The sequence below is a fragment of the Hyperolius riggenbachi genome, chromosome 5 (assembly GCF_040937935.1).
Source record: "Hyperolius riggenbachi isolate aHypRig1 chromosome 5, aHypRig1.pri, whole genome shotgun sequence".
Taxonomy (NCBI): domain Eukaryota; kingdom Metazoa; phylum Chordata; class Amphibia; order Anura; family Hyperoliidae; genus Hyperolius; species Hyperolius riggenbachi.
Window position 1 is genome coordinate 434,971,289 of NC_090650.1, and position 72,089 is coordinate 435,043,377.

General features: G+C 46.2%; 1 protein-coding gene and 1 pseudogene across 1 annotated transcript; both read left to right on the forward strand.

Moving 5' to 3' along the window:
* The first annotated feature begins 9,233 nt into the window (after positions 1 to 9,233).
* Positions 9,234 to 57,327, forward strand: LOC137517913 (E3 ubiquitin-protein ligase TRIM11-like; annotated as a pseudogene).
* On the forward strand, positions 9,392 to 27,624 carry LOC137517914 (E3 ubiquitin-protein ligase TRIM11-like). The gene is made up of 2 exons (XM_068234994.1): positions 9,392 to 9,408; positions 25,908 to 27,624. The coding sequence occupies exon 2, from the start codon at positions 25,914 to 25,916 to the stop codon at positions 27,483 to 27,485; it is 1,572 nt and encodes a 523-aa protein (XP_068091095.1). The 5' UTR covers positions 9,392 to 9,408; positions 25,908 to 25,913; the 3' UTR covers positions 27,486 to 27,624.
* Positions 57,328 to 72,089: the final 14,762 nt, after the last annotated feature.

The window sequence follows — 72,089 nt, forward strand, 5'->3', positions numbered from 1 at the left end:
AATTCCTAGACTAAGGTGTGAGTTCCTTGATCGTCAACACCTTGGAAACTGGTCTAGATAATAACATAGATAATAACAGAGTCTGAGTGCTACCACGTAGTGATCGCAATGCCAGACACCAGAGAAATGACCAGCACCCAGTATATATACACCAGCGCTTTCCAGCGCCTCCCCTAAGTGCTGGACCAATGAAAGCTGCTGAAATTGTCAGCTGACCGGCTTGGTCAGCTGACCCCCTTCTGACTGTCATAAAGGCCCTGCCTCTCTGCGCGCGCGCGCGTCCTCCTGAACCAGTGTGGACTATCAGTCCCAGCCACACCAGACATGTGTTGTAATGTTTCTGCTGTGTTGGATGCGGAATCCGCCGCACCGCTGTCTGAGCGTGCGGCGTTTTCTCCCCATTCAGCATTACTGATAGGAGTAGGCCTATGCGTGCTACCTGCCGCGTCGGACGCGGAATCCGCCGCCCTGTTGTCTGGGCATGCGGCGGTTTCTCCGCGCTCCGACTGCGCGCCAGCTGCCATGTTGAACGCGGAATCAGCCGCCTTACTCTGAGTACTAGCGGCGGCTTTTCCACATTTCCTCACAGGTTAAAACTGGAAATCAATGGGGTGGTATTTTCCAAAAAGTTGAACAAGGCGCCCTCTCCTCAAAGAAAAAAAAAAGGCACTAAGAATCTTGCAGCTGTGTGAAACATAATAAAATACAGGGTACGTACCATTTTTTACAATGAACATTTCCAGAATCTTAGGTCAAAGTTTGGCAGAATGTACACCGCAAACAAGAACATAATTAGACAGCATGTGCCCCCCCCCCTAACAATATAATCAGGCAGGACATTCCCCCAAAATACCTAAATAAGCAGACTGTTACATAGTTATTTAGGTTGCAAAAAACCATACCTCCATCAAGTTCAACCAGAGAACAAAGTACAACACCAGCCTGCTCCCTCACATATCCCTGTTGATCCAGAGGAAGGTGAAAAACCCTTACATGGCATTGTCCAATTAGCCCCAAAAGGGAAAAAAATCCTTCCCGACTCCAGATGGCAATCAGATAAAATCCCTGGATCAACATCACTGGGCATTACCTAGTAATTGTAGCCATGTCCTCTAAACAAAAAAGTAGGCAGCATATTTCCCTAAATAACATAAATGAGCACAGTGCCCTTTAAAAAAACATAAATGGGCAGCAGCCATTCCCTACTCCCAGTTTCTGGCGTCAGGTACCCCAACATCGAGCATGGTAGCTGCACAGCTTGAGAAAGGTGCTATGATAGCTATATCTCCTTAGCAGACCTGTTACTTTGATTCCATTATTGTGGAGCTGACCTTATCAATGTGTGTGGATAATTTTGCTCCCAGGGGTATGAGGGGGTTTTGGTCCCTGGGCATGAAGATGTGGCCGTACTTACCTTACTTTTTCATGATTTTTTTTCTTTTTCCTTATTGTCCAATAAATAGGCAAACATTTCAAAATTTAGTGACTCCACTATAAAAACGGTTCAGTGCTGACACCTAGTGGCCATTCACTAAACTACATATTTTTGTACTAAAGTTCTGAATCAGGTTATTAGGTAGTTCTTTCTGGTACGTGAAAAAAGGGCGCCAGGAAAAAGGGCCCAGCTGGATAACGAAATGGCGCGGTGGATAACAAAATCTTAATAATGATAAACATTGCTGACGAACTTGGTTAACGATAAATATAGTTTTAAAAGCAGACAGGAGATAATAACTAAAAGATATTAACATTAAAAATCATAACGTAATTCAACAATACAGCTTAACCCAACCCTACTTTCACACTGAACCCTCTTCTGGTGGTGCCTATAACTAGCCACTCCCCTGGTGGCACCTAATCCTAACCACCCCCCCTGGTGGTGCCTAACCCTAACCCCCCCTGGTGGTGCCTAACCTGAACCCCCCCCCCCCTGGTGGTGCCTTACCCTAACCTCTCCCTGGGTGGTGCCTAACCCTAACTACCCCCCCTGCAGAATCACCCTTATACACATAGAAACGATAATATGTTTGATAACATAAAATTTGCTCATACAAACGAAACAATATGACAAAAACTATAACGTTGTAAGCTTCTAAAACTACAACATACTTCAAAAACTATAATATTCTAATGTTGTTAAGGATATTTATCAGGCACTCTTTTTTCTGCTTTTTTTTGCTGTATTAAAGAGGAACTCCAGTGAAAATAATGAAATAAAAAAGTGCTTAATTTTTACAATAATTATGAATAAATGATTTAGTCAGTTTTTGCCCATTGTACAATCTTTCCTCTCCCTGATTTACATTCAGACATTTATCCCGTGGTGACATTTTTACTGCTGGCAGGTGATGTCAGTGGAAGGAGATGTTGCTTGCTTTTTTGGCAGTTGGAAACAGCTGTAAACAGCTGTTATTTCCCACAATGCAATGAAGTTCACAGACAGGAAACTGTCAGTACCATGGTCCTAACATCACACTGTGGGAGAGGTGTCACCACAATATCAGTCATGCAGCGCCCCCTGATGATCCGTTTGACAAAAGGAAAAGATTTCTCATGGGAAAGGGGGTATCAGCTACTGATTGGGAGGAAGTTCAATTCTTGGTTACGGTTTCTCTTTAATGATAATTGCATAAGAGTCTATGGCGACGCCCTTTTCGTCCACTAGCCGCCGGCGCCCTTTTTCCTGCTTCCGTTCTTTCTATATCTATTTAACAGACCATGAATTTACGTTAAAACAAACCTGTGAGATCCACAGAAGAAAAAGTCTGATACTTAGCAGAACTACTTGCCTGCGCAGTGCGCCACGGACCACGTGGCCATGATTGACAGCGGCACTTCGCGCTGGCGCAGTAAGGCCGATACCGCGGTCGGCCTCTGCACCGTGCAGGGAACCCGGGTCGGCGGCGGGGAGTGGATCGGTTGGCGTGGGACAGTCGGCTGCAAGCGGCTGGAGAGAGTCCCAGGTGAGTAAACCTCATTTTTTACATTTTGCCTGATGATTCCTTTAAAGGATACCGGAGGTGACATGTGACATGATGAGATAGACATGTATATGTACAGTGTCTACCACACAAATAACTATGCTGTGTAACTTTTTTCTTTCTTTGCCTGAAAGAGTTAAAAATCAGGCATGCAAGTCAGGACTGGGTCAGACTATAGCATAATTCTTAATGATAAGGAATTACAGCCAGAAAACACTTTCCTGGAAGTAAATGGCTTCTGAGAGCAGAAAAGAGATAAAAAGGGACAATAGTTCATAGATTTGAGCTCTGGCATACTTCAATGAGGTGTGAGGTGTCATTGATCATAGACAATGAAACAGTAAACACTTAAAAAACTACATTTAAATATATAATAAAACTGGAATAACTAAAAACGTCATTTTTAGGAGGAGGAGGATAGATACAATTGTTTATCTAATCAGTTTATTTTCACCTCGGATGTATGGATGATAGAAATGGCTCAAACACAGAGCTGCTTTGCTAATTAATGCAATTCTACTATCACATGCCTTTAATAGAATATTATTTTAAGGTTCTATCTACAAGGGGACCCTGGAAAAAACTGACATGGGACCCTCCCCATGGTCCCCAAGAGACATTAGGTAGAGACGTCCACTTATCTAACAAATCCCCCCAGGGCCCCCGAGCCACCTTTCGGGTCTCTTCCATACTCTTCCACACTGCAGAGTTTTCTGCTGCTGAGCGCCTCACCTGTCCAGCGTGCTCCTCTGTCAGTACGTGTGTTTCCATCTTCATCCCTGCTGGCCACATCTTCCGACCGCTGAATCAGGGAGAAGAGACAAGGATGAAGATTGGAGCACACGGACTGACAGAACAGGTGAAACACACGGACCGACAGAGGAGTGCGGTGCCCGAAAAGTTCAGATAGACTGACAGAGCGCGCTGGCTGGACAGGTGAAACACACGGACTGACAGAGGAGCGCGCTGGCCGAAAAGGTGAAACACACGGACTGACAGAGGAGCGCTCTGGCCGAACAGGTGAAACACGCGGACTGACTGAGGAGCGCGCTGGCCGAAAAGGTGAAACACACGGACTGACAGAGGAGCTCTCTGGCCGAACAGGTGAAACACACGGACTGACAGAGGAGTGCGCTGGCCGAACAGGTGAAACACACGGACTGACAGAGGAGTGCGCTGGCCGGACAGGAGCACACAGACTGACAGAGGAGCGCACTGGCTGAACAGGTGAAACACACGGATTGACAGAGGAGCTCTCTGGCCGAACAGGTGAAACACACGGACTGACAGAGGAGTGCGCTGGCCGGACAGGAGCACACAGACTGACAGAGGAGCGCACTGGCTGAACAGGTGAAACACACGGATTGACAGAGGATCACTCTGGCCGAACAGGTGAAACACACGGACTGACAGAGGAGTGCGCTGGCCAGGCAGGTGAAACACATGGACTAACAGAGGAGGTTGCTGGCCGGAGAGGTGAAACACACGGACTGACTGAGGAGTGCGCTGGCCGAAAAGGTGAAACACACGGACTGACAGAGGAGCTCTCTGGCCGAACAGGTGAAACACACGGACTGACAGAGGAGCGCGCTGGCCGAACAGGAGCACACAGAATGACAGAGGAGCGCACTGGCTGAACAGGTGAAACACACGGATTGACAGAGGATCGCTCTGGCCGAACAGGTGAAACACACGGACTGACAGAGGAGTGCGCTGGCCGGACAGGTGAAACACATGGACTAACAGAGGAGGTTGCTGGCCGGAGAGGTGAAACACACGGACTGACTGAGGAGTGCGCTGGCCGAAAAGGTGAAACACACGGACTGACAGAGGAGCTCTCTGGCCGAACAGGTGAAACACACGGACTGACAGAGGAGCGCGCTGGCCGAACAGGAGCACACAGAATGACAGAGGAGCGCACTGGTGAACAGGTGAAACACACGGATTGACAGAGGATCGCTCTGGCCGAACAGGTGAAACACACGGACTGGCAGAGGAGTGCGCTGGCCGGACAGGTGAAACACATGGACTAACAGAGGAGGTTGCTGGCCGGAGAGGTGAAACACACGGACTGACTGAGGAGTGCGCTGGACGAAAAGGTGAAACACACGGACTGACAGAGGAGCTCTCTGGCCGAACAGGTGAAACACACGGACTGACAGAGGAGCGCGCTGGCCGAACAGGAGCACACAGACTGACAGAGGAGCGCACTGGCTGAACAGGTGAAACACACGGATTGACAGAGGATCACTCTGGCCGAACAGGTGAAACACACGGACTGACAGAGGAGTGCGCTGGCTGGACAGGTGAAACACATGGACTAACAGAGGAGGTTGCTGGCCAGAGAGGTGAAACACACGGACTGACAGAGGAGCGCGCTGGCCGGACAGGTGAAACACACGGACTGATAGAGCGCGCTGGCTGGACAGGTGAAACACACGGACTAACAGAGGAGGTCTCTGGCCGGACAGGTGAAACACACGGACTGACAGAGGAGAGTGCTGGCTGGACAGGTGAAACACATGGACTAACAGAGGAGGTCTCTGGCCAGACAGGTGTAACATACGGACTGACAGAAGAGCGCTCTGGCCGAACAGGTGAAACACATGGACTGACAGAGGATCGCTCTGGCCGCACAGGTGAAATACACGGACTAACAGAGGAGGTCGCTGGCCGCACAGGTGAAACACACGGACTGACAGAGGAGCGCGCTGGCTAGAGAGGAGCACACGGACTGACAGAGGAGCGCGCTGGCTAGAGAGGAGCACACGGACTGACAGAGGAGCACGCTGGCCGGACAGGTGAAACACACGGACTGACAGAGGAGTGCTCTGGCCGCACAGGTGAAACACACGGCTTGATAGAGGAGCACTCTGGCCGCACAGGTGAATCGTGCAGCTGGCAGAAATTCTGCAGGGACCCTGGAGACCACAGTTGACTCAGGACTCGGCTCCTGTTTATCCCCTGAGGACTGCAATAGCCGAAACTAGTCGGGACAGGAGTGGGCAGCACAGACACAGGATCGAGTGGATGGGCTTAAGTACCACATTGGGTAAGAAGCGCAATCAGCCAGGGAGGGTCCTAAGTGGATTAGGACCCTCTGGAAGTAAGTGTCCTATCTAGAATTGCCTGTATTGCCTTTTATCCAGTAATAAAGAGAACGTGTATACTCCCCTAAAAGTATCCTTGTTTACTCTGTTCGCACATTGAGTGCATACAGGTGGAGAAGTGGAGAGATACACATCTGATAAGAAGAGTATATCTGCGCTGTGTCATTTCTACATTATTGACTCAGGAAACCGTTAGTTAATAGAGGTTTATTAGAAACAAATGGGCCACTTGAGATGGGAGCCGGGAAAGGGGAGGGGGTCCCATCCTAGCTAGAACTAGCCTCACACTATTAAATAGTGTTGTCCGGATCATGAACGATTCGGATCTTTGATCCGAATCTCTTTTGTGAGTCGAATCATCCGGATCATTAAAATGAATGATTTGGTTCACAAAGGGGGTGGAGCCAGGAGCGGCACGCCCCCTCTCAGCGGGCAGGGGGGACCTGGAAGCAGAGCAGAGATGGATCGCTCAGTTGGAGGGGAGCCAGCCTTGCAGGGACAGGTAGATGAGAGAGAGGGGACATGGGTGCCACTGCCAGATATGTGTAGAGCACACATACTGACTATAACGTGCTGCTCATTATAGGCTGTCTGTTCCGTAGTTGTGCACAGTGAACACATTGGAAACTTGTGGCTCAGAAGCACAGCTCAGTAACTTTGCAGACAGCGTGCTGGGCTAGAATGACAGGGCAGGCACTGTGATTGCAGTGCAATAGGATCCTCCTGCACTCTGCTCTAAACAGCTGCACTTATCTTCTCCCTAAATGTATGATGAGTGTTGGAGGTGAGAAAAGGACACAATGGGCTCTATTCATAAAACCTTCCCGCAAGTTTTCCGCTCAAAACAGCGGATTTTCACGTCCATTTAGCAAAGTGGGCATTCATAAAAGCTGTTCCCGCATGAAAATCTACAATCCCCCAGCAGAGCGAGAAATTTCCGCCTTCTCCAGTGTTTTTCTAGATTTATCTAGAAAAAAGTAACAAAATGGCCATTCATAAAGTTTAGAGGAAGCGGTATGTGGACGGGAAATACCGCTTCCTCTGATTTTGCGGATTACATACAAGTGAATGGGACAGACCTCCCAGAGAGAGCAGTGCACGGAGGGACTCTGCCGGCTGAAGTGTTTCCGCATGCCTTCCGACAGCTTACCGCCAGCTTTCAGCGGGAGATCTCCGCTCTTGCATCGCAGCTGGCAAGATTTTTTTGAATGACCACCCAGAAGTGTAAAATACCGCTGCGGTATTTTCCCTCCAGGAGTTTTTTCGCCACAACTTTTTTATGAATAGAGCCCATTGGGATGGGGAATGCTTTCTGTCACTGTGAGACGTTTGCATTTAAAGTATACAGATGAACATATAGGTGAAATATATTTAAAGCATATGATTGCAACTTGTGCGTAATGTGTGCAAAAATACATTTCTGCTCTCTGCTCACCCCTTCACCTCCTCCCTTCTTTGTCCACTCCCTGCCCTTCTCTGTCCACCATCTCCCCTTCTCTGTCTGTCCACCCCCTCCAGTGGCGTAGCTAAGGAGCTGTGGGCCCCGATGCAAGTTTTACAATGGGGCCCATCAAGCACTCTATACATAACAATTTATACGGCGCACCAAAATCTGCCAATGGCAACTACAGTGTCAGAGGTGCAAGAAGGGGATGGGGAACAGTTTGTTAATGATTACCACTATCCAAAGTATCTACAGAAGTCATTATTATGAGCATAGGACCAATAGAGAGCTCATTCTGTAGTTAAAGGAGGGCCCTTCGGGTCCCCTCTGGCCCAAGGGCCCCGATGCGGTCGCTACCTCTGCACCCCCTATTGCTACGCCCCTGACCCCCTCCCCTTCTCTGTCCACTGCAGGGAAAGTCCTGCCCTGCTAGTCATTTCACCCCGAATGCTTCCCTAGTAAAATGATTCGAGATTCGGATCAAAGATCCGGATCTTTTCAATGATTCGATTCGAATCATCCGAATCATTGAAAAGATCCGAACTTCCTATCTCTACTATTAACCACTTGATGACCCACCCTTTACCCCCCCTTAAGGACCAGCACTGTGTTTAGTGATCTGTGCTGGGTGGGCTCTGCAGCCCCCAGCACAGATCAGGTAACAGGCAGAGAGATCAGATTGCCCCCCCTTTTTCCCCACTAGGGGGATGATGTGCTGGGGGGGTCCGATCTCTTCTGCCTGCGTGTGGCTGGCGGGGGGGGGGGGGGGGGCACCTCAAAGCCCCCCTCCGCGGCGAAATTCCCCCCTCCCTCTCCTACCTGCTCCCCCCCCCGGAGATCGGGGCTACACAGGACGCTATCCGTCCTGTGCAGCCAGTGACAGGACGTCCCCTGTCACATGGAGGCGATCCCCGGCCGCTGATTGGCCGGGGATCGCCGATCTGCCGTACGGCGCTGCTGCGCAGCAGCGCCGTACAATGTAAACAAAGCGGATTATTTCCGCTTGTGTTTACATTTAGCCTGCGAGCCGCCATCGGCGGCCCGCAGGCTATTCACGGAGCCCCCCGCCGTGAATTGACAGGAAGCAGCCGCTCGCGCGAGCGGCTGCTTCCTGATTAATCAGCCTGCAGCTGCCGACGCAGTACTGCGTCGCTGGTCCTGCAGCTGCCACTTTGCCGACGCACGGTATAAGTGGTTAAAATAACGTTCTATGAAATGCATATGACAGCAGAACTGAATTAATCAGCAAAGCACACAGTTATGTGCTTTTATCAGCCATTTCTATCATCCATAATGGTTGAAGGATTTCTTACACTCGCCCCTCCCACTGACAGCATCCTCGTTTCCATAGTAACACACAGGCGAGTGAATCTATCAGCAGCATTATAATAAAACCTCTCTTAGCTCCCATACATCTTCCTATCCTAACAGAACGTATCTTTCTTTATAAATATCCACTGCTTTTAAAGCCCTGCAAATCAAGAGACAGTTACAGAGCTTCCAAAGCAACAGACCACCCAATGTGTCTCCAGCATGGAGGGCGGCGGCCATTTTCTTGTAGTGCGAGCTCTGCTCCTCCCATCCTAGAGGCCAGTTATTTCCCTTTATTTTGTGAGGCAGCAGAGTTCTGCCATTGAGAAGCGTCTGTAGTGCACGGCTGGAGGAAATGCAGCAATGTTATTCCAGTATGGCAGATCCCCTCAGTGTCTGCACTCTGCAGCTGGGGGGCGGCGGCCATGTTCTTGTAGCCTCGCTGAAGAACCCGATGACGTATACAATCGGGGGCGGAGCCAGGGTATAAACAGAGGGCGGGAGGCAGCAGCTGATGTGTGTTGGTGAGGAGTGCAGAGAAGCCCAGCATCGGTAAGGCGAGGTAATGGTCTCCTATTCATCACTCTGCTACCGGCCACGTGCTCTATACAGCGATGCAGGTCACGTGCTCACAGCTCCCAACTGTCCCTTTTTCGGAGGGACAGTCCCTCTTTGGGAGCCCTGTGTCCCTCTGTCCTTCTTTCCGGCTTAATTTGTCCCTCTTTCAGGACGTTGTCCCTCTTTCTATGTAAATATGTGTGTTTCTCTACTAAAAAAATGTTTGATTGACTCTAAACTTCATTCCCATCCTTTAAATTGATATATTACTAATTTTAAAATGTTAAAATGAAGGAGAATGAACCAGGATAGAAAGGACCAGTGTGGTTTGAATTATAAAACAACATATTTTTATCATATGTGTGACTAGGGGTGTGATCAGTGGCATGGGCGTGGCTTAAGGGTCCCTCTTTCTCATCTCAAAAGGTTGGGAGGTATGTGTGCTATGCCTCTTCGTGCTGCGGGGAGCAGGTCACGTGATGTGGTGAACCAGTAACTGCGTGCAGGGCCGCCATCAGAAATTTTGGGGCCCCTCACACATCATCAGACCTGGGCCCCCCGCTGACACCCCCCCCCCCCCCCCATTTGGAATGATGACTGAGCGCACAACACCCAACATTTTCACCCTCAGTATAGGTAGGTAGGTAGCAAGGTATAGGTTCCCACTGCAGAGGGTATCCAGGTATAGTTAACCTCAGTATAGCTAGCCAATATAGTTGCCCCCTGTATAGGTAGCTAGTATAGTTGCCCCTGTATAGTTAGCTAGTAAAGTTGCCCCCAGTATAGGTAGTTAGTATAGTTGCCCCACTGCTCACTGAACTTTCTGCTAATCAGAAAGTACAGTGAGCAGCGGAAGTACAGTGAGCAGCATTGAAGGCAGAGAAGACCTGTGGCACACAGCGCTCTGGTATCTGGAATGTGGAAGTCAGGTGAGTCATTCTCCGCCCGCTGCCACTGACACTAATCTAATATCTGAAGGGGGAGCGCGAGAGGAGGGGTGAGGTTGGGGGTGGTTGTGAGCTCCTCTGGGGACAGTCAGTGACATGACTATGTACTCTGTAATGTGCTGCAGAAGATGTAAGTGCTATATAAATACATAATAATAATATGGTAGGACATTAGACTGTGACTATGGTAAGGATTAGATTGTGAGCCTCTCTGAGGACAGTCAGTGACATGTACTATGTACTCTGTAAAGTGCTTCAGAAGATATCGGTGCTATATACATACATAATAATAATATGGTAGGGCATTAGACTATGACTATGGTAGGATTAGAGTGTGAGCTCCTCTGAGGACAGTCAGTGACATGTACTATGTACTCTGTAAAGTGCTGCAGAAGATATCGGTGCTATATACATACATAATAATAATATGGTAGGGCATTAGACTATGACTATGGTAGGATTAGAGTGTGAGCTCCTCTGAGGACAGTCAGTAACATCACCATGTACTCTGTAAAGTGCTGCAGGAGATGTGATATAATACATAATTATAATAACATGTTAGGCCATTAGACTGTGACTATGGTTGGATTAGATTGTGAGCTCCTCTGAGGGACAGTTAAGTGACAGGAAAATATAATCTGTACAGCACTGCAAAATATATAAATACTAAATAATAAGAATGCATTATAATCTTAGGGCTATAAGGCAATAGCGTTCTTGCCTTACAGTGCTGGGTCCCCGGTTCAAATCACAGCCAGGGCACTATCTGCATGGAGTGTTCTCCTTGTGCAGGTTTCTTTCGGGCACTCAGTTTCCTCACACATTCCAAAAACATACAGATACGTTAACAGGTTTCCTCCTAAATTGTCTCTAGACTACAACAGACTGCATGATCCATACATAAACATATGACCATGGTAGGGATTAGATTGTGAGCCCCTGTGACGCACAGTTAAGTAACAAGACAATATACTCTGTACAGCACTACGGAAGCAGTGGGCGCTATATAAATCCGTTAAATAAGTGAAAAAAACATAGCAGAGAGAAGGCAGGTAGATAAGAGGGACAGTAGAAGATGACAGACCAGGAAAGTGGGAGAATGTCACAAAAGAGAGGAGGTACAGAAGGAGTGTGTGGAAGAAAACAGATAGATAGGAAGGAGAGATGTTGGGAAATGGAAGACAGTCAGAGTGGATGGGAGAGACAGATAGGGGGGCATGCTAAAGCACTGGGAGGTGGAATACAAGAGGAGGGAGGGAGACAGGGAGATGGGGCATATGGAAGCAGAGGCTAGCAGGGCAGTCACACAGGCACGTTATAGTGATACCTTCTCCTGTCATCAGAGGGGGGAGGGGGGCTCCTCACACAGCTCTCTCTGGTCACATGACAGCCGTGCCTGCTGTGCATTCCATCCTGTCCCTCTGGCTGGAGCTGGCTCTCTCCTCTCTTCTCCTGCTCAGCTGTCCGTGGAGGGGGTTGCAAGGGGGCACAGGCTGGCCAGGGGTCAGCAGCATTATCTAGCCTGACATGTGGTAACTTCAGGCGTGACTGGCAGTGGGCGGGGTTAGGGGCGTGGCTACACGCAGTAAACACTGCGTCTGTGGCTGAAAAAAGGAGGAGAGGCGTGGAGCAAAGCTTTCCCTCCTGACTATTGGCCAGCCAGCTCCAGGGGGCGGAGGGGAGAGACTTGAGTGCCCAGCACGCTGCACTCACATGTAGCATCGCCCTGAAGCTGGCTGCTGCTGAGGTCGGGTCGGGGCAGAAATAAATGTTAGTGTTGTAGCTGCAGGCGGCCGGTGCTCCAGTGTAGTTAGAGCAAAGCTACAGAAAAATGGCTACCGATGTCTGCATTTGTGGACAGCAGTAGCCATTTTCTTGTAGCCTGCTCTAACTACGGAGAAGAGATGCGGGGAGAGAGACCAGAGCGGGACCCGGGGACACATGGAACAGGTGGCACACGTCAGAGGGGGGGCCCGGGCCCCCTGGGAGCTTGGGGCCCATCACTGTAGTGCTGGTTGTCCCCCCCCTGATGGCGGCCCTGACTGCGTGTCACGTGGCTGCGTTGAGGAGAGCTGCGCTGCGCGTGAATCTGGCGGGAAGGGCGTGAGGAATCCCTGATATGCTGTAAGATGGGGGAGGGGTGACCGTGTTACACTAATGTCTGGGGAGGAAAGGGGCAGGAAGATTGCCTCATACTCCTCTCTGGTGGGGCTAGTATGGCTGAGGGAGAGCCAGAGCCGCTTCCTGCTCACACCACCTAACGCGTTTCTGTGTCTAATGCGTCCGTCGATACGCGTTGATTCGATTTCCGAATGCATTTCGATGATTTTTTAGGTAGATTGCCATGTAAAGTATGGCAAATCGACCTGACGATCCATCGACGTTTGAATCGGACATGTCGGGAATAATTGAATTGATGCGTATCGAACACGGAAACGCATGGTGTGTATCCAGCATAAGACCTGGGGAGCCAGTAACAATAACTGTCCACGCCACCAACTGAGTAGTAAGGTGGTGGCAGCTGAGGCGCATCGTGTTATGCTCCATGCACAGGATTGGTTAAAGTCGGCTGACATTCTGCCGTGTGTACAGCAGCCCCTGACAGCTGCCCTGCGAGCGTTCCACCTCACGCACCACACTGTTGTATCTCTACCCCACCTCCACATAACAGAACATGTCATCACCTGTATAGCTGATGTCACGTCTGTACGGTGTTGGCCCCAAAAATGTCATCTGGGGGATCGGCTCCCAATATACAAAGGGCGATGTCAGTCACAGGTGCGTACGGCCTCAGGGAACCTGTCTTTCAGTTTTCTGTGTGTGCTTTTTCTGCACACAGAGGCTCTATTCACACCTGTGTTCTCAAAACGCCGGCGTTTTGCAGGTGTAATTTTTTTTCTCTGCGATTTCACGCAGAAAAATCACTGGACAGTGTGGTTATTTTGTGGCGATCGTGTTTAGCGCTTCTATGGCACTGAAACGCGATCGCCGGGAAATCGCCTGAAAATGGTGCAGGCTACGCATTCGCGTTTTTGGGTGATTTGCGGCTATTAGCGCAAATCGCCCAAGTAAGAACGGGCCCATAGGGTTTCATTATGCTAGCGCTTTTAAAAAGTGCTAGCGTTTGGCTGAAATTGCTGCAAAACGCTCTAGTGCAGGGGTCTCAAACTCAATTTACCTGGGGGCCGCACGAGGCAAAGTCAGGATGAGGCTGGGCCGCATAAGGAATTTCACAATCGCGGCGCATCGCCGCCTCTGCCCGCCCCTCTCACTCTTCCTTCACAGAGAGGGGCGGGGAGAGGCGGTGATCCGTGCGGCGATTGACGTCAGGAGGGGCAGAGCTGAAGCTGAAAGCTCTGCCCCTTCCAGGAAATGCCGGCAGATTGCCCCCGGGCGATTTGGGGGCTCTGCAGCCCTCGTTTAGTGGCGGGGATGCGGCGGATTACTTGGGAGCACTGAAGCGAACTATAAAGGAAGCTTTTGCCAGCGAGGGCCACAAAATATTGGATCGAGGGCCGCGAGTTTGAGACCCCTGCTCTAGTGTGAATGGGGCCTTTAAAACGCTGAATCTCTAGCGCTTTTTAAAAGCGCTAGCGTAATGAAACCCTATGGGCCTGTTCTTACTTGAGCGATTTGCACAAATAGCCCAAAAATACCAAACCTCGTAGCCTGCACCATTTTCAGGCGATTTCCAGGCTATTGCATTTCAGTGCTACAGAAGCGCAAAACGCGATCGTGCCAAAATCGCTGCAGTATTCAGTGTTTTTTTTTTTTTTTTCTTCAGCGTGAAATCGTGGAAAAATCACTCCTGCAAAACGCTGGCAAAAATTGCTGGTGTTTTGAAAACGCAGGTGTGAATAGAGCCTTAGTGTGTTTCTATGCAGGAAAACACACTTTTTTCACAAAAGTGATGTAATTGATAGAGAAAACTGACAAAATGTGCAGAATGTCAGGTTTTTGTTTTTTTTGTTTTGCTGCGCACAAGCAACATATTAAGTGTGAACTTAGCCCATTGATTAACATGAGTTTTCAGTTTTTCTGTGCAGAAAACGCGCACGAAAACTGTCACCGTGTGTTCCCTGCCTTAGGGTTCGTTTCCATCTGTGTGAATTTTTTTTTTTTTTTTTTTTTTTTTTTTTTTTGCTGCGCTTTTGGAAACGTGATCACAGTGATATCAGAGAGTGCATAGACTGCATTGTCTGCTGTTTCCATACATGCGGAGGGGGGATTCACCACTGAATCGCAGCACATAGTTGCCTGCATTTTGCCGCGATTGCGCAGCGATACCATACATAATGGGATTGCAAGTGCCTTTGTGGGAATGACGTCCTAGAACACAGCGCTGCGCTGACGGCCACCTGCGGTGCAAGTGGAAACTAACCCTAAAAAAAAAAAAAAAAATCCTTCCCTGGAAGGGGTACTCACCTCGAGTGGGGTAAGCCTCTGGGTCCTATTGAGGCTTCCCCCGTCCTCCTCGGTCCCACGGCGGTGGTGAAAATCCTTTTGGAACTGCGGCGATGTAAATATTTACCTCCCCAGCGCAGGCACAGTATCGGCTCTCCGCCAGCTCACACAGCTCAACAGTTTGTGGAAAGGAGGCGTTGCAGACATCAGCATGGTTTGGAATTTTCCTACTTAAAGGGGCACTATGGCGAAAAAATTTAAATGTGTGCAAACATAAACAAGAAGTGTGTTTTTTCCAGAGTAAAATGAGCCATAACTTTTCTCCTATGTTGCTGTCACTTACAGTAGGTAGAAATCTGACAGAAGCAACAGGTTTTGAACTAGTCAATCTCTTCATGGGAGTATTTTCAGGGATTTTTATTTTATCTTCAAAAACACTTAGTTTACCTTTATAAAGAATAAAGGCCTTGCTGAGAATCCCCTATAAAGAGATGGACTAGTCCAAAACCTGTCGCTTCTGTCAGATTTCTACATCCTACTGTAAGTGACAGCAACATAGGAGAAAAGTAATTTATGGCTCATTTTACACTGGAGAAAACATACTACTTATTGTCTGTTTGCACATATATTAAACTTTACACTTTTTTGCCATAGTGCCCCTTTAAAGTCCTTCTCTGTAGACTATGTATAGCGATGGTCAATAAGATGCAAATTTCTCCTTGCATTCAAATTTCATGTAAATGTTATGCGGCTTGAACTTGAACCAGTAAATTGACTGGAAGTTTTTCTAATTGGTCCAATTTCAAGCTGAATATAATTTGCATGAAACTTGAATGCAAGATTATTTGCATCACTTGTTCATCCTGAATCATTTAGGCCTCCTTTACACGGACTGTTGATTAGGCAGTGAAATGCCTCTCAAACTCTCGTAACTGCTCTCTGCTGCCTGGTAACTGCCTGCCTTATGTTTGGTGAAATGTAAAACCAATTATGGTGTAATATAAAGGGCCCCACCCGATTCAGGTCATCTAGCTCACCATGTAGTGTGCAGTGCGCTGGCTGGAGACTGGCATAGAGTGACGCTTATCTACATATCCCTCAAACTATAGAGTCTCACCTTGGGCATATCAAAAAGTTTGAGGCTGAGTGCACACTTGGCAATGCGGGAAACGTAGCGTTTTGATGCTTGTTCGTTTTGTTTTTTTTTTTTTTTTTTTTTCATGCGGTTTTTGATATGCTTTTTATGCAAATCACTAGGAAGTCAATTAGAAGCGGAAAACCTCAAACTTGTGTTTGTTTTTGTTTTTTTTTCTTCAAAAAAACAAAAAACAAAACCACATATAAAAATGCATGTAAAGCACAATACCTACTAGCGTTTTAAACTCACATTGCAGAATGCAAATCTATGCGATTTCACATGCGGCCCATTGACTTGCATTATGTGCGGTTTTCTGCAATGCTAGCGTTTTTGCTTAGTGTGATCTTTGCCTTAAGGTAGCCATACATCAGGTGATGGGCAGATTTGACCCAGAGACTAATCCCTCTCTGATTGGGGAGAGAGATCTGTCTGCTGCCCATACACTACAGGCAGAAACCTGATTGATATCAGCATGAATTGGCCGTGTCCACTGCATTTGCTGCCTCGCCGATGTGCCAAAAGTATATAGCTGTACATGTGTGCTGCGTGCGTTTATACATTACCTGTCCTGTGTCGCAGGGCCCGTCTGTCTTATGAATCCTCCGCTCTTCCTCAGCCGCATACACGTCACCTGTATCACGCTGGAGTGCTGTGCACTGGCAGCGTGTGCGGCGGATGAGTCATTAAAAATGGGGCAGCATGTATGCGGAAAAGAGACGGGCACCGCGACACAGGACAGGTAATGTATAAATGTACATGTATACACTGGAACACAGCACCAGAGGATTTGTAACGTTCTTTGCTCTTCCAGATATTGCTCGCTGTTACCGCCGCGTACCCAACCGACCATGAAGGTCCGACATCTTACAGTATGTCCAACCGATTAATGCAAACAATTTAGTCCCAAAATTGGTCACATTGTCGATTCGCAATCCAGGAACAGCAGCAATTAACCACCGGCTCAACCGCAAAAGTTCACTTACCAGGGAGTCAACCAGTATGCACTCGGATCCACACAGTGTAAGGCTACTTTCACACAAAGACGTTGCGTTTTAGGGGATGTTATGGTGACATAACGTGCCCCTAACGCAAAGTCTGGTGTTGAAGCTGGACGCCAGAGTGAGCCGTGTTATGCAGCTCTTTGTGCACTCCGTGTGTCTCTGTGGCGCTGATTGGCTGGCGGGACCATGTGATGCGGAGTGTTCCACACCGCATCACATGGTCCCGCCAGCCAATCAGCGCACAAAGCGGCCGTGAGGCTGAAACGTTGTGTTTTTGAGGCTGAAACGTTGTTTTTTGCTACTATGGTGTAAGTACAATACACAAGCTATTTGCATAAATCCAGGTGGAGACCCCGTTATCCTTTCTTTTGTCACATTGTTTTGGCCACGCACTTGACAGAACTGGTTTTCATCAGATTAGAATAATTGAATTGGATGGTTGATTGGCCGCCAAGTCGCCTGATGTGTGGCCACCTTCAGTTATTGTTGCTCATAAATTAGGTGCAGTACAGACATATATATATATATATATATATATATATATATATATATATATATATATATATATATATATATATATATATATATATAAAAGCTGTTAGAACCTCCTGCTGCGGGGCGCTGCAGAATAGTGACACGCCCACATTCACAGCCGGTTTGATGGTTGGCGGGATTGTATGTGTGGGACACACCACGATTTGCATGAACACCAGACACCAAGTGACCTCAATAGTGGCAATTACACAAGGCCACCAGCATACCGCCAGTTACGGAACCTCTGTATGCCACCCAGGTTATAGGAACAGTCCGTTCCTTCCAGATAGAGCTGCTCAAAGCATTTACATTACCACCTCTGGCATGTGGAAGAGCGGGTCGTCCGGGTTACCTGCGCCGGTTTTGTATTGGCATGCCACCTGATCACACTGGGGGGACGCGACGCTCTGACAGCAGCATGAGGCCACGCCCACATCCCAGCTGCTGGGCTATTTAAAGGACAACTGAAGAGAGAAGAATATGGAGGCCACCATATTTTCATTTTACACATTACCAGTTGCCTGGCATCCCTGCTGATCTATCTGGCTGCAGTAGTGGCTGAATCACACCAGAAACAAGCATGTAGCTAATCTTGTCAGATCTGACAATGTCAGAAACACCTGATCTGCTGCATGCTTGTTCAGGGTCTATGGCTAAAATTATAAGAGTCAGAGGATCAGCAGGGCTGCCAGGCAACTGGTATTGTTTAAAGGAAATAAATATGACAGCCTCCATATACCACTTGATTCAGTTGTCCTTTAAAGGGAACCTGAACTGAGAGGGGTTACAGCAGCTGCCATATTTATTTCCTTATAAGCAACACCAGTTGCCGGGCTGTCCTGCTGATCCACTGCTTCTAATGCCATAGCCCCTGAACAAGCATGCAGATCAGGCGTGTCTGTCAAAAATCTGGAAAAGTTTAGCTGCATGCTTGTTTCAGGTGTGTGATTCAGACACTTCTGGCGCATGGCAGATCAGCAGGGCTGCCAGGCAACTGGGATTGTTTAATAAGAGAAACCAATATGGCAGCCATCATGTACTTTTTGCTTTAGGTTCCCTTTAAGCGCTGCCCGTTCTGGTCTTGTCTTGTGACCCACTAACGGTGGCATTGTGGTGGGCACTTAGGTGGGCAGTGGCTGCAGGAAGCTGATAAGCTGTTGCACATTTCTGCAGGTGGGTAATCTAGAGTGACTGCGAGAGTTCATTGTGAATTGAAACTATTTTCTCTTCACTGAGTGGAAGGGTTAACTACAGTATTAACTGGCCTCTTCCTCTACAATTAGGCCAATCCTGTGTGTATGCTCTGAGGAAGGGAGGCGGAGCTCCGGAATACATCCCCCAACTGGCCAGAAAGACTTGCGACACAACGCTACCTTTACCACTACAGGTGAGAGCTATATTCTGTATATTGCTGATCTCTTCTGCAGCACTTTATAGAGTACATAGTCATGTCACTGACCGTAGTTATGTGCTCCTTCTAGCCTAATGGTGAGTTTTGGGAGGAAGCAAATTATCTGTATGGCTATGGAATGTGGCAGGAAACCAGAGCAAACTCGCAGAGAACAAACCTCTGGCCCAGATTCAAATCAGGGTCCCAACGCCGTAAGGTGAACTTTGATAGTGTAGTGCTCTCCAACCTCATGGTCAGCGGGTGTATCTAGCACTGGATTTTTATACTGGAGGTGGCAGGGCAAACTGACTATATTAGTATTACCGTAGAGAATAAGACCAGTCTACAATACATCATGGCCCAGAACCTTGGGGGTGCAGCATTTAGTCACAACCCAACATGATCAGTCCCAGGCACGAGTGAACTAGTGATATTGTAATGCATATATGGGCAGCACGGTGGCGTAGTGGTTAGCTCTCTCGCCTTGCAGCGCTGGGTCGCTGGTTCGAGTGCCAGCCAGGGCACTATCTGCAAAGAGTTTGTATGCTCTCTCCGTGTCTGCGTGGGTTTCCTCCGGGCACTCCGGTTTCCTCCCACATTCCAAAAACATACGGATAAGTTAATTGGCTCCCCCTAAAAAGAAAAAAAAAAATTGGCCCTAGACTACAGTACTTACACTACATGATATAGACATATGGCAATGGTAGGGATTAGATTGTGAGCTCCTTTGAGGGACAGTTAGTGACAATATATATATATATACTGTACAGCGCTGCGTAATATGTCGGCGCTATATAAATACTTATTATTATTATTATTATTATTATTAATAATATATGCCAATAAATAATTGTAAGGCTTGAACTTGAGGATCTCAAGCCAACAGTGAAACCTTAAAGAGACTCTGAAGTGAGTGTAACAGCATTTGATTATTGTAAAGCTCTATAGATAGTGCTAAACCGCCACTATCCTGCTGTAAAATGAAGGGTTTATACCCCCCCAAATCCCCTTTGCAAAAGCCACAACTTTCTTGGTTGTGGATATTGCTGCTCATGGAGGCAGAGCTTTGAGCTGCAGCTCTGCCTCCTCCATGCGTGTGAATCTGCCCGCGGATCTCCGCCTCTCCCCGCTCCTCTCTCTGAAGGCAGATTGAGATGGGCGGGGGAGAGGCGGGGATTGACGCACCAAGAGGCAGAGCTACAGCCATTAGCTCCAGACCACGAGTTCATAGAAGATTTTATTTTTTGTCAAAAGTTAGCGTAAATTGATTTTTTTTTTTTTTTTTTCACGGAAAGTCATTTTCCACTAACTTGTGACAAAAAATAAAATCTTCTATGAACTCTCCATACACCTAACGGAATACCTTGGGGTGTCTTCTTTCTAAAATGGAGTCACTTGTGGGGTTCCTATACTGCCCTGGCATTTTAGGGGCCCTAAACCGTGAGGAGTAGTCTAGAAAACAAATGCCTCAAAATGACCTGTGAATAGGACGTTGGGCCCCTTAGCGCACCTAGACTGCAAAAAAGTGCCACACATGTGGTATTGCCATACTCAGGAGAAGTAGTATATTGTATGTTGGGGTGTATTTTTACACATACCCATGCTGTGTGTGTGTGTGTGTGTGTGTGTGTTTGTTTTTTTTTTTAACACAATTGTCCATTTACAGAGATTTCTCCCACCCAGCATGGGTATGTGTAAAAATACACCCCAAAACAAATTATACTACTCCTGAGTACAGCAATACCACATGTGTGGCACTTTTTTGCACCCTAACTGCGCTAAGGGGCCCAAAGTCCAATGAGCACCTTTAGGCTTTACAGGGGTGCTTACAATTGGGCACCCCCCAAAATGCCAGGACAGTGAACACACCCCACAAATGACCCCATTTTGGAAAGTAGACACTTCAAGGTATTCAGAGAGGAGCATAGTGAGTCCGTGGCAGATTTTATTTATTTATTTATTTTATTTTTTTTTTGTCACAAAGTGTCATTTTCCGCTAACTTGTGACAAAAAATATCTTCTATGAACTCACTAAGCCTCTCAGTGAATACTTTGGGATGTCTTCTTTCCAAAATGGGGTCATTTGGGGGGTATTTATACTATCCTGGAATTCTAGCCCCTCATGAAACATGTCAGGTGGTCAGAAAAGTCAGAGATGCTTAAAAATGGGAAAATTCACTTTTTGCACCATAGTTTGTAAACGCTATAACTTTTACCCAAACCAATAAATATAGGCTGAATGGGGTTTGTTTTTTTTTTTTTTTTTTATCAAAAACATGTTTGTCCACATTTTTCGTGCTGCATGTATACAGAAATTTTACTTTATTTGAAAAATGTCAGCACAGAGTTAAAAAAAATCATTTTTTTGACAAAATTCATGTCTTTTTTTTGATGAATATAATAAAAAGTAACATCGCAGCAGCAATCAAATAGCACCAAAAGAAAGCTTTATTAGTGACAAGAAAAGGAGCCAAAATTAATTTAGGTGGTAGGTTGTAGAGTGAGCAGCAATAAACCGTGAAAGCTGCAGTGGTCTAAATGGAAAAAAAGCCCCACGGTCCCAAGTGGTTAAACATGCCTAGCTTTTTTTTCTTACAGGAAAGCTGTAACTGAACGGCTTCTGTAACAAACTCTTACAAACTGCTCTGATCTAGCGCTTTTCAGAGCGATTTTTCACTTTCCTATATTTTGAGGCAGAAACTCCTCAAATCTAAAAAAAAATGCTGCAGCCCCCCCCGAGTTTGCGTTTGGGGGCTGCATTCACTTTCATTAGCCAAGCAGTTTCCACTAGCAAGCGTCTTTTAAGAAAAACGCTCAGAACAGCTCTTGGTGTGCGCTAGGCCTTCACATTGCGTTCCGTTCATGTGTCCATCCGTGTTGGGGTGTTTTTTTTTTTGTTTGACCCAGGAAATAATAAATACATTGGGCTTGACTCACAAAGCAGTGCAAACTATTTAGCACGGGTGTGCTAAACAGTTAGCACGTGAAGTGCCGTTCGTAGACTTTTGCGCGGCAATTTGCCGCAATCGCGGACTTTTGCGAGCACAAATTGCGCACGCAAAAGTCTGCGAACGGCACTTCACGTGCTAACTGTTTAGCACACCCGTGCTAAACAGTTTGCACCGCTTTGTGGAATCCGGCCCAATGTGTTTATTCTTAACCAGTTCACCCCCAAGGGTTTTTATCCTAACGGACCAGAGCAATTTTCAGTGTCAGCGCTCCTCCCTTTAATTCCCTAATAACTTTATTACTACTTATCACAAGAAAATGATCTATACCTCGTTTTTTTCGCCACCAATTAGGCTTTCTGTGGATAGTACATTTTGCTAAGAATTTTTTTATTCTAAATGCATTTTAATGAGAAAAACAGAAAAAAATAAAAAAAAATCATTATTTCTCAGTGTTCAGCCTTTATAGTTTTAAAATTAAACATCTCCTGTGGATAAAACAAACCGTTTTATTTGCCCAGTGGTCCCGATAATTAAACCGTTTAGATTATGTCCCTACCACAATGTATGGCGACAGTATATTATTTTGAAATATAAGTGGTTATTTTTCTGTTTGTTCTGGCCATAATTACAAGCCCCTATGTAATAAATTAAAATAATTTTCCCCCATAAAATATAGAATAAAAAAGCTGAGTCCCTAAGGCAACTATTTCTTTTTTTTTTTAAGCTGATTTTTTTTTTTACAAGTGTTTTTTTTGGGGGGAGGGTTGGAAGTGTAATTTTATTAATGATGTGTATATACTTGAAAAATGTATGTATTTTTGTAGATGTAATATACTTTTTGGCCACAAGATGGCGCTAGTGAACACTCATAGGACGTGTTCACTTTTTTTTTTTTTTTTTTTTACACACTTTATTAAACTGTTACATTTCCTGTTTATGTGAATGGACGTAGCCGCTGTTCGCGGTCACGTCCATTCACTCCAGGCACTGCGATTGGGTAGAGGACTGTTCAGTCCTCTTCCCCAATCGCCCAGCACGGGATCCCGACGGTAATGGCGGCGGTAGCGGCGGACACACGGCGGTAGCAGCGGCGGAATGCGCGACGTATTAAAACGTCATGTTGCTGTTAATAGCGGTAAGCATGACGTTTTAATACGTTAGGATGGCGGTAAATGGTTAAAGGCGCATTAAGCAATTGTGTTTGCGCATTTTTTTACGGCGGTAGCAGCGGCGGGAATGCGCGACGTATTAAAACGTCATGTTGCTGTTAATAGCGGTAAGCATGACGTTTTAATACGTTAGGATGGCGGTAAATGGTTAAAGGCGCATTAAGGCAATTGTGTTTGCGCATTTTTTATTTCCCCCCCCCCCCCCCCCCCCCCCCCCTATACCTTCCATTGAGGAGGAATCACCCTGAACATGCACTGAAATGATAAAGCAGACAAACCAAGAGCCCAATATAGTGTAGTATGTATTGGAACAAGGAGGAAAAGTGACAAGTATAATTACAAACATGGGTTACCATATAGGCAGGTTGAGGAGATTAGACCTGTACCCACTCAGGAATAAGATGTCGCTCTCTGTAGAGGGAGGAAGAGGGTGTATCACCCTTCCACCCAGGGTAGAAAACTCGATATATCGATGTACGGAGGCGCCAAAAGGATAAAATATTCAGGTGGTGGAACAGAGATGCTGTCGTTGAGATTAAGATAATTTATTCACATACTCCAAGATACAAACTGCAACGCGTTTCATGGGCACAATCCCGCTTCATCAGGCATTAGAACAACCGGAGTTATCACACAGCCAATGGTCCAATAAACGCTTGGCACCTCTGGAGTATGTGAATAAATTATCTTCATCTCAAGCGACGGCATAGTGTCTGTTTTAGAGTGGCTGGTCCACCTCCACCACCTGAATATTTTTAAACTTTTTAGCATTTTATCCTTTTGGCGCCTCTGTACATCGATATAACACACTGAAATAGAACATGCACGACCTGCGCTGATATGAACCATTTTTAAACGCAGGCGAGCGAAATAAAGCCAAAACGCCTGCAGTGTGAACAAGTGGTGTCAGTGCTTCTCCTTTTGACTTTTTTTTTTTTAGAAGTAGGGTGACTAATCTCTTGTCAGTCCCTTTGGTTTTATTTTTTTAAGGGTCCTGCCAGCTCCAGGCAGCTCTCTACTTTGATCAAGCATTCGGGTTTCTTTCAATGCCTCTAACCCAGCTTGTAAAGATTGTACTTGGTAGTGCTTAAAACTTTACATGATAGGGTAACCCCATCTATACTAGATGTATTTCTTCTATAACGGCAATGTGACAGGTTTGAGGGCTCTATGTTGGTGTAATGAGGGGAGCTGTTGCAGTAAATTTGCATCTTGTATTCTCCTATGCTATAAGGGCCCATTGCTCTTGCAGCACATACAATGCACCCCTCAGCTGGCGCATAATGCATTTTTACAATTCTGTCCCTTGGAGAGTTGTCCTTCCTGGAGCTTTTTTTTTTTTTTTTTTTAAACAATGAGAAGAAATAAGCTTCCCTCACCTGGGGCTTCTTCCAGCCCCTAGAAGTCTCTCTGTGCCCACGCCGCTATCCCACTCTTCTCCAGGCTGTTGCTGCGCCCTCTGTAAGATCGCGACCCATGGCTGGGTTGGCATCTTATGTGCAGGGGCACCTCTCATGATTGTGCTCCTGTGGCTTGGAGCGCTCTGTGCTAGTTGTGCAGATCAAGTCTTTGTGAACTGCGCAGAGTGCTTCCAGCCACGGTATCGCGAGAGACGCGCATGCGCAGAAGATCCCAACCCAGCTGCAGGTTGCAAGCTTACACAGTGCGCAGCGACAGTCTGGAGAAAAGCGGAACTTCCGGCAAGGACACTGATACACTTCTGGGGGCTGGAAGAAGCACTAGCTGAGTTGAACTTTGTATTTTTCTTTTCTTGCCTCATGGATCCTATCCATCTTGAGCAGGGGTCTCAAACTCAATTTACCTGGGGGGCCGCAGGAGGCAAAGTCAGGATGAGGCTGGGCCGCATAAGAAATTTCACATTCGCGGCGCTTCGCCGCCTCTGCCCGCCCCTCTCACTCTTCCTTCATAGAGATGGGCGGGGAGAGGCGGCGATCCGTGCGGTGATTGACGTCAGGAGGGGCAGAGCTGAAGCTGAAAGCTCTGCCCCTTCCAGGAAATGCCGGCGCATTGCCCCCGGGTGATTTGGGGGCTCTGCAGCCCTTGTTTAGCGGCGGGGATGCGGCAGATTACTTGGTAGCACTGAAGCGAATTATAAGGAAGCTTTTGCCAGCGAGGGCCACAAAATATTGTATCGAGGGCTGCAAATGGGCCGCGAGTTTGAGACCCCTGATCTTGAGCATTTCATTGTGTAATTCTGGTGGTAGAGCTTTAAAGAGACTCTGAAGCCTTAATAAAAATGGCTTTTTTCCTTATGTATAGCAGGGGCATGTGTGCCGCTGCTAAAACGCCCTGCCTCACACATGTCTATCAGCGGCGGATCTCCGCCTCTCCCCCGCCCCTCTCAGCGAAGGCAGACTGAGAGGGGCGGGGGAGAGGCGGAGATCCGCCGCTGATAGACTCGTGTGAGGCAGGGCTGCAGCTCATAGCCCCGCCTCACACGGAAGCGCTTCCCGGGCAGCACAGGGGGGATTTGGAGGGGAAAGGACCCTCGTTCAGCCGCGGGATAGCGGCGTTTTAGTAGGGGCACACATGCCCCTGCTATATATAAGGAAAAAAGCCACTTTAATTATGGCTTCAGACTCTCTTTAAAAAGGGCTGTTGTATGGCTACAGATGTCAGTGATGTTTTTGAAAAGAACATACCACTTTCCTATGGCGGTGGTGTGGTTGGGGGGGGGGGGGGGGGGCGAACGGAGCACTCACCTGTTTAATGAATTACAGCCGATCAGGTAAGCTATTAACCCAGAGGACCCCAATCCTTCCTTTTTTTTTTTTTTTTTTTTTTTTTTTTTTTTTTCCCTCTACTGCCCCTATTTATGCAAATAGTGTGCATGCAATTGGGCTAATAGAAATCTTGAAGTGCATTTGACCCAAATTGGGGCTGCATTTTGATAAATCTGACCCACTGCTTAGCTTCCCGCTTTAAGGCTTTTTCCCTCTTCTTTTCAGTCTGCTATGGCTTCTGCTGACGTGAGAAGAGAGCTGCATTGCTCCATTTGTCTGGACTTGTACACGGATCCTGTAAACCTGCCGTGTGGACACAACTTCTGCCACCGCTGTATTTGCCATGTCCTGAAAGTTCAGGCACTGTCTGGGAATTATTCCTGCCCTGAATGCAGAGAGAAGTTCGAGAGTCGCCCAGTGCTGCAGAGGAACGTAACGCTACGCAAAATATTGGCAGCTTTCCAGGCGGAAAAGCCGACAGGACAGAGCAGCTGGGAATTCTTCTGTACTTACTGCACGGACTCTCCTGTAGCTGCCGTGAAAGCCTGTCTGTTGTGTAAATCTTTACTGTGTGATGAACACTTGGGTATCCACAGCAAGTCACCAGAACATGTCTTGGCAGAGCCCAGCACTTCCCTGGAGAACAGGCAATGCTCCATGCATCAGGAGGCATACAAGTATTATTGTTTTGACGATGCTGTCTACACCTGTGAGTCCTGCGTGTCCGTTGGAGACCACCAAGGACACAAGGTGGAAACTCTGGAGTACATCTCCGACCAGACAAAGCAAGAACTAAGGCATTATTTGGACTTGCTGATCTGTAAGAGAAAAAAGGTTAAGAAAAGTAACCGAGTTGTTCAAGAACATGCCAGAGTACAGCGGAAAAGGGCCATCGAGGAAAAACGCCAAGTCTCTGCTCTGCTCAACGACCTCAAGAAACAGCTGGATTCTGTGGAAAAGCAAGTTCTGGGCGATATCTCGAGGCAAGAGACTCGCATGGAGTTTTCAGCTTCTTACCTGAGCGGGAAGCTGGAATCGAAATCTAAGCAGCTAGCCGATAAGATGGAGCACGTCGAGGATCTGTGTAACCTGACCGATCCACTAACTGTCTTGACTAAGGTAAAACTGGTTGACTTGAGTGACCTGGATGAGGAAGAGGATGAAGTGAGACCTGAGGAATGCACTCTGGATGTGACTATGGTCCCTCACGCTTTGCGGGCGGCGCTATCGGATATAATAAAGGGGGTAACTGTGTGCTTCGACAAGCGGGATGCGGCAGACCTGTCGTTGGATGTGGGCACAGCTAGCAATTTTGTACATGTATCGGACGACTTGAAAACTGCCACCCGGTTAGATAAAAAGCTAGAGCGTCCAGACACGCAAGAGAGGTATCCGGCATGTCAGGTGCTGAGCACCCAGAGTTTTTCCTCCGGGCGGCATTACTGGGAAATAGACGTAGGCAAATCGAATCATTTTTTAGTAGGTGCGTGTTATCCCAGTATAGAGAAGAGAGGGTTTAAGTCTCTGATTGGGAAGTCCAACAAGTCGTGGTTTTTACTAAAGGACAGTAACCGCTGTGTGATGCTAAGTGTTCAGAAACATTTCCAATTACAGGACAACATCTCCAGTCACCGACTCAGGCTATATCTAGATTACGAAGCTGGACAGTTGTCCTTTTACCAGCTGTGTGATCCAGTCAGACATCTCTGCACCTTCACTGCCACCTTCACTGAGCCCCTCCATGCTGCATTCTGTGTACTGGATGGTTCTGTAGAGCTGTCTGGCAATGAACTGAGGGAATGAGTAATGGACGTAGATTGGGAAACCTGCCCAGTGACTGCTGCTACTACAGGGGGAATTGGGTAAACTTTTCAGCTAATGGGATAATGCTTGTAAATTCTATAGCCCTTCTCTCTATTTTATACATTTTTGTACTGCTAACATGCCACATTCCTGTTGCTTTTAAACCATGTACAATAAAATTTTATATTAAAGTAATGGTGTATGGATCTTGTGAATCTTCTCCAAGCCCCCCCTTCCCTTCCACCCCCTTCCCTTCCACTTCCATTTGGGCTGCACCTGCTCTTGATCTGGTACCAGTTGCCTGGCAGTCCTGCTGATCATACTTCTTTCAGGATTAAGACACTTCTGCAGCCAGTATGTGGTTAGTCCAACCAGACTTCAGTCAAAAACACCTGATACGCATGATTGTTCCGGATCTGTGGCTAAAAGTGCTGGTCAATGGATCAGCAGGACAGCTGGGCAACTGGTATTGTTGGAAAGGGAAAAATGGCAGCCTCCATAGGTCTCTTACCGCAGGTTCCTTTTTTAATAATTTTCTAAAGTATAATGGAAACTGAAGTAGGGTTGTGGGTACTTATCCGTTAGCCAGGTGCATCGGGCAGGTGGCGCTGTTGTAGCTAATTTCATTCATACTTAGTTAACGTAGTACTGTGTGAACGGAAGCGCCGCAGGTGGCACTAATTACATTGATACGGCACGTAACAATAACAGTGTTAATGGGAACTAATATGTATTTCAAGTGGCCGGAACTGTCACGTAATGCAATTAAAATGAAGGCGGCGGCAATTTAACAGATGAAGCCGCCGCCTTCGTCTGTTTTTCTTCTTATCCCCCTTTGCCCTCCTCTCGCTTCTATACAATGCTGGCAGCCTGCGGGGACCCCCCCCCCAGAGTCATTCGTCGCGGCAGGGAATCCTGCTTGTTTTCTTGCGTCGAACGACGGGGGGGGGGGGCACGCGTGTGAATACACTGTGGCATTATTTTGTATGGCATCCAAGCGCTACAAGACTTTCAAATGCAACAGTTCAACTGGTTCTCAGTCATATCGGTGAAATGATTGCTTCTCTGCTGAATTTTTGATCCAGAACTAATCTGCTCTGTACTCCTAAATGTACTCCTGACAGCAGATGCACTGTTCTGTGCCTGTAATGCTATGGACTCATGTACTGTTGTGTGTTTTCTTACAGCAGTGTTCCCCAACCCTGTACTTGAGAACCACCAAGAGTGCATGTTTGTGGAAATCCAGAGGTACTGCATTAGCTCTGCAGACACTAATGACTTCACCTGTGAATGTTAGGGGCTTCATGTAAAACGTATTGTTGATGGCCCTTAAAGAGAGGGTTGGAACTCTTCCAGCACAAAGGGGTAAAGCGGTGCCCAGATATTAATAAAACGAGGATAAAATTCAAAGTGTGGTGGCTTACCTTAAAGACAATGGGCCTGATTCACAAAGGCGTGATAACCTTTGCACTAGCTGAGTTATCACCGCTTTGTGCTGCTGATTGCACGCAAAGTCCCGCGTGTGCAATGCCCATAGGGTTTAATGGGCCATCGCTGCTCGCAAGTTTTTTATTTTCTTATCACGCCTAAACTGAGTTTAGGCGTGGATAAAGGGCTTTTCACTGGCATGCAAACAGTTTGCACTGCTTTGTGAATCAGGCCCATTCTCGTGAGACAAATTTATGTAGCTCAAGCAAGGTGTTTTGTGGTTCCCAAGCCCACTTCCTTATGCCTGATGAAGGGTGGGCTTGGACCGACCAAACGCGTTGCCTGTGCTAAATTTCATGTTTCTTTAGACTGTCGTTATTGTGGGAATCCAACCGCACTTTGTTTTGTTTGTTGTTTTTGTGTTTTTAACCTAGTTTTATTCATATCTGGGCACCTCTTTACCTCTTTGTGCTTTTATATAACTCCCCACCCCCCCACCACCACTACCAAGTCTAAGTGGGTCAGATTGGGGGCCTGTGAAATTGCTACATGATGATGTTTCCCTCTTTATGCTCTGAAGCTGGCACGTTCCCTGAGTCTTTCCAGCAAGATGGTGCACCACCACATTATGGGTGTCAGGTCCGAGCATTCCTAGATGAACAGTTTCCTGGAAAGTGGATTGGTCGTCATGGGCCAGTTGAATGGCCCCCAAGGTCTCCCGACCTGACCCCCTTAGACTTTTATCTTTGGGGTCATCTGAAGTTAATTGTCTATGCTGTGAAGATACGAGATGTGCAGCACCTGAAACTACAGATACTGGAAGCCTGTGCTGGCATTTCTCCTGCAGTGTTGCTATCAGTGTGTGAAGAGTGGGAGAAGAGAGTTGCATTGACAATCCAACACAAAGGGCAGCACATTGAACACATTTTATAAGTGGTCAGAAACTTGTAAATGACTCATGAAAGAATTAAATTACTTTAAAACAAAGCACACCATTGTTGTTGTGAAATTCCCAATAAGTTTGTGTCACATGACCCTCTTCCTATTGAAAAAAAAGCAAAAGTTGGATTCAAAATGGCCAACTCCCAAATGGCCACCATGGTTACCACCCATCTTGAAAATTTCACCCCCCCCCCCCCCCCCTCTCACATATACTGATGTGCCACAAACAGGAAGTTAATACCACCAACCATTCCCATTGTATTAAGGTGTATCCATATAAATGGCCCACCCTGTACACATTGAATAGGGAAACTCCCCAAAAATAAGACATCCCCCTGAAAATAAGCCCTAGCACATCTTTCAGAGAAGCAATTAACCATTTCAGCTGCCCGGACGTGATCCTCACAACCAGGCAGCTGCTCTGATGCAGAGGCGCGCTTCGGTGTGCTCCCGCGCGCCCCCCAGTAGCCCTGGGATCAGTGAACGGGAACATGGTTCCCGTTCACCGATCTAAGTTGCAAGCAGAAAAAACGAATGTTTCTCATGAGAGACCGCAGTTTTTCTAGAAAAAAAAAAAAATTCCCCCGTCGTCCTTGTGCTTCCGGTAAGCGAGAAGCACAAGGAGGGAAAAAAAAAACTCAAGGTGGCAAAATAGTAAGGGCTCGTTTCCGCTATAGCGAATCCGCATGCACGCACCACATGCGGATTCGCATAGGCAATACAAGTGGATGGGATGGTTTCCACTTGTGCGGCTGCGGGAGCGTTTTTTTTGTGCGGCAGTAATCAGAGCAGTCAGATTTCGCGTGCAGCAGGAATGCGGGCGAATCGCCCGCAATGCTTTTAATAGGGAAATCGCATGCGGCTTTGTCATGCGGATTTCCCCGCGATTTCGCGTATGATTTCGCATGTAAAGCTATGGAGCTTTACACAGGCAGTGACATGGTTAAATTCGCCTGGCTCCTTGCCATGCAAAATCGCGGGGAAATCCGCATGCGGAAACTCATCCGCATGTGACTTTGTCCGCGGTGGAATCCAGGCGATTCCGCACCGCAACAGTGGAAACGAGCCCTAAAACTACAAACTTTTTTCATGCCAATTTACACATATAACATTAAAAATTAAATTTACAAAAAAAAAAAAAAATTACAATAAAACAAACAGTTAAGGGTCTGAACGTTTTTAAATATGCATGTGAAGAGGGTAAACTACGAACAATTTTTAACCACTTGACGACCAGGGCATATTTGCCTGCGCTGTGCTGCGTGGGCTCTCCAGCCCGCAGCACAGATCGTATTAGCAGCAGGGCGATCAGACTTCTCCCCCCCCCCCCCCCCCACCCCCACCCTTTTTTCCCCACTAGGGGGATGTCCTGCTGGGGAAGTCTGATCGCCGCCGCTCTGTGTGGCCGAGTGGGGGGGGGGGTTCCTCAAAGCCTCCCTCCGCAGCGATTTCCAGCCTCCCTCCCCTTCTTTCTGGGCGGCACAGGACGACAATCCGTCCTGCGCCGCCTCCTGATAGGCTTCAGCCTATCAGATGCCGGCGATCTCTGGCCAATCTGAGGCCGGGGATCGCCGATCTCCATTACAGCACTGCTACGCAGCAGAGCCGTATGATGTAAACACAGGGGATTTCTTCCCCGCATGTTTACGCCTGTGAGCCTTGATCGGAGGCTCGCAGGCTGTTCACGGAGACACCCTCCGTGAACTGACATGGAGCGGCCGTTTGCATGGTAACACCACTTCGACCTGCTGACACCTATCGGCGTTAGGCGGTCGTTAAGTGGTTAAATTATAAGCTTGTAAATAGTGATGGATGCAAAACTGAAAAATGCACCTTTATTTCCAAATAAAATATTGGTGCCATACATTGTGATAGGGATAAAATGTAAATGGTGTAATAACCGAGACAAATGGGCAAATAAAATACATGGGTTTTAATTATGGTGGCATGTATTATTTTAAAGCTGTAATGGCCGAAAACTGAGAAATGATTTTTTTCAAATTTTTTTTTTTTCCTTATTATTTCTGTTAAAATTTTATAAAAAAAAAATTATTCTTAGCAAAATGTACCACCCAAAGAAAGCCTAGTGGTGGAAAAAACAAGATATAGATCAATAAAGTGTGATAAAGTTATTAGCGAATGAATGGTGAAAATTGCTCTGGTGCATAAGGTGAAAAATCCCAGCGGGCTGAAATGATTAATATAAGATGGTGTCTTATTTTTACGGAAACACTGTAGTAATGTCAGGCTTGCCAGGTACTTGCTATAGGTCAGACTATATGCTCATAGGACTGGTACCTAACCCAGCCCTAACACCTGCACAAAGCTCCTGCCTAACCACAAACTAAACCTCTGCAGGTAGATGTCGCATACAACCTGGCCAAATAGCAACACACCAAGGCAGAAATTAATGCAATACAGTATGCTTGCAATATTTACCTGAGTCCTTACAGCTGAGGTAATCAAGGTGCAGTATCTCAATACAGATGCGTGGTCAGACAGGCCGAGATCAGGGCAGGCAGAGTTCATGCAAAGTCCTTAAAGACGAGCTGTAACTAAAGAAATCCCCTGGGGGGGGTACTCACCTCGGTAGGGGAAAGCCTCCAGATCCTATCGAGGTGTCCCACGGCAGCAGAGAAAATCCTCCCGGAGCGGCGGGGATGTAAATATTTACCTCCCGGGCTCCAGCGCAGGAGCAGTACCGGTTCTCTGCACTGAGATAGGCGAAAATAGCCGATATCCGGGCCTCTCTACTGCGCAGGCGCAATTCTCCTGCGCCTGCTCAGTAGAGCAGACCCGACGGAGATCAGCTATTTCCGCCTATCTCCGTCAGAAGAACCGCAACAGTGCCCCGCTGGAGCCAGAAAAGGTAAATATTGCACAGCCCGACAATTGTCGCCTGTGTGTTCCGTGGGCTGCAGCGAGCCCCCCGTGGGACACAGGAGGACGGGGGAAGCCTCATTAGGATCTGGAGGCTTCCCCCTCCCGAGGTGAGTACCCCCCAGGGAATGTTATGTTTTTGTTTTTTTGTTAGAGTCTCTTTAAACAATCTGGGTTCGGTAACAGGTAGTCCGATAGAAGCGTGGTCAGGTTCAAGCCGAATCAGCATTGGTAGACAAACTGGAACAAAGCTTAGACAAGACACAAAGCAGGATAGCAATCCACAAGCTGTGAACGTCTCAGGAGCAAGCTCAGTATAGACTTATCACCAGCAAAGACTGAGCGTGCTCACCAGCTACAAATACAGACCTCTTTCAATCTGGTGTCAGCTGATCTGCTGACACGCAGGGAGTCACATGACCATTGTTTTGGATGGAGCACGTATTGAGACGCTTCCTCCTCCTGCCGCCCTGCACGCCTGTGAGTCAGCGGCAGGGATGCTAAATAGTGTGAGTCAGTGGCAGGGCTGGCCTGCTGCGACCTTACAGTACCCCTCCTAGGAGTGGACTCCGAACACTCCAAACCAAGTTTATAAACGTTGTCTTCATCCCTTTCAAAGGGTGCAGGAGGAGCACACATGACAACATGATTTTCTGGAGAGCTACCTTGTGTGGTAGTTTCTCCAACTCTCAGGTTTGTTGGAACATGACCATGTGACTCATCACAATAGTAACATAAACATTTCATCTTCCTGCAATTTCTCTTTAACCTAGAGACTTTTGAAACCCTTATTTGCATTGGGGTTGCAGTGACAGTAGTTGTATAGAGGAATAGTTGCTGGAATCACATTAGAACTTTGAGCAGTACATGAAGAATTTTTAACACCATCACCCTCAACGGGTAGCACCTGTCTACTCAAAGGAGGTCCCTGGATCCCATTTAAGTGCTGAAGTTGCAACTTTTTTCTTTATAGGACATGAAACTGCAAAATGCTTAGTACCCCCACAGTACAAACACAGACCCCCAAATCTTTTTCTGTTTTTTTTTTTTTTCCACTGCAGTTAATCTAGCACCACCTAGCTGCATGGGTTCAGGATCATTGAACATATAAGGGTTTGAAACAGATTCTAGAGGATCATCAATCATAGGAGATTCTGGAGTAGTTTCCATTAAATCGTCCTGTATAGGAGGTTCAGTAATTGATTTCGGAGGATCCTCAGGAATTGGGGGAATTAATACATGAAATTTTGCTTGACGGTGTTGCCTGACACGCCTGTCTACCCTGATTGCCAAAGTAATAGCATCTTCAAGAGAAGCAGGTACAGGATGACTGACAAGGATATCATTAACAGTATCTGAGGATCCAAACAGAAATTGGTCCATGAGAGCAGTCATTCCAATTAGTTGAAACAGCCCATTGCCTGAATTCTATGGCGTACTCTTCCACAGTGCGGCGACCTTGTCGCAAGTTCCTTAACTTTTGAACTGCAGTTGAGGTAACATCAGGGTCAGAGTACAAGACAGATGTAGCTTTAAAGAAGTTATGCACTGAAGTTAAGGCTTCATGGTCAGAGGGTAGGCCATAAGCCCAGGATTGCGGATCTCCTTGCAGCAAAGATATAACAAAAAACACTTTTTGAGATCCAGAACCAGAAGATTGAGATCGCACTTTGACAGTTAAGCTGGCCATACACTAGGCCGATTACCCGCCGATCGACAGCAGATTCGATCACTGGGATCGAATCTGCCGTCAAATCGTTCACGCAACACTAATTTTCGATCTATTTCGGCCCAAAATAGATCGGTCCCGTCGATTGCGCCGTGCGGGAAATTACCGTTGATCGCCGCGGGTAAGGAGCGCATCGCTAGAGGCGTACAACCGACGCAGGTATACATTACCTGAAGCTGGCTCCCGGCGGGCATCTTCTCTGCATCAGCATCCCGACATCCGGCATAACTTCCTGTGTCACTGCAGTGACAGCGGAAGTACAAATAGAGGGCGCTCTATTTGAACTTCCGCTGTCACTGGAGTGACAAAGTTATGCTGGATGCGGAAGCTGATGCGGAGAAGATGCCGGGAGCCAGCTTCAGGTAATGTATGCGGGGGGCCGGCAGCTCAGCAGATTGTGATCGGTTTCAGGCTGAAATGGATTCACAATCTGTTTGCAGTAAAGGTAGCCATACGATCCCTCTCTGATCAGATTCGATCAGAGAGGGATCTATCTGTTGGTCCAATCTGATGGCAAATCGACCCTTATTCATGAAATTACTGAATTGAGCTCTGGCGCCAGAGAATTTTTCCGGAATAGGCATTATGGGATCCTCAGTTTCCTGAGGAGTTAGAGGGGTTATAGGACGTCCAGCAGATTGAACAAGAAGTCCAGCATGAAATTGAGTCAATTGAGCCTGTTGTGCAGATACCTGCTCCAAGAGCAGATTGGAGCAGAACACGATTTGTTGTCTTAGATCCTCTATGATAGAGACTCCCCGTAATCTCCTTTAGTAGGGGATGTGTGGGCTGGTGATACTGTCAGGCTTGCCGGGTACTTGCTATAGGTCAGACTGTATGCTTATATGACTATCACCTAACCCAGCCCTAACACCTGCGCAAAGCTCCTGCCTGCCAACAAACTAAACCTCTGCAGGTTGATGTCACATACAACCTGGCCAAATAGCTAGACACCAAGGCAGAAATTAATGCAATACAGTATGCCTGCAATAGTCACCTTAGAGCTGAGGTAATCAAGGTGCAGTATCTCAATACAGATGCGTGGTCAGACAGGCCGAGATAAGGGCAGGCAGAGTTCATGCAAAGTCCTTAAACAATCTGGGTTCGGTAAAAGGCAGTCAGAAGCGTGGTCAGGTTCAAGTCGAGTCAGCAACGGTAGGCAAACTGGAACAAAGCTTCCTGCTGACACGCAGGGAGTCACATGACCATTATGTTTTGGACAGATCGTGTATGGAGACACCTCCTCCGCCTGCTGCCCTGCACGCCTGTGAGTCAGCGGCAGGGAAGGCTAAATAGTGTGAGTCAGCGGCAGGGCCGTCGGTGGCAGCCTGCCGCAACCTTACAGGTAAACTTCTGATTTAGAAAAACACTTTGCCCAGTCCCTTGAGTTTACTATGATGGGATTCTACTGTACTTAAAGGATACCATAGCGCTCATTTAAAATTCAAAATGACGTCCTGTGGATTTTGGCTTTTTTTGGAGGGGAGGAGGTGCACATAGGCTTACCACACCTCCCGTGGCCCAGTGTTCTCCTCGGTTTGCCCGCTACTCCTGCTGTTCTATATACAGGATCTTCTTAAAAAATTAGCATATTGTGATAAAGTTCATTATTTTCTGTAATGTACTGATAAAGATTAGACTTTCATATATTTTAGATTCAAATACACACAACTAAAGTAGTTCAAGCATTTTATTGTTTTAATGATGATTTTGGCATACAGCTCATGAAAACCCAAATTCCCTATCTCAAAAAATTAGCATATTTCATCCGACCAATAAAAGAAAAGTGTTTTTAAAACAAACAAAGTCAACCTTCAAATAATTATGTTCAGTTAGGCACTCAATACTTGGTCGGGAATCCTTTTGCAGAAATGACTGCTTCAATGTGGCGTGGCATGGAGGCAATCAGCCTGTGGCACTGCTCAGGTGTTATGGAGGCCCAGGATGCTTCGATAGCGGCCTTAAGCTCATCCAGAGTGTTGGGTCTTGCGTCTCTCAACTTTCTCTTCACAATATCCCACAGATTCTCTATGGGGTTCAGGTCAGGAGAGTTGGCAGGCCAATTGAGCACAGTAATACCATGGTCAGTAAACCATTTACCAGTGGTTTTGGCACTGTGAGCAGGTGCCAGGTCGTGCTGGAAAATGAAATCTTCATCTCCAGAAAGCTTTTCAGCAGATGGAAGCATGAAGTGCTCCAAAATCTCCTCATAGCAAGCTGCATTGGCCCTGCCCTTGATAAAACACAGTGGACCAACACCTGCAGCTGACATGGCTCCCCAGACCATCACTGACTGTGGCTACTTGGCACTGGACTTCAGGCATTTTGGCATTTCCCGCTCCCCAGTCTTCCTCCAGACTCTGGCACCTTGATTTCCGAATGACATGTAAAAGTTGCTTTCATCCGAAAAAAGTACTTTGGACCACTGAGCAACAGTCCAGTGCTGCTTCTCTGTAGCCCAGGTCAGGCGCTTCTGCCGCTGTTTCTGGTTCAAAAGTGGGTTCATGCTTCCATCTGCTGAAAAGCTTTATGGAGATGAAGATTTCATTTTTCAGCACGACCTGGCACCTGCTCACAGTGCCAAAACCACTGGTAAATGGTTTACTGACCATGGTATCACTGTGCTCAATTGGCCTGCCAACTCTCCTGACCTGAACCCCATAGAGAATCTGTGGGATATTGTGAAGAGAAAGTTGAGAGACGCAAGACCCAACACTCTGGATGAGCTTAAGGCCGCTATCGAAGCATCCTGGGCCTCCATAACACCTGAGCAGTGCCACAGGCTGATTGCCTCCATGCCACGCCGCATTGAAGCAGTCATTTCTGCAAAAGGATTCCTGACCAAGTATTGAGTGCCTAACTGAACATAATTATTTGAAGGTTGACTTTTTTTGTTTTAAAAACACTTTTCTTTTATTGGTCGGATGAAATATGCTAATTTTTTGAGAAAGGAAATTTGAGTTTTCATGAGCTGTATGCCCAAATCATCAATAAGAAAAACAATAAAAAGCTTGAACTACTTCAGTTGTGTGTATTTGAATCTAAAATATATGAAAGTCTAATGTTTATCAGTACATTACAGAAAATAATGAACTTTATCACAATATGCTAATTTTTTGAGAAGATCCTGTATATATTCTGGTTAGTGTCCTTTGTCCCGGACATGCTGCGCATGCACAGTAAGTCCTAATGGGCTGCCTGTGACCGTGGTCACCGGGGACCAGTATACTGTATGCGCACACGCCAGCGTGAGGACGTACCCATCGTGCGCGCACTCCAACAGCGAGCGCAGTCACAGGCAGCCCGTTAGGATAAATAGCGTAGTGCAGTATGTCTGGATCAAAGGGTGCCAACCACGCAGACCAGGATATACAGAGCGGCAGGAATAGCGGGCAAACCAAGGAGGATGCCGGGCCACGGGAGGTGAGGTAAGCCTATGCGCATCTCCCCTCACACACACAGCGTCATTTTGAAATTTAAATGAGCGCTAAGGTATCCCTTTAACCACTTCAGCCCACAGGTGTTTTCCCCTTAAGGGCGGAAGCAATTTTCCCCGTCAGTGCTCCTAGTATTCTAATAATTTTATCACTACTACTAATTACTACTGCTAATAATTTTATCACTACTTATCACACCTAATTGATCTACATCTTGTTTTTTTCCACCACCAATTAGGCTTTCTTTGGGAGGTACATTGTGCTAAGAATTATTTTATTTTAAACGCATTTTAATGGGAATAATAAGGAAAAAATTGAATAAAATCATTTTCTAAGTTTGTATTTAAAAAAAAAAAAAAATTCTACTGTGCATAAAACACACATTTTATTTGACAATTTGTCCCAGTTATTACAACATTTAAAATATTTCCCTAGTACAATGTATGGCGCCAATATTTTTATTTTTTTACGTAAAATTTTTATTGGATTTTTGAAAAAGAACATTTTACAAACAAGTCATTTCTCATAAAAAAAAAACAACACAAATTAAGAGAGTATAAAATAAAGGACAGAGAAACAACATTTCCACAATGTAGTAAACTAGTTGTTCTTATATCGAGCAATATATGTAGAATACATAGAAGATAATTACAAAATATAAACAGTAACAAAGTTGTACAGTCAGTGACTGGATGGTGTAATGGTTAAAGCGGAGTATAACCCTGCGTTTCAACTTTGCTCTAAAACATTATTTACAGCATATTATATGCAACCAGCATTTTTTTTTTTACTAGACCAGCATTGGAAGGGCTACACACAGAGCTTTAAAGTTCCATGGAGAGAAATGCAGACGCATCCGAAGTTTAGATAGATACATTTAAGTAAACACAATGTAATAAGTAGTGTGGAATGTGACTCACACTCTGACTGTGCAGGAGCTGCCAGACACAGAGAGAGTGTGAGGCACATTCCTCACTTGTTACATTGTGTTTACTTAAATGTATCTATCTAAACTTCGGATGCGTCTGCATTTCTCTCCATGGAACTTTAAAGCTCTGTGTGTAACCCTTCCAATGCTGGTCTAGTAAAAAAAAAAATGCTGGTTGCATATAATATGCTGTAAATAATGTTTTAGAGCAAAGTTGAAATGCAGGGTTATATTCCACTTTAAGGGCTCTGCCTCTGACGCAGGAGACCAGGGTTAGAATCTCGGCTATACCTGTTCAGTGAGCCAGCACCTATTCAGTAGGAGACCTTAGGCAAGTTTCCCGAACACTGCTACTGCCTATAGAGCGTGCCCTAGTGGCTGCAGCTCTGGTGCTTTGAGTCCGCCAGGAGAAAAGCGCAATATAAATGTTATTTGTCTTGTACAAGGGAGGTGTACCTAAGGGAACGGTGATATTTATATGCAATTCAGGATATGTGATACCTTTCATACTCCTTGGGGAAGACAATATGATTCAAAAGTGAGTACAATGCTTATGTTATTAAAAAAAATACCGGTACTTAGGGTGTTATATATTGCATTCGCCTAGGATGTGTAATGGACTCAGAAAGAACAGTTTAAATAGGTTACTAGAAGGAGCGAAGAAAGGTTAAAGAGTTTCTGTAAGGGAGTGTAATATACAAGGTGAAGAGGTAGGCCAATCTATACATAAGAGATAATCTCCCATTTGCAGGTTGAAGTCCACTTGTCTTTTTAACCATTTCACCTCCCCGGGACGAGTAACTACATCCACGCTAAATGCCACAACTCTGTGCAGGGACGTAGCTACTACGTCCCTCCCGCTGCGTCCCACCCGCTCGCCCCCCTACCCCCCCCCCCCCCCCGGCCTTGTTACCGCCGATCGCCCACTGCTAGATCAATGAATGGGAAAACAAATCCCATACATTGATCTAATTCCCCGTGTGAATGGCTGCAGCCGTCTATTCAAATTCAATATTCCTTTCCCGTACTAACAGTACAAAGCTGAAGTCACCACTGAGGACATCTTGTCGCCAAATTGTAATATTACATCCCACCCCCCCCCCCTTTTTTTTTTTTTTTTTTTAATTAAAAAAAAATTACAAATTAAAAAAAAACATAAATAGTTACCTTAGGGATTGAACTTTTTTAATATGTATAAATTATGGGCTTGTAATTAGGGATAGACGCAAAACTTAAAAAAATGCACCTTTTTTTCCAAATAAAATATTGGTGCCATCATTGTACTAAGGAAAAATGTTAAATGTTGCAATAACCGATACAAATGGGCAAATAAAATGTGTGGGTTTTAATTACGGTAGCATGTTTTATTTTGAAACTATAATGGCTGATAACTGAGAAATAATGAATTTTGTATTATTCCCATTAAAACTGAGTTAGAATAAAATAATTCTTACCAAAAAGTACCCCCCAAAGAAAGCCTAATCAGTGGCAAAAAAAACAAGATATAGATTGTTTCGTTGTGATAAGTAGTAATAAAGTTATAGGTGAATGAATGGAAGGAGCGCTGATGGGTGAAAATTGCTCTGGTTTTTTGAGAGGAAAAACCCTTTGAGGTGAAAAAGTTAATTGAGAGAGGGTAGGAATCTCTTCTGTATTCCAGTTCGCAGTAATTAGACTTCTAGCCACACATAATATTTGTGAAGTTAGTAGTCTGTATTTACCGTATTTTTCGGACTATAAGACACACTTTTTCTCCCCCAAGAGAGGGGAGGAAAAGTCAGTGCGTCTTATAGTGCGAAGGTACAGTAAATGTATAAAGCTTTGACAGAGGTCCCGACCACATAAAACTTTAAGCTGCAGTGTGAGAAAGCTTCTCTTACTATGAGCGGACCCTGAGCCAGACAGAAGTGACGCGACCGAGGCCGAACTGAGCTGCAGCTGGAGCTTCTATCTCCTGCAGCTTGGCAGTCTCCCGGGGCATGTCTGGTCCGGAAGGCATCTGGCAGCTGGTCTCGGAGATCCACAATAGATAACCTCCCGCTGCTGCTCCCCGCGTTCGATAACCACCCCCAGCATGTAGCTGCCGCTGCTCTTGCTTTGAGGTGGGGCACCAGGCTCTGGACATTCTCCTGCCGCTAATATCCCCGCTCGGTGACCACGCACAGGCATGTAGCGGCCGTGGCACCTCCTTCTTGTGAGCTCCGGACATCCTCCCGCTGCTGCTTCTCCTGCTTGGTGACCACCCACAGCTCCTACGCAGTCAAGTCAACACCATCTGTAATAATGTAGCTATTGGTAAAAGAATATGACACACATCTTCAACAGTGACAGCAGCGGTGTTTCGGTCAATAGACCTTTCTCAAGCTGCATAGAATAATGGCACACGAAAACAGCACTCACCATGCCTTAAATAGTTTCCTCAAATCTCCAAATTTTGTCTATTTTTAATATTGTGTTTTGTATTTTTTAGGTGATGAGAGTTCCTGCTGCCAGGAAGCGCAGTGGTGGTCTTCCCTTCCTTGCCCCCCTTTATGTGTGCGAGGTGGGAACCGGCTGGTGAGTCACTGTCTTTAGCCGCATAATTTTTTCTGTTCTGTATGTTTATACGCTTGACACCGGCTTCTGTTGCCGGATACAAGCCTTACTGGTTGCCATGGTAGGAGCGCTTTGTGTACGCCCCCTGGTGACGGCAGGTCACATGACTTCATATGTCATGATGACGTAGTGCAACTAGGAAGCGGCAGACGGCGGACTCACGCGCTGGTTAACACTGCTGCATGTACTAGGTGAGTGTCTGTGCAGGCGCGCATATCATTTGCATACAGTATGAGCGGTTCTCCTTCTAGTCCGCTCTCTGGGCAGAGGGTGTTTTCCAACGGGGAGGGATTTACTGTTTGAAGTTTAGGCGTTATTATGGGCTGTCCTTATTTAAATGTTAGGGGCTGCAGTTCTCCTCACAGTCCGCCTAGCCGCCAACTGCGCTTGATTGGTTGCAGGAGCTTGTCACTGATTGTCTTTGGAGATTTGAGGAAACTATTTAAGGCATGGCGAGTGCTGTTTTAGTGTGACATTATTCTGTGCAGCTTGAGAAAGGTCTATTGACCGAAACAGTGCTGCTGTCGCTGTTGAAGATGTGTGTCATGTTCTTTTACCAATAAAGAGCTATAATATTACAGATGGTGCTGACTTGACTGCGGAGGAGCTGTTGGAGCGTCTGGAGTGCAGAGACGTTGCAGGTCTTAGCACATCACCTTTCCCCTCCTTGGGTGCTTGCTATACACTGATCTTTTCTGGTGACCACCCACAGACATGGGTTGCCACGGCTCCTCCTCCCATGGGGGTGTGATGCATCAGGACAACTGCGCGCATGGACTGCTGGGGGCTGCGGGAGTCGCAGACACCTTGAGGCTTGACGCTCGACTTCCTATCGGCACATGACCAACTCCACGACCACACCAGATGACAGTGAGTGCCCGTTACGTGACAACTGCGCGCATGGACTGCTGGGGGCAGTAGGAGTTGCAGACACCTTGAGGCTTGGCACTCGGCTTCCTATCGGCACATGACCCACTCCACGGCAAAATCAGCTGACCATGAGTTCCCTGTCACGTGACCTGGATGGAGAACGCTGAATAGGCAAGGGTAATCTTGGCAAGTGTAATGTATCTGTGAGTAGTCAGTGTGTGTAGAAAGTGTAGTCATTGTAGAAAGTGTAGTCAGTGTAACTGGGTGTGTAGTCAGTGTAACTGGGTGTGTAGTTAGTGTAGCTGAGTGTGTGGTCAGTCTAGTCCATGTAGCTGGGTGTGTAGTCAGTGTAGCTGGGTGTGTGGTCAGTCTAGTTATTGTAGTTGGGTGTGTAGTAAGTGTAGTAAGTGTAGTCAGTGTAGCTAGGTGTGTAGTCTAGTCAGTATAGCTGGTTAGACAGAGACAGTTGGGAAATAAAGGTCCCTAAGATGCTCCTAGACTATAGACTCACCAGGTTTAGTATTTTTTTTTCCTGATTTTTGTCTTATACTCCGGAGCGTCTTATAGTCCGGAAAATATGGTAACTGGAATGGACATTATACCTATGTGGAGAAGTGCAAGTTTAGTAGTAATCACAAATCGAGAGTGCACAATAGCTCAAAGTTCCTGGGTAATTGATGTCCAAAAGGGTTGAATTTTGGGACAGTCCCATAAAAGATGGGATAGAGTGTAAATATTTTTGCAATTCCGCCAACACAGTGGGGAAATATTGGCAGAAAATTTGGTCATTGGTCTAGGAGTGAAATACCATTTTAGCAAGATTTTATGGAATGTTTCTCTATGGTTTACACAGGAGGAAAATAAATTGATGGCTTTGGTGGATGTTACTATATCTGAGTAATCTATCTGGCAATGAAGATCAGATGACCAGGATATTGTGTATTTGTGCAGTTTGTGACTACAGCTCAATAGTTCCTTATACCATAAAGAGATACCACCTTTGATTTCGTTTGGGGACAGGATAAAAACAATATGTTTAGATGCTCTCGGAAATGTGCATTTATGTTCTGTGAGGAGGTGTTTGATACATAAATATTTGAATATCTCTCCAGGAGAGAGTGAAAATGTAGTACTTAAAACAGGGAATTCCAGTAGAACATGTTTATCGGGTGTAAGTAGGTCAGTTACCAGAGAGAGACCAGCCTCCTTTCACTTTCTTAAATCTTGGTTGGGTGTTAGCAGAGATATAGATTCTATAGGGAGTTTAAGCAAAGATGATTCTGACTGGGCTGTGGGTGAGTTGGAAAATTGTGCCCAGGCATTGAATGTGGCTTGGACCGACGGGTAAGGTGATTTGTTTTTTTGGACCCTTAATAATTGAAGTGATAATAGGTGCAGAAGATTATTAGGGGAGATGGATTTTTCAATATTAACTAATTTCTTGGGTGAATCCTCCCTCCACCAATCTTTAGATGTATCTAGGAGGCATGCAAAATAATATGATTTTAAGCAAGGGACTCCTATTCCTCCCATGGATTTGGGGATAATGAGATTAATATACGCTATTCTATGTTTTTTTCTTTCCCCAAAGGAATTTGGCAATTCTATGGAGTTTAGTGAAAAAAATTATTAGATAGCGGAATGTGAACTGTTCTAAATAAGTATACAATGTTTGGGAGAACCTTCATTTGGAAAGCCGCAATTCTACCGAACCAAGAAAGTTCAAATTTAGAGATATTATGCAGGAGAACAGAGGCGCCAAGAGGATAAAAGGAAGCTAAATGAGCTTAAAAACCAAATTCTTGGTAAATAGAGGAGGTAGTGGTGGATTTACCTCCTCCAAGTAGACACACAACGACTGTAGTAAAGACATTCAATATATTTTATTTATGAACTCCAAATATGCAACGCGTTTCGCAGGTTTGATCCCGATTCATCAGGCAATAACAACGGAGCAATAGCATATGTGGTCAGTAGAAGAGCCAGGCACCTCAAATTTAGAGATAGTTTCTAGTTCTCTGGTAATGGAGGTTAAAAGTGGAAGGAAATTAGTCTGATACAATTTTATTTGTTGAGGAAGTTAGATAAATCCCTAGATAGGGGATGTGTTTTTGGGCCCAATGGAAGGGGCACTTGGAGGAAATTTGTTGTTTCAATGAGTGAGGAATGTTTACTTCCATCATTAGCAATTTACTTTCATTACTTTATAGTAAGATACTGATGAGTAATTGCTAAGGACGTCCATGATATGTGCTAAGGATTTAAGGGGATCTGTAACAGAAATGATAATGTCGTCTGCAAATAGCCCTATTTTGTGTGCTTGTCCTTGAATTTCTATTCCTGAGATGTTACTGTTTGATCTGCCCCATTGCCCCTCTTAATTTAAATGGTGTAATAACCAGGACAAATGGGCAAATAAAATACATGGGTTTTAATTACGGTAACATGTACCGTATTTTTCAGAATATAAGACGCACCTTTTCTTTCCCAAAACTGGGGGGGAAAAGTGGGCGCGTCTTATATTTAAAAGGTACGGTTTTGGGTCCCGGAATATACTCACCTGATCCTGCCGCCGCACTCCTGTCCTCCATCTGCGGTAATCCAAGGCTGCCCGATCATCCAGATCCATGTCTTCTGTATCATGAGGCTTCCCACTCATTAAGGATGCAGCTCTTTGGCGTCCCATCCGCCGCGCTCCTCATCGCTGCAGTCTCGGTATATAGACTGCAGCCTTCCGGTGTACGCATTCCTCTGCCCGATACTCTTCCTAGTTACCGCGTCATAGGCACTTCCTGGTTACAGCGCACGTGACGTCAGGCGCACGTGCGCTGCGGGTCACATAGAAGAGGCACTGTAACCAGGAAGTGCCTATGACGCGGTAACTAGGAAGAGTATCGGGCAGAGGAATGCGTACACCGGAAGGCTGCAGTCTATATACCGAGACTGCAGCGATGAGGAGCGCGGCGGATGGGACGCCAAAGAGCTGCATCCTTAATGAGTGGGAAGCCTCATGATACAGAAGACATGGATCTGGATGATCGGGCAGCCTCGGATTACCGCAGATGGAGGACAGGAGCGCGGCGGCAGGATCAGGTGAGATACAGCAGAGGTTAGTTAGTGAAGTGTAGTGTAGTTGGTGGGGAAGGGGCAGAAGGGGTTAGTTAGTGAAGTGTAGTGTAGTTGGTGGGGAAGGGGCAGAAGGGGTTAGTTAGTGAAGTGTAGTGTAGTTGGTGGGGGCAGCAGAGGTTAGTTAGTGAAGTGTAGTGTAGTTGGTGGGGGCAGCAGAGGTTAGTTAGTGAAGTGTAGTGAGGTGTAGTGTAGTTGGTGGGGGGGCAGAAGGGGTTAGTTAGTGAAGTGTAGTGTAGCTGGCCAGTGTAGCCTAGATAGAGACATTTTAGAGGGGAGTAGGTTGGTAAGACGCCCCTGCACCAAAGACGCATCTAGGCTTAGTTAATTTTTTTTCCTGATTTTTGCCCTCTAAAACTAGGTCCGTCTTATGTGTCGGAGCGTCTTGTATTCCGAAAAATACGGTATTAATGTAAAACTATAATGGCCAAAACCTGAGAAATAATGATTTTTTTCCATTTCTTTCTTAATCTTCCTGTTAAAATGGATTTAGAATAAAATAATTCTTAGCAAAAAGTACCCTCCAAAGAAAGCCTAAATGGTGGCGGAAAAAACAAGATATATATCATTTCGTTGTGATGAGTAGTGATAAAGTTATTGGCAAATGAATGGGAGGTGAAAGTTGCTCAGATGCAAAAAATGAACAACCCTGTGGGCTTAAGTGGTTAAGAAAGAAAAAGTGTTTTTTTCTGTTGGGGTAACAACTAATTTTGGCACATCTCTATATTGTTCAAGCTTATGTGAGCTTAGTGTTTTCAGTCACAATCCAAAGGTTCCTCTAGATCAGGGGTCTGGAACGTTTATGGCTAAGAGCGCCGTAAACGCCACATATTTTAAAATGTATTTCTGTAAGAGCCATACAGTATGTTTCAAACTGGGACAGTGCGCATGCGCAGCAGAGGGCTCACGTCCCTGTTGCCATGGTGATGTGTACACAGTTGATCCTCTGGGCAGCGCAAGTGTCAGACACATCTTCAGCTTCTCTTGGGTTTCATCAACATCAGCAATTTCCCCGAGAGCCAGACAGGAGAAATACCAACTAACAGCTTGTTAGCTGACTTTGGGGTTGATTCACTTTGTAGGACGAGATCCCCGCACTTTGGCCCAATAGGGTGCCTGTCAAGTGACAAGCGGCCTATTGGGCCAATCAAAGTGCGGGAATCTGGTCCTACAAAGTCATTGGGCCTGACAGGATCCAGGCTGGGACCATTGGAGCAGCTGTTCTTTTTGGGAGGAGCGCAAGTAAGTTAGTGCATGCTACAGCAGTAGCGTGCCTACTTTGAAAATTTTACTTGCGCTGCCACACTAGCTTAACCACTTGAGGACCACAGTCTTTCTACCCCTTAAGGACCAGGCACTTTTTTCCATTCAGACCACTGCAGCTTTCACGGTTTATTGCTCGCTCATACAACCTACCACCTAAATGAATTTTGGCTCCTTTTCTTGTCACTAATAAAGCTTTCTTTTGGTGCTATTTGATTGCTCCTGCGATTTTTACTTTTTATTATATTCATCAAAAAAGACTTTTTTCACAAGTTAGTGGAAAATGACACTTTGTGAAAAAAACAATAAAAATCAATTTTCCGCTAACTTTTGACAAAAAATAAAATCTTCTATGAACTTACCATACTCCTAACGGAATACCTTGGGGTGTCTTCTTTCTAAAATGGGGTCATTTGTGGGGTTCCTATACTGCCCTGGCATTTTAGGGGCCCTAAACCGTGAGGAGTAGTCTGGAAATCAAATTCCGCAAAATGTCCTGTGAAATCCTAAAGGTACTCATTGGACTTTGGGCCCTTTAGCACAGTTAGGGTGCAAAAAAGTGCCACACATGTGGTATCGCCGTACTCGGGAGAAGTAGTACAATGTGTTTTGGGGTGTATTTTTACACATACCCATGCTGGGTGGGAGAAATAACTCTGTAAATGGACAATTGTGTGTAAAAAAATCAAAAGATTGTCATTTACAGAGGTATTTCTCCCACCCAGCATGGGTATGTGTAAAAATACACCACAAAACACATTATACTACTTCTCCCGAGTACGGCGATACCACATGTGTGGCACTTTTTTGCACCCTAACTGCGCTAAAGGGCCCAAAGTCCAATGAGTACCTTTAGGATTTCACAGGTCATTTTGCGGAATTTGATTTCCAGACTACTCCTCACGGTTTAGTCCCCCTAAAATGCCAGGGCAGTATAGGAACCCCACAAATGACCCCATTTTAGAAAGAAGACACCCCAAGGTATTCCGTTAGGAGTATGGTGAGTTCATAGAAGATTTTATTTTTTGTCACAAGTTAGTGGAAAATGATACTTTGTGAAAAAAACAATAAAAATCAATTTTCCGCTAACTTTTGACAAAAAATAAAATCTTCTACGAACTTACCATACTCCTAACGGAATACCTTGGGGTGTCTTCTTTCTAAAATGGGGTCATTTGTGAGGTTCCTATACTGCCCTGGCATTTTAGGGGCCCTAAACCGTGAGGAGTAGTCCGGAAATCAAATTCCGCAAAATGACCTGTAAAATCCTTTGGGCCCTTTAGCGCAGTTAGGGTGCAAAAAAGTGCCACACATGTGGTATCGCCGTACTCGGGAGAAGTAGTACAATGTGTTTTGGGGTGTATTTTTACACATACCCATGCTGGGTGGGAGAAATAACTCTGTAAATGGACAATTGTGTGTAAAAAAATCAAAAGATTGTCATTTACAGAGGTATTTCTCCCACCCAGCATGGGTATGTGTAAAAATACACCCCAAAACACATTGTACTACTTCTCCCGAGTACGGCGATACCACATGTGTGGCACTTTTTTGCACCCTAACTGCGCTAAGGGGCCCAGAGTCCAATGAGTACCTTTAGGCTTTACAGGGGTGCTCAAAATTTAGCACCCCGCCCACTTGCCAGGACAGTTAACAAACCCCACAAATGACCCCATTTTGGAAAGAATACACGCTAAGGTATTCCATGAGGGCCATGGTGAGTTCATAGAAAATTTTATTTTTTGTCACAAGTTAGCGGAAAATGACATTTTGTGAAAAAAAAAAAAAAAAACACAAAACCACAATTTCTGCTAACTTGTGACAAAAAATAAAACATTCTATAAACTCACCATGCACCTCACGGAATACTTTTGGGTGTCCTCTTTCCAAAATGGCATCATTCGTGCTGTCTGTCCTGGCATTTTAGGGTCTCTGCAATCATTACATGTATGGCCAGTATTAGGAGTTTCTGCTATACTCCTTATATTGGGCATAAGGGTAATGCACTGTGGGCTGAAAGGAAAAATGAACGTCAAACAATCAATCAATGTGGATGAAAAAATATCTGCCAAAAAAATTTGGAAAAAAAAAAAAAAAAGAGGAGGTAGGCGTCTGCCAGGACATAGGAGCTGCCGCCCCAAAAATCCAAACCCACCAGCTCGTATGCCCTGGCAAACCTGATTTATCCATTCACACCGATCGATGTAGATGAACAAATCATTGCCAGAGTTCTTTTTTGATACAAAGTGTTTGCCAAAGCATATGAATCCCCAACACCACTCCTCGGCCCATATGCCTCGGCAAACGTATCTTTTTGACTGCGGAGGAGAAATCTCGTCCTGCAGCGCTGCATGCACCGACTTATGTGTAAGCTGACAGACGCGCAATGTTCTGTCAGGATGCACCATCAGTGCTGCAGCTGATTGGTCGGTCTGGATAGAAAAAAGAGAGAAGAAAAAAGACAAAACAATACAAAAAGGAGGGGAAGGCGTCTGCCAGGACATAGGAGCTGCCGCCCCAAAAATCCAAACCCACCAGCTCGTATGCCCTGGCAAACCTGATTTATCCATTCACACCGATCGATGTGGATGAACAAATCATTGCCAGAGTTCTTTTTTGATACAAAGTGTTTGCCAAAGCATATGAATCCCCAACACCACTCCTCAGCCCATATGCCTCGGCAAACGTATCTTTTTGACTGCGGAGGAGAAATCTCGTCCTGCAGCGCTGCATGCACCGACTTATGTGTAAGCTGACAGACGCGCAATGTTCTGTCAGGATGCACCATCAGTGCTGCAGCTGGTTAGTCGTTCGCTCGGTCCACCTGGAAGGTTATTGGATGGAAAAAGGAAAAAAAACACACAAAAAAAACAAAAAACAGGCAAGCAGCAAAGCAATTACTTCATTAACATTAATAAAACTGAACTTTTTTAATAAAAACCTTAACATTGCAAACTAAACATTAGCTTCTTTGCTTACCTGTTTTTTGTTTTTTTTAACTTACCTCCCGAGGACAAACCTCTCCTCCCCCATGGGACAATGTGCGAAGTGCAAATCGCACAGAGTTGTGGTGAAGTACATTACGCATTTTGTCCCAAGTGAAAGGAGAGGTTTCTGGCAGCCCTGTGTATTACGCTCTCTCAAAACCAGATGTTTGGTTTCACACTGCATATTGACATATCCGGTGGGTCGAGCCTGCCGCACCGTATCGTCCAAAACAGACCTTCAGGCAATACCACAAGAGTAGCATTCGGCCTAGTAATGGACTGCGTCGCCATAGACTAACATGACTTCCGGGCCGATCGAAATTGCCACAGAAGCCACGCAGTAACGTAGGCATGCACTAGCGTTAAGTCAAGCACTTCCGGCGTAGGGGGGGACCGCAAAGTGTGACTTAGCACTGAGAGACCCTTGTGTGCCTACCGCTGTGTCTGTAGTTCCCTACTCTCTAATAGTGTACCTGCTCATGGTACCTCTCAAAACACTCCCCTAGGCATAGTCCAGGCTGGTCAGGGCAGCGGGGACAATAAACAGTGGTGTCACGCCTTGTTCCAGCCCTGCTGCAGACACGACAACGTTTTCTTCGGATTCGGTGACCTGGGGTACTCGGAATCGGATAGGCGTAATGCCTTCCATGCAGCCTGCTAGTTGCATCTTGGGGTTGGGCCCGGGCACCTCCTGGATACAGGAGTTCCATAGTGATCTGTCTCTGAAATTGTAGAAACGATCCAGTTCTCCCAGCCTTACTGTAGAGAACAAAGCTGTTGTAAACTGCCAATTGAATTAAATAAAAGGACACTTTTTTATACCAGCGCCTTGTTTTGCGGGAAAGTAAATAGGGCGCTAACCTCTGGTCATTGAAGTCCACCCCTCCCATGTTGGTATTATACTCGTGGACGACAAGGGGTTTTTCAATGACCTCAGTTCGCCGTTGAATTTGGACTGTCGTGTCTGCGTGAATGGTGGACAGAAAGTAAACGTCCCTCTTGTCCTTCCATTTCACCGCGAGCAGGTCGTCAGCACTCAATGCAGCCCTCTGCCCCCGTTGAAGTTTGGTGGTAATGAGCCGTTGGGGGAAGCCCCGGCGACTATGCCGCACGGTGCCACAGCATCGGATTCCTTCTAACTTTAAGTGCTGATAGAGGGCCACACTTGAGTAGTAATTGTCCACATAAAGATGGTACCCCTTCTGGAACAAGGGTGACGCCAAGTCCCACACAACCTTTCCACTGCTCCCCAGGTAGTCAGGGCATCCGACCGGCTCCAATTTGGAGTCTTTTCCTTCATAGACCCTAAAATAAGATGTATAGCCTGTGGCCCTTTCACAGAGCTTATACAGTTTCACCCCATACCGGGCGCGCTTGCTTGGGATGTACTGTTTGATGCCAAGGCGCCCGGTAAAACGTATGAGGGACTCATCTACGCAGATTTGCTGTTCAGGGGTATAAGCATCTGCAAATTTTGATGACAGGTGGTCTATGAGGGGCCGAATTTTGTGGAGCCGGTCAAAAGCAGGGTGGTCACTTTCATGACAGGTTTCATCATCATTGAAGTGCAGGATGTTCTCAAATCGTGTCCTGGACATGGCAGCAGAGTACAAGGGAACATGTTGTGATGGGTCTGTAGACCAATAAGACCGCAACACATTTTGTTTGATTTGTCCCATGTTTAAGAGAAGGGCCAAAAAAATTTTAAGTTCGGAAACTTGGACTGGTTTCCACCGAAATGGCTGGGCAAGGAAGACATTCGGATTGGCGGTTAGAAATTGTGTGGCTTTACGGTTGGTCTCTGCCACGACTAGGTCTAAGAGATCCTGGGTGATGAACAGATAAAAAAAGTCTAGGGGCGATCCTAGATTATCTGTCATCTCCTGGACTCCAGACTGGGCGGTGAAAGGGGGCAGTACGGGTGCGGCGGTATCAGGGGATTGCCAATTTGGATTTGCCAGCACCTCTGGTAAACTAGGGGTAGTACGGGCCCGTGTACTTGATGGCTGCGACTGGGGTGTTACTACACGTGCCACCGAACCAGTTTCAACTTCCACGCTGGTGCTCGCCACTTCACCAGGGTGTACGGAAGTACTGGTTCTAGGTCCAGGAGATGCTGTGCTGCTGGTGCCTGCCCCACCATGAAATCTCAGACCAGCACGAGCACCACTCTGCTGCCCTTGAGGCTGATCCTGCGCCACCTGCGGTCCAACGACATGGGGTGTGGTACGCCTGGCTCTAGCCGGGACCTCAACCTCGTCATCACTATCGGTCAGTGAGCCACTGCTCAATTCAGGTACAAACTCTGACCCAGATGATTCGTCGAATGGTTCGTCCCAATCGTCCTCATCCGACTGGGCCATGTACCTGAGAACCTCATCATCGGAATACCCCTTTCTTGCCATGGCGAGTGGGGAATCAGAAGCAATCAGAAACAATCACAGGCCAATCACAGGCCAATCACGGGACAATCAAAGCCAATCACAGGCCAATCACGGGACAATCACAGGCCAATCACGGGACAATCACAGGCCAATCACGGGACAATCACAGGCCAATCACGGGACAATCACAGGCCAATCACAGGGCAATCACAGGACAATCAAAGCAAATCACAGGGCAATCGCGGGACAATCAAAGCCAATTACGGGACAATCAAAGCCAATCACAGCCAATCACTGGGCAATCACAGGGCAATCACGGGACAATCACAGGCCAATCACGGGACAATCACAGGCCAATCACAGGCCAATCACGGGCCAATCACAGGCCAATCACGGGACAATCACAGGCCAATCACGGGACAATCACAGGCCAATCACGGGACAATCACAGGCCAATCACGGGACAATCACAGGCCAATCACGGGACAATCAAATACAATGACAGCACAATGAAATACAATGACAGCACAATCAAATACAATGCACTGGGAAGGTGATTGGGGGGGGGGGGGGGGTCTGAGGGCGATCTGAGGGTGAGGGGAGTTGATTAGGTGCCCGCACGGGGCAGATTGGGTCCTGATCTGATGGGTGGCAGACACAGGGGGTGACCGATGGGAGGTCAGTGAGTGATTACAGGGGAGAATAGATGTAAACAATGCACTGGGGAGGTTATCAGGGGGGGGGGGGTCTGAGGACGGTCTGGGTGGGTGATCAGGTGCTCCCAAGGGACAGTTTAGGGTCTGCTCTGATGGGTGGTGGTGACAAGGGGTGATAGAAAAGTGACAGACAGGTGATAGACAGGTGGTCAGTGGGTGAGGCAGATTTATACAGTATACAGGGGTGGGGGGCTGGGGGGGGGTCTGGGGGGATCTGAGGGTAGGGGGGGTGATTAAGGGACCCTAGGGGGCAGTTAGGGACCTAATCTACAGATCAGCGTCGGCAGATAGTGGCAGGGGGTGATTGATGGGTTTATTAGGGGGTGCTTGGGTGTACACAGGGGCGTGCTGGGGTGGTCAGGGGGGGTCCTGAGGGCTGGGGTGGGTGATCGGGGGGTCTGTGGGTGCAAAAAACCTGTTTGCTGCTCTCACTACAGGGCTGCCTCCTCCTCGGACGATCCGTGCGAAGCTGCGTGCAGAGGAGGAGGAGGCAGCCTGTATAATACACTTTGTCATGTAAACAAAGTGTATTATACATTTCTATTGGCCAGATCGTAAATTTAAACCCCGCCGGCGCTGCTAATTGGCCGGCGGGGTATCGGGCAAGGTGGGCGGGGCCTATCGCCGCGGGGAGCGCGCGTCATAGATGACGCGATCGCTCCCCGTACACGCCTTAAGTACCCGCCGCCGTCAGGCGTATTGCGGTCCTTAAGGCATCCACTTTGCCGCCGCCCATGGGCTGTGGGCGGTCGGCAAGTGGTTAAAGAGAACCTTAAGTCAAAAAAAAAAAAAAAAAAGACTTTTACTCACCTGGGGCTTCCAATAGCCCCATGCAGCTGTCCGGTGCCCTCGCCATGTCCCTCCGATCCTCGTGTCCCCGCCGGCAGCCACTACCGGTTTCACCGTCAGGAGCCGACAGGCTGGAAACGCGAGTGATTCTTCGCGTTCCCAGCCACAATTGCACCCTCTGTTGCTATAGCATATAGCATGAAGCATATAGCAGCATAGAGGGCGCAATTGTGGCTGGGAACGCGAAGAATCATTTGCGTTCCCAGCCTGACGGCGAACCGGAAGTGGCTGCCGGCGGGGACACGAGGATTGGAGGGACACGGCGAGGGCACCGGACAGCTGCAGGGGGCTATTGGAAGCCCCAGGTGAGTAAAAGTCTTTTTTTTTTTTTTTTACTTAAGGTTCTCTTTAAAGAATCAACACCTACTGATTTGTCTGTGAGCCAGATGTAGCCATCAAAAGAGCCACATCTGGCTTCCGAGCCATAGGCCCCCTACCCCTGTCCTAGGTGATATTTTCAGACTTGTCAATAAAATGCCCTGTAAACCCCCAGCAAGTAAACAAACCCTCAAAATCATTTTGATAGTACTTTTTCCATTGTAATGTGCTAAAAAGGTATTATAAATTAAAGATGAAAAACTATCTGGGTAATTCCATGGCCTTTTGACATAGTTCTGCACTTGACCTCACCGATTTTTACCAAATTAGTGACCCCTAAACCTCGCGCACCCCCCCCCCCCCCCAAACCAAATGTTAGCGGGGAAAAAAAGGCCAATTTTGATGTAGACACATTTTCAAAAAATCATAGCTTCATTAAAAAGCATTGCACAGACGGCAGATTGAGCTCGTTGGAAAGGTATTTATCTAATGTTTAATGAAAAAAAAATAGTTTTTGAATTTTTTTTTTAATTTGAAAATTTAAAAACGAATTTTTGAAAAACATGTACCCTTCGATTTTTTCTGTTTGTTTTTAAACTTTTGGATATGTTAAAGGCCACACTTTGAACTACCTTTCACTTACTTCACGAGAAATGACTGTTAGTAGCGCAGTGTGCCCTGAGACGCCGCGGCACCGGGCGTGTCTGGGAGCGCTGGAGCCCTGCTTCTCTATCACAGCTACGCCCAGTCTGGGCGAGTCACAAGTCTGGGCGTAGCTGCGATAGAGAAGCCAGGCTCAAGCGCTCCCAGACACGCCTGACGCCGCGGCGTCTCAGGGAGCACTGCGCTATAAACAGTCATTTCTCGTGAAGTAAGCGAGACCAAAATATCAAACTTTCAGGAAAGGTAGTTCAAAGTGTGGCCTTTAACATATCCAAAACTCAAAAAAAAAAATCGAAGGGTACATGTTTTTCAAAAATTCGATTCTCAAATTTTAAAAAAACATTGAAAATTTTCAAAAACTATTTTTTTCCATTAAACTTTAGATAAATACCTTTCCAACTAGCTCAATCTGCCATCCGTGCAATGATTTTTGATGAAGCTGTGATTTTTTTGAAAATTTGTCAACATCAAAATTGGCCATTTTGACTTTGAGCCACTGCTCGGCCAAATTTCAGAATGTTTTGCTAAAATTTGTTGGGGCGGGGGGGCGGGGGTGTCTTTGGAGTCACCGATCACGTGAAAAAAATTTGGTCAAAATCTGAGAGGTCAAGTGTAAAACTATGTCGAACGGCCATAGAATTACCCATCTCCTGACCTAGAACACTCAGGAGAAAAAGTGAATTGCTTATGACCCTAGGCCTCTTTCAGATGGACGGCTGAATTCTGCGCTTGACGAGCATCCCGCCTGCCACCCATGAATGCAAGTCGGGTGCAAGTAAAATACAGTCTAATTGCAGCATTTATAACACCACACGTGTCAGCTCTTGACCCGTAGTGGCATTACCCTGAGCCAGAGGAGCACCATATGTCAGATCTGACCATAGCTATGGCTGCACTCAGATGTGACTCTGGGGGGAGCCACCTGTCTAGCAAGTGCCCAGCCAGTGCAGGAGAGCAGCTGACAGGCTGTGAATTCACCGCCTGTCAGCTGCCGTTCTGAAAGAGACCTAAGTGCACAACAATGTAGAACTTGTTGATTTTCTGGTTTTCACTCTCATTTCTCTCCTCTGCTGTCAGGAATGGCGTCTGCTGATCTGAGGAAGGAGCTGGACTGTTCCATCTGTCTGAGCATTTATACAGATCCCGTGACCCTGAGATGTGGACACAACTTCTGCCGGCTCTGTATAGCTCAGGTGTTGGATACACAGGAGGGGGCTGGAGTTTATTCCTGTCCTCAATGCAAACAGAAGTTTCAGGAACGGCCGGCACTGCAGAGGAACATAACATTGTGTAACATTGTGGAGAGTTTCCGCTCTGCTCAGCCAGATCAGGAAGAGACTGGGGTCTTCTGTACTTACTGTATTCACTCTCCTGTACCGGCTGTTATGTCCTGTCTGATGTGTGAAGCTTCTCTGTGTGACAATCACCTGAGAGTCCACAGCAAGTCACCAGAACACGTCTTGTGTGACCCCACCACTTCCCTGGAGAACAGGAAATGCTCCGTCTATAGGGAATTGTATAAATATTACTGCACTGTGGACTCTGCCTGTATCTGTGTGTCCTGCAGGCTGGATGGAGACCACCAGGGACATAAGGTGGAGACACTGGATGAGGCCTCAGAGAAGAAGAAACAGAAGCTAAGAAATGATCTGCAGGAACTGATCACTAAGACAGAGGAGGCTGAGAAAGAAGCCCAGAGTCTGCAGGAGAAGAAAAGAAAAGTCCATGAAAAGTCATCTGGTGTAACAGAGAGTCACTGGCCTGTTTAGAGACCTCAGGAGACAGCTGGATGACCTGGAGAAGAGAATCCTGAGAGAGGTCTCCAGGCAGGAGGAGCAGCTTTCTCTGGCATTGGCTGATTTCATTCAGCAGCTGGAAATAAAGAAGGCCGAGCTGTCCAGGAAGATGTGTTACATTGAGGAGCTGTGTAACATGACTGACCCACTGACTGTCTTACAGGAATCACACACAGGTGACTTGTGTGACACTGAGGAGGGGGATAAGGAGGACAGAGAGAGACATGATGGGCGGGATCTGGATGTGGCTCTCATCTCACACACATTACACACAGGGTTATCTGATATAATAGCCGGGGTAACTGGAGGCTGCATCATACAGGAGGCTGCAGACATATTACTGGATATAAATACGGTTCATAATAATCTACAGATATCAGATGACATGAAAATTGTATCGTGGTCAGATATCAGCCAGAATCGCCCAGAAACACCAGAGAGATTTCAGACATACGGTCAGGTGATGAGCAGACAGAGTTTCTCCTCAGGGCGATATTACTGGGAAGTGGATGTCAGTAAATCAGAGGGGTGGCGTGTAGGAATGTGTTACCCCAGTATAGACAGGAGAGGAGTGCAGTCAGTGATTGGATATAATAACAAGTCCTGGTGTTTGTTCAGGTATAATAATCAGTATTATGTGCGACATGACAGTACAGAGATCCAGTTACCTGACAATAATGTCTCCAGTAATAGAGTCGGGATATATCTGGATTATGAGGCCGGGCGGCTGTCCTTTTATAATCTGTGTGTCCCCATCAGACACCTCCACACCTTCACTGAGCCCCTCCATGCTGCATTAAATGTATTGGAAGGTTCTTTAAAGATATGCAGGGCTTGAGACATGTCAAGTGTGGGAGTAAGGACTGCATTGTGGAAGATCAGCCCATAACATTCTGTAAAATATGCAGCTAATACAAAACTTGGTGGATACATTAAATCCGATCTTGTTTATCAATATATGCAGATATGTAAACAAAGGCGCCAATAAGAGTAAAAGCTATTGGCGCCTCTGTTTACATATCTGCATATAGTTTAGTCCACCTTTGGTGGAGGGGTGTTTCCCCTTTTTCCGATCTACACAGAGCGACTTTTTAAACCTGAGTGGGGTAATTCTCCCCACCTGCCTTTCCAGTGGTTGCCTACATGGCCACCTCTGCTTGTGAGTATAGCCATTGTGTTTTTATAACCTACTATTACTCATCTTAAAGGATACCCGAAGTGACATGTGACTTGATGAGATAGACATGTGTGTGTACAGTGCCTAGCACACAAATAACTATGCTGTCTTCCTTTTTTTCTTTCTCTTTCTGAAAGAGTTAAATATCAGGTATGTAAGTGGCGGACTCAGTCCTGACTCAGACAGGAAGTGACTATCATGTGGCCCTCACTGATAAGAAACACTTTCCTAGGAGAAAATGGCTTCTGAGAGCAAGAAAGAGATAAAAAGGGGAATCTCTTATCAGTGAGAGTCACACTGTAGTCACTTCCTGTCTGATGCAGGACTGAGTCAGCCACTTACATACCTGATATTTAACTCTTTCAGGCAGAGAATGAAAAAACGGAACCCAGCATAGTTATTTGTGTGCTAGGCACAGTACATACACATGTATAGCTCATCATGTCACATGTCACTTCGGGTATCCTTTAACCACATAACGACCAGCTAATGCCGATAGGCGGCGGCTGGTCATTTGTGGATTTCCATGGAAACGCTTCTGATAGGCTGAAGCCTATCAGAGGCGGCGCAGGACGGATCGCCGTCCTGCGCCGCCCATCGCGCCGCCTATAGCAAGAGGGAGAGGGAGGGAGGAATAGCGCTGCGGAGGGGGGCTTTGAGGAGCCCCCCCCTCCGCTCGGCTACACAGAGCGGTGGCGATCAGACCCCCCCCCCCAGCAGGACATCCCCCTAGTGGGGAAAAAAGGGGGGACGTCTGATTGCCCTGCCTCAATCACGATCTGTGCTGCGGGCTGGAGAGCCCACGCAGCACAGATCTGGGAAAGCAGCCCCGGTCCTTAAGTGGTTAAATACTACACTATATTGGGCTCTCGGTCTTCTGTCTTTTTTAAGCTTGCTTATTAATATATTTATTCAGTGTCATGCTGCTAGTGAAGGATTTAGGAAATCTAAGAATCCATGTCAATCAAACTGAGAATCTATGTCAAAAAAGTGAAAAAAAATTCATGCATTTTCCCACATACACTCATGCAGAAAATCAGATACAGGATACTGGCAGACAGGTGTGCTAATGGCCTTAAGCTAAGTACACACTTAAGATAAAAGTCTTTGGAAAATGAAAGATCACAGATCAATTTTACCCCCTTCCATGTAGTATGAGAGCCATACTCTACACAGTCTATTCTATGGAGCTGCACTCCCCATCAGACAGAAATCTTACCCCCTTCCATGTAGTATGAGAGCCATACTCTACACAGTCTATTCTATGGAGCTGCACTCCCCATCAGACAGAAATCTTACCCCCTTCCATGTAGTATGAGAGCCACACCTACACAGTCTATTCTATGGAGCTGCACTCCCCATCAGACAGAGATCTTACCCCCTTCCATGTAGTATGAGAGCCACACCTACACAGTCTATTCTATGGAGCTGCACTCCCCATCAGACAGAAATCTTACCCCCTTCCATGTAGTATGAGAGCCACACCTACACAGTCTATTCTATGGAGCTGCACTCCCCATCAGACAGAAATCTTACCCCCTTCCATGTAGTATGAGAGCCACACCTACACAGTCTATTCTATGGAGCTGCACTCCCCATCAGACAGAAATCTTACCCCCTTCCATGTAGTATGAGAGCCACACCTACACAGTCTATTCTATGGAGCTGCACTCCCCATCAGACAGAGATCTTACCCCCTTCCATGTAGTATGAGAGCCACACCTACACAGTCTATTCTATGGAGCTGCACTCCCCATCAGAAAAAAATCTTAGCAAGATGCTGCACACACAGATGCTGTACAGACACAAAAGATCAGGATCTGCAAAAGATCTGTTCCTGCAAAATGCATTCATAGTCTATGATATCTGCAGATCTCATACACACTTTGTTTAAAGGGAACCAGAGATGAAGCACCCTCATGTATTTTACCATATATATCAATGGGAACATGACAGTAAACACCTACCCTGCTCTCTGTTTCATACTTCTCTGCTAAATCTGCCTGTTATCAGCCCTGATAAGAATCCCCAACTGAGCGTTCAGTCTAGCTTTCATCGGAATGATTATAGCTGAGTCAGTTTTCTGTTATGTCTTTTCAAGCCCAAGCCTGCCCCTTTGTGGCTCTTATTTTCTGCTTTGAGAATAAATAGCAGGAAATCAGAGCCACAAGGGGGCAGACTTGGGCTTGAAAAGACATCACAGAAGCCTGACTCAGCTATAATCATTCCGTGCAAAGCTAGACTGAATGCTCGGTCGGGATTCTTATCAGGGCTGATAACAGGCAGATTTAGCAGAGAAGAATGAAACAGAGAGCATGGTAGTTGTTTACGGTCATGTTCCCATTGATGTATATGATAAAATACATGAGGGTGCTTAGTCTCTGGTTCCCTTTAAGGGACATTCATCTGCAGACCAGGTCCACCAGGATGGATTTTCAGATCTGCAGATGAATGTCCGTTAACCAGTTCACCCCCAAGGGTTTTTATCCTAACGGACCAGAGCAATTTTCAGTTGTCAGCGCTCCTCCCTTTTATTCCCTAATAACTTTATTACTACTTATCACAAGAAAATGATCTATACCTCGTTTTTTTCGCCACCAATTAGGCTTTCTGTGGATAGTACATTTTGCTAAGAATTTTTTTATTCTAAATGCATTTTAATGAGAAAAACAGAAAAAAAAAGAAAAAAAATCATTATTTCTCAGTGTTCAGCCTTTATAGTTTTAAAATTAAACATTCTCCTGTGGATAAAACAAACACGTTTTATTTGCCCAGTGGTCCCGATAATTAAACCGTTTAGATTATGTCCCTACCACAATGTATGGCGACAGTATATTATTTTGAAATATAAGTGGTTATTTTTCTGTTTGTTCTGGCCATAATTACAAGCCCCTATGTAATAAATTAAAATTAATTTTCCCCCATAAAATATAGAATAAAAAAAGCTGAGTCCCTAAGGCAACTATTTATTTTTTTTTTTAAGCTGATTTTTTTTTTTTACAAGTGTTTTTTTTGGGGGGGGGGAGGGTTGGAAGTGTAATTTTATTAATGATGTGTATATACTTGAAAATGTATGTATTTTGTAGGTGTAATATACTTTTTGGCCACAAGATGGCGCTGGTGAACACTCATAGGACGTGTTCACTTTTTTTTTTTTTTTTTTTTACACACTTTATTAAACTGTTACATTTCCTGTTTATGTGAATGGACGTAGCCGCTGTTCGCGGTCACGTCCATTCACTCCAGGCACTGCGATTGGGTAGAGGACTGTTCAGTCCTCTTCCCCAATCGCCCAGCACGGGATCCCGACGGTAATGGCGGCGGTAGCGGCCGACACACGGCGGTAGCAGCGGCGGGAATGCGCGACGTATTAAAACGTCATGTTGCTGTTAATAGCGGTAAGCATGACGTTTTAATACGTTAGGATGGCGGTAAATGGTTAAACAAGGTGAATGCAATTTGCAGGACCTGATATTTTGCAGATACTGATCTTTTGCATGTGTACAGCATCTTTGTGTACAGCATCTTGCAAAGATTTTTATCTGATGGGGAGTTCAGCTCAATAGAATAGATTCTTTAGGTACGTTCTCATACTACATGGAAGTGGGTAGCATTGGTCTGTGATCTTTCATTCTCCAAAGACTTCTATCTAAAGTGTGTACTTAGCTTTAAAATATACCCGAAGTGACATGCTGAGATAGACATGTGTATGTACATTGCCTAGCACACAAATAACTATGCTGGGTTCCTTTCTTTTCTTTCTCTGCCTGAAAGAGTTAAATATCAGGTATGTAAGTGGCTGACTCAGTCCTGACTCAGACAGGAAGTGACTACAGTATGACCCTCAATGATAAGAAATTCCAACTATAAAACACTTTCCTAGCATAAAATGGCTTCTGAGAGCAAGAAAGAGATAAAAAGGGGAATCTCTTATCAGTGAGGGTCACACTGTAGTCACTTCCTGCCTGAGTCAGGAGTGAGTCAGCCACTTACATACCTGATATTTAACTCTTTCAGGCAGAGAAAGAAAAAAAAGAACACAGTCTAGTTACTTGTGTGCTAGGCACTGTACATACACATGTATAGCTCATCATGTCACATGTCACCTCGGGTATCCTTTAAGTCTTGTACACACTTTCAATTATAACTGTCCAATGACTGACCAGTTCTACCACCTATATGAAGTGTTAGGGTTTCCCTACACAATTTGCTCATAGTATTCAATATCTCTTGACCCTCATACTGCATATGGGGAGGGGGTAAAATTGGTCAGTAATCGGTCAATCATAATTGAAAGTCTTCTCAGGCCGGCTTCCACTGCCCCATATTCAAATATTCTCATAATTATTTCAATATTGTGTCATTAATTCTACAGCAGCCCACCCCGGTTGTTTTTATCCCTTTGTTTGGTGTTGTAATTATCTGTGTTATTTTGTGTAGGTTATGCTTTTTTTTACCATTATTGGTATGGAATAATAAAGATTTGTTAATATTTGACTACTTTCTGGCGCGTTGTTGTGAGATCTTTGCTCTCTTGCCTGGTCTAGTTATTGATATATCTCTAGATACGCAAAGAAGTAGATTATAGTTTGATTGATGTTTTTTTATTGCTGTGCTCTCTGACCCTTTTGGTTTATTATAACTTTTGTATGACGTCATTGTAGCTGCAAGTTATCTTGGAGAATGTTCTGTTTCTTCATATGCGTTTTTTTCCTACTTGTTTTTGTAAAACCTTTAAAGAGAATCTGTATTGTTAAAATCGCACAAAAGTAAACATACCAATGCGTTAGGGGACATCTCCTATTCCCCTCTGTCACAATTTCGCCGCTCCTCGCCGCATTAAAAGTGGTTAAAAACAGTTTTAAAAAGTTTGTTTATAAACAAACAAAATGGCCACCAAAACAGGAAGTAGGTTGATGTACAGTATGTCCACACATAGAAAATACATCCATACACAAGCAGGCTGTATACAGCCTTCCTTTTGAATCTCAAGAGATCATTTGTGTGTGTCTTTCCCCCTGCAGCTCTCACCCACTGACGAGTGACAGGCTGCTCGTTTCTTCCTGCAAACAGCTTTGCCCTTGTCTGTAATTCCTCAGTATGTGAAAGCCCAGCCAGCTCAGAGGACGATTTATCCAGCTTGTAAAAGATAAGAGAGTAGAGAGAAGCTGCCCTAATCTAAATAACACACAGGCAGTGTGCATAGAGGGGCCATAGCAGAACCACAACACTGAAGAACTTGGCAGCCTTCCAGACACAGGCCGACAAGTCTGACAGGGGAAAGATACATTGATTTATTACAGAGACAGTGATAGTATAAAGTGCTGCAGTAAGCCAGAACACATTAGAATAGCTTTTGGAACTTGTAGGATGATAAAAAACAGGATGCAATTTTTGTTACGGAGTCTCTTTAAATAAAGAGATTTTACGAGAAATATGGAATAAACTATTATGGGTGCTACTGCTTCTTGCTTGGTTCAAGCTTATATGAGCTTAGTGTTTTCAGTCACAATCCAAAGGTTCCTCTACATCATAGGTGCCCAATAGGTCGATCGCGATCTACCGGTAGATCGCGACTGCCGATTTGGTAGATTGTGGCCGTATGGCCACGTCCCATTACATTTTGAGGCCGGGAGCTGTATAACGCGGTTGCTTGGCCGCGTCCCATCAAATTCTGCTGCTGGCCAATAGGAGGCAGGAGAGGAGAGAGGCGGCGTGGCTGAAGAGGCCAGGGGCGGTTCTGCATGACGTCATGGCTGGAGGCAACGCCGGGCACTCACCACTCACTGCCCGCCGGAGTGCTGACAGACCTATCCCGAGCTACCTATACTGAAGGGACCTATACCCAGCTGCCTATACTGAAGGGAAATATACCCAGCTGCCTATACTGAAGGGATCTATACCCAGCTGCCTATACTGAAGGGACCTATACCCAGCTGCCTGTACTGAGGGAACTATACCCAGCTGCCTATACTGAGGGAACTATACCCAGCTGCCTATACTGAAGGGACCTATACCCAGCTGCCTGTACTGAAGGGACCTATACCCAGCTGCCTGTACTGAAGGGAAATATACCCAGCTGCCTATACTGAAGGGACCTATACCCAGCTGCCTATACTGAAGGGACCTATATCCAGCTGCCTACACTGAAGGGATCTATACCCAGCTGCCTATACTGAGGGAACTATACCCAGCTGTCTATACTGAAGGGACCTATACCCAGCTGCCTGTACTGAGGGAACTATACCCAGCTGCCTATACTGAGGGAACTATACCCAGCTACCTATACTGAAGGGACCTATACCCAGCTGCCTGTACTGAAGGGACCTATACCCAGCTGCCTGTACTGAAGGGACCTATACCCAGCTGCCTGTACTGAAGGGACCTATACCCAGCTGCCTATACTGAAGGGACCTATACCCAGCTGCCTATACTGAAGGGACCTATACCCAGCTGCCTATACTGAAGGGACCTATACTGAAGGGACCTATACCCAGCTGCCTGTACTGAAGGGAACTATACCCAGCTGCCTGTACTGAAGGGACCTATACCCAGCTGCCTGTACTGAAGGGACCTATACCCAGCTGCCTGTACTGAAGGGACCTATACCCAGCTGCCTGTACTGAAGGGACCTATACCCAGCTGCCTGTACTGAAGGGACCTATACCCAGCTGCCTATACTGAAGGGACCTATACCCAGCTGCCTATACTGAAGGGACCTATACCCAGCTGCCTATACTGAAGGGACCTATACCCAGCTGCCTATACTGAAAGGACCTATACCCAGCTGCTTATACTGAAGGGACCTATACCTAGCTATCTATACTGAAGGGACCTATACCCAGCTACCTATACTGAAGGGACCTATACCCAGCTACCTATACTGAAGGGACCTATACCCAGCTGCCTATACTGAAGGGAACTATACCCAGCTACCTATACTGAAGGGAACTATACCCAGCTGCCTATACTGAAGGGACCTATACCCAGCTACCTATACTGAAGGGACCTATACCCAGCTGCCTATACTGAAGGAACCTATACCCAGCTGCCTATACTGAAGGGACCTATACCCAGCTGTCTATACTGAAGGGACCTATACCCAGCTGTCTATACTGAAGGGACCTATACCCAGCTGCCTATACTGAAGGGACCTATACCCAGCTGCCTCTACTGAAGGGACCTATACCCAGCTACCTATACTGAAGGGACCTATACCCAGCTGCCTATACTGAAGGGACCTATACCCAGCTGCCTATACTGAAGGGACCTATACCCAGCTGCCTATACTGAAGGGACCTATACCCAGCTGCCTATACTGAAGGCACATATACCTTGCTACCTGTACTGAAGGGACCGTACCTAGCGAAGGCACCTATACCTATCTACCGATAGTGAAGGGATCTATACCCAGCTACCTATACTGAAGGCACATATACCCAGCTGCCTATACTGAAGGGACCTATACCCAGCTGCCTATACTGAAGGGACCTATACCCAGCTGCCTATACTGAAGGCACATATACCTTGCTACCTGTACTGAAGGGACCATACCTAGCGAAGGCACCTATACCTATCTACCGATAGTGAAGGGATCTATACCCAGCTACCTATACTGGAGGCACTTCTACCTGGGGGCTGTTCATAATTCTGTAACACTTGAAATGTTGGTAGATCTCCTGGACTCTAAATTTTAAAGTAGCTTGCGAGCCGAGAAGGTGTGGGCACCCCTGCTCTAGATAGGGGTGTAATCCAGCCACACTAGGCCTCTTTCAGATGGACGGCTGAACTCTGTACTTGCCGAACATCCCATCTGCCACCCACGAGTGAAAGTCGGGTGCAATTGAATTGCAGCATTAATAACACCACGCGTGTCGGCTCTTGACACATGGTGACGTCACCCGGCCGCAGGGGAGCGCCACACGTCGGGCCTTTTTTATTTAACATAATCTTTATTGAGTTAAAGAGAGGCAGTGCAACAGAGTATCACAACAGAGAATATACAAGTATTCACCCCCACAGGAAGAAATAAAGAAAAAATTACTCTGTGAGACAGATAAGATATTAAACATAACTCTGCCTTCCACATATAGGGCCATAGCCATCAGGACAGCAGTACTCAAGATCCCAAGGGCTTCCTTACCATTAAAAAGGGGAAAAAAGCCAGATGATCAGATCCTGTCCAAACTAAACCGTTTAATACCTTGCCGGATCATAAATGCCCGTTAAAGCTACACATAAATAAAACAGAAATATAAAATGGAACAAACAGATAAGGATTGATATATCATTACCAATGTACAGTACATAATCGCATGTTCACTAGAAAAGAAGGAAAAGGGTTATGTCCTACGTGTCAGGAGGTTGAGATATTCCTCTGAATTTTTATAATCCAACCATACCACCCACTTCAACTAATGTTTATCATATTGATCTGGACAGTTTCTTGGGCAGTGCGGGCAGGGCGACCGCTCTGGGTGCAGACCGGCAAGTAGAAGAAGGGGGGAGGGGGGGGGGGTGTAGGCAGGATGACCTAACCGCTAGGGAGCTGGTGATGCGTGGTCACCTTCCTTGACTCCTGGGGCTGCCTGTGTCCGACGTCAAGTCATCATCACGTCACCATCACGTGATGACCCCTGATGTCCTGTAACGGTACTGCAGGCTGTCAGTGTGCGGCGCCCATGGAAGAGTCGGCTTTCTGGGCTGTTTTCGCCTGTGTTTTTTTCTGGTTCCTGCTTCCTCCTGGATGAGCTGCTGGTCACTAGTAAGTAGGCAGATCTACTTGTGACAAATGGCTGTGTGACTGTCCCTAAAGAGTAAGGGTTCACAAGTCCACAGGGGTGGGGGAAGGGGGCGCAATTTTTAGACCCTCGCCCTGGGTGCAATTTATCCTAGAAACTGCCTTGATATTGATCTCAACTAGTCATAACTGTATCCTCAATGTCTTGTATCTCATTAAGTTTATCAAACCATTCCCTTATTCGAGGGAGCCGCATCTGATTTCCATCTCAGCGGAACACTTAGCTGCATTAAGCATATTTTTTATAGTGCTTTGTTTTATTAAGGTGTAGTGGGGCATGCCAAGGATTGTCTTCCACTGTTTTAGCCAATACTCTCCTACAATTGTCTAAAACCTGGGCCCAATATTGCTTGATATTAGGGCAGGTCCAAAACAAATGGAGCAACGTGCCTGTATCCCCAGCCCCCGCCAATATCTATCATTGTCAGAGCGAAAGATATATGCTAGCCTTTCATGGGTCCTATACCATCTCGGAAGAATTTGCGACCTAGTGCTGATAGAGGAAGAGTGGGAATGGTTTATAATAATGGCCGCCTTTGATTCATCTAATGTCTCTCCAATTTCTCTTACCCAGGCCCTCAGGTATAGCAATGGAGGGTGATCCTCTTAATCCCTTAAAGTAAACCAGAGCTGATGTAAACTAAAAGTTGTATACATACCTGGGGCTTCCTCCAGCCCTTTCTGCACGGATTGCTCCCACGCCGCCATCCGCAGTCTTCTGCTCCAGTACCGGGTCCCGTCTGGCGCAAGTGAAGAGCGCTATTTACGTATCTCTGCTGGTGAGATACGTAGAGGACGCACTTCTCTTACGCAGACTGGCCGCGACTGGAGGCAGTTATGGGACCCATACCGGCACAGGAGAAGACTGCGGACGGCGGCGTGGGAGCGATCCGTGCAGAAGGGGCTGGAGGAAGCCCCAGGTATGTATAAAACTTTTAGTTTACATCAGCTCTGGTAAACTTTAACAGCTTATACAAAGCTGAAACTGGCCCAGTGCACACCAAAAACCTCTAGCAGATCTGCAAAACGCTAGAGGTTTTTGAAGCAGATTTTCAGAGCGATTTTCTAAACATGCCTAGCGTTTTTTGGAGCGGTTTTTGTGTAGCAGATTTCATATATTGTTACAGTAAAGCTGTTACTGAACAGCTTCTGTAACAAAAATGCCTGGAAAACTGCTCTGATCTAGCATTTTTCAGAGCGGTTTTCCACTTTTACATACTTTAACACTGAGGCAGAAACGCCTCAGAAATCTAAAAAATGCTGCAGTCCCCGAGTTTGCATTTGTGACAAAAACAAACCTCTCTGGTGTGCACCAGCCCATTGAAATACATTACCCGAGCAGTTTTCAAACTGCTAGCTTTTTTAAAAATGCTCCAGAACCGCTCTGGTGTGCACCAGCCCACTGTGTGGTTTCTCTTAGTCTTGTATGAACTAACTGACCAACCTACACCCCAGCTGCTCATTGTTACAGAGCAATTTATGAGAACGACACCACACCTCAACCTGTCTCCAATTATCCATTGGGAACCTACCATTAGCCTCTCTCAATTCTCTGATAGTTTTAAGTCTGTTCCCTGACCACAAGTGCCCAAAAAAAGTTAGGTGCTCCCCTTTCTAAGTGCCAAAAAATCCTTTTTCCAGGCCTAGTAGAAAGAGTGGGTAACCTTCTAATGTTGTCATAAGAGAAATTGGTGCAAACCAATAATATTGATTGTTAGCAACATCTTCTATTCTAAGGGCATGTGTAACCCATGGGGGACACAGCTCCGAAAACCCTCTAGAGGGTTGTGGGACCTACTGGGCCTTTGCCAAATCCCTTCCAAGACAACCCACCCTTTCAATATTAGCCTATACCCCCAGTCAAGAAACCTATTTAGAGTATTAGCCTTGTAGTAAGTCTTGGGATCTGGCAGTCCCAATCCTCCCGCCTGTTTACTCCTGATCAGTCGTATATGCCAGCCTCGGAAGCAGTTTTCTGTGGCCTCAATTCTGGTAGGGTAATCAAATTACCTCATGTGAGGTAATTTACCTTGAGAGGTAATGATATTTAGCAATTCTGGTAGGTTTTACTCATGTTTTACCTCATAAGGTAAATTATGAGGTAATTTGCTTTAATTATACTGAAAATAGCTATTCTTGTGGAAGTTAAGGGGCATGTTAGCACATAATTTACCGATCAGTTTAAGACCTGCCTGTACCCGGAGGTAAAGTAAATTTCTATGCATTTTGCAGTTTTTAGTGGAGTTCCTATTGCTGTTTTAGTGGAGTTCCTATTCAGGCTCTGTAATAGAAAAGAATAGTAGAAATAAAACTCCAACTATTTACTAGTATCCTACATGTTGGGTACATATGCAGAGTTGTGCTGTGTGTGCAACGCCTGTTACATTGCTTGCATAAACACTGGGAAAATTGTAAAGTTCTTTTGCGAATATTCCCCAGTATGTGGGACCTTTACACAAAAATGTGGGGCAATTAGTGCAACTTAAGTCAATTTTAAGAGTACCTGTTGGGGCTGTTACCACTACATACGGATAAGCAGCATGTCACCGCATCTGAGATGGACAGGGAAACGCTGCCTATCCCACACAATAGTATACCGTCCAGACCGCATTTGCATCAACTTAGGGCTTGTACACACTGCTGCGCTTGCGCTGCACTTTTCAAATCGCATGCATTTTTTAAACACAAGGATTTTTGAAAAATCATGAAAATCGTTAAGACCTGTACACACTGGTGCCATGCATTTCTATTCTCATGAAGGCTTGCGATTTAAAAATCGCATGTGATCTTAAAAACGCAGTGCAAGCGCAGCAATGTGTACAGGCCTTTATTCGCATATCTCTAGCCAACTGAAAAGAATGCTCTGACCCCCAGCTTCTTACAGTGGAGTGAAGTGCAATAAAACCATATAAAGCAGAGCTAGAAAAGCAACATCCATGAATCCAATAGGCAATCATACATTTATTCCAAAAAGTGAAAAGGGGAAAACGAAATGCAGAAATTAAGTAGCTTTGGCAGAAAACGCCTTTTGACATCATAGATGTGAAATTTTGGAAACATCTAAAGACATCAGCGGCAGGCGGAACTAGTTTTTGCAGAAAAGACATCGGTGGCAATCTAAGGGTTAAGTGTAAAAGGTCTTTAGGGCCCCAAAGCAGGAGTGGGCTGCATCTGCATTAAAGTGAAACTTAAGTCTAAGCTAAAAAATGAGATTTACTCACCTGGGGCTTCCCTCAGCCCCCAGCAGCCGATCGGTGCCCTCGCAGCTCCGCTCCGATGTCCCAGGACCCGCCGGCGAGCACTTCCGGTTTGGCCGTCACCGGCCGACAGGCATGGGAACGCGAGTGATTGTTCGCGTTCCCAGCCTGTATATCGCCCCCTATGCTGCTATTGCGACCTCCTGGTCGCAATAGCAGCATAGGGGGCGATATACAGGCTGGGAACGCGAACAATCACTCGCGTTCCCATGCCTGTCGGCCGGTGACGGCCAAACCGGAAGTGCTCGCCGGCGGGTCCTGGGACATCGGAGCGGAGCTGCGAGGGCACCGATCGGCTGCTGGGGGCTGAGGGAAGCCCCAGGTGAGTAAATCTCATTTTTTAGCTTAGACTTAAGTTTTCCTTTAAAGAAATGTAAGGAATATAAAAACAATTTCAAAAATGTTAATCAGACTTGCAAAACTGAAAGCTGAAAAACAAGAGGCTGGTGACATAAAGCTAAATCCAAAAAACTTTTACAAATACATAAATTAATAAAGGAAGAAGGTAGAGAATATAGGACTCTTAAAAGATCAGTGTGAGAAAACGCGGAAGAGCCGCCACAGGTACTCAGAGTAAGGCGGCTAATTCCGCGTCCAACACGGCTGCTTGCGCGCATGGACCTGCATCTGCTGGTTTGACGGAACACGGAGAAACCGCCGCATGCCCTGAGAACAAGGCGGCGGATTCCGCGTCCGACGCGGCGGTTTGCACGCATAAGCCCACAGCTATCAGTGCGGCTGAACGCGGAGAAACCGCCGCATGCTCGGATAGCGGTGCGGCGGGTTCCGCGTCCAACGTGGCAGATACATTGCAGAGCATGTCTGGCATGGCTGGGGCTGACAGTGCACACAGATTCAGATGGACGCGCGCGCGCGCTGAGAGACAAGGCCTTTATGACAGTCAGAAGGGCGTCAGCTGATCAAGCTGGTCAGCTGACAACTCTGTCAGTTTTCATTGGTCCAGCACTTAGGGGAGGCGCTGAGGAGCGCTTGAGTATATATACAGGGTGCTGGTCATTTGTCTGGTGTCTGGCGTTGCGATCACTACGTGGTAGCACTCAGACCTTTTGTCAGTATCTGTGTTATTACCTAGACTAGTTCCAGGGTGTTGATGACCAAGGACCTCACACCTCAGACTAGGAATTCTGCTTATCTGTGTTATTACCTAGATTAGTTCCAGGGTGTTGATGACCAAGGACCTCACACCTCAGACTAGGAATTAGCTTACCATCCAGTTATTATCTAGACTAGTTCCAGGGTGTTGATGATCAAGGAGCTCACACCCAAGACTAGGCATTGCTGATTATCTGTTATGACTTTCTGCTTTCCTGACCATTCTCTTGATCTCTGATTTGGTACTTCGCTATATCTGATACTCTGTTGCTGAACCCTGCTTGTCTTGAGATTCCGTATCTGTCTCCTGTCTCTGTACCTGATCTGTCTGTCTGTTGCCGACCTGGCCTGTCCGACCTCGAGAACTATCTTCCCTGCTGGAGATAGTTCACAGACCTGTCAGTGACACTTCACCATTGGTGTCACTCACTCTCAGGTCCTTCCCACTCTCAGCCTGGCTCCGCCCCTTGGGGAGCATCAGGCCATTGGAAGGAATCTGTTCTCTGGGCAGTATCTCTTACTGCCTTGCACCTGCACCTAAGGTGCAGTCCTCAAAGTATTACTGTTGCATAACACTCTTATCACTCAGGTGTCCAGAGGTTAGTGATATATCTGATTATCAGTGATACTGCAGATCATCAATAATCGGGTATATATCTGTATTCTCAGTGATACTGCAGATCACCGGTAATCAGATCCTCTCTGTGTTACACCGATCGTTACAATCAGTCAGGGAACTTAATTGTGGAAGACCAAGCTAAAGCTGTAATTTTAAAGTGGGAGCGTCACCATAAAAATCAAATTTCTAAAGCAACTGGTCTGAGTGTATTAAGTGATAAAGATACTAATCCTGCATTCAAAACTTTTTCTGCTGTTATGATTTGGAGTTATCACATACTTAAGGAGCACTGGCCCTTTAGTAGTCAGTGCCAAACAGTTGCATGCTGGGGGTTCTTTTTATCTATAATATATTCCTCCTCTTCCATTTATTTCCCTGCCTATCTGCTTATCTGAAACATGATCCCCTGCTCACTTTTGTTTACAAGCAAGTCTGAGGTGACTCAGCGATTTTAGGAGAAAAGAAAAAAAAGTATAGGGCAGAAATGATATCAGGATTTAGCCTCAGCTTCTGACGGCGCTGAACTTACTCCCTGTGCCTGTTATAGTTCCTATTACGGCCTATGGTGGCGCCGGCTGCGCCGAAGTCTCCTGCGCTGCTGCGCCCAAGTCTCCAGCGCTGGATTTATCGTGTTCGGTCTGGCGTACAAGAGGAATCGGCGCTGGAGACTTGGGCACAGGACACAGCCGGTACATGGCTTATCCTGCTGCTGCACAAGTCCCGGCCG

What these genes read in the sequence shown, in the direction of transcription:
- LOC137517914 (XM_068234994.1), top strand. Translation starts at nt 25,914, where the DNA reads ATGGCTTCTGCTGACGTGAGAAGAGAGCTGCATTGCTCCATTTGTCTG.